General features: G+C 43.4%; 1 protein-coding gene across 1 annotated transcript; it reads right to left on the bottom strand.

The window, feature by feature from the left end:
- Positions 1–1563: 1563 nt before the first annotated feature.
- RFX7 (regulatory factor X7) lies at positions 1564–50537 on the bottom strand. Its single transcript, XM_063169634.1, has 9 exons — positions 50468–50537; positions 29068–29101; positions 21965–22047; positions 21065–21187; positions 15068–15184; positions 13202–13286; positions 12308–12515; positions 9754–10049; positions 1564–8859 (listed from the first exon to the last, which is right to left on the bottom strand). The coding sequence occupies exons 4-9, from the start codon at positions 21172–21174 to the stop codon at positions 5548–5550; spliced, it is 4128 nt and encodes a 1375-aa protein (XP_063025704.1). The 5' UTR covers positions 21175–21187; positions 21965–22047; positions 29068–29101; positions 50468–50537; the 3' UTR covers positions 1564–5547.
- Positions 50538–62275: the final 11738 nt, after the last annotated feature.

Raw genomic sequence — 62275 nt, 5'->3', positions numbered from 1 at the left:
TACAGTCAGGTCCCTGCTCCTTCCTTAAGTTTGGAATAACTTCCCAGGGTTGCTCCAATTTGTAAGCCTCACTATATATTTTTCTTCAATCTTGTCTCCTTATCCAAGCTCAACTTGTACCATTTTTAAGAGAGGGAGGAGAGCAGCAAGATCCAAGCATTGGTTAACTCTAACTTCAGATGGAGCTTCTGTCTCTTGAGTCTGGAACAGTTTCCAAAGAGCCATTTATTCAGTGACCACGTAATAATGCAGGTCTGCTCTAGAGAAGAGGTATCAGTTGCCAGGGACACTGTATGGACTACATGAACCACTGCCTCATTTGGCACAGCAATCCCTAAGCCCAGAGGTGGAATTCTGTTTACTGGAATACCAGCTGCATTCACACATACAGACTGGTATTTCTGGAGATGTGAAAATATTTCAAAGCAATTGTTTTGGACTTCTTCTGGATGTCTTTATTAAGCACACAAGCATCTAATAATTTGAAATCTACAAAGCTCATGACTTCAGCTCCAAGATTTCTACCTTCTTAAATCTTTCCTGTTAGGACATTTCCATTCAGAGATTTGTTTGTTTAAAAAGGATCTTTCGATCCTTTTTACCAACCATTAAGACAAATTCTTTCAAATTTACAGCTGAGAGGTTCCAATTAAAACCCATTATTACTTCAGGTGAATCAGCAATTTCTAAAGTAAGCTTCTATTATCTTCTACATTATATTCCATTTCATACCTTGGGAGCTTTTAATTTGTATTTTTATGACTGTGGAGCATAAAGGGTGTCTGTCAATTGCTCATTGAGAACTCTTTGTAAAGCATGTTTAGAATGCAGTGAGATATATTAATAGTATTTCCTCCCACAATATGTTAAAATTTGTATCTTTCTGATTCTATTTCATTTATGTTGTCTTATGTCTCTGTGACAATTCTTTTTCTTTGTTGATGAGCCTAAGGGATTTGTGCAAACATCAAATCTTGTCACCTGCCAGCTCATCTCAGCACCTCAATAGTCTGGGATGTAGTCTAAGTCTGAACAAGTGCCTTCTCTTTGGCATGAAAACCTATTTATCCTCTCTCATTTTTCTGTAGCCAGTTCCTGCTCTGTGGCAATGCCTTTCCATCCTGTTCTCACAGACTGTGCTAGGCACACTCATGGGTTTACATGCCATTTTGCAATCCAAATCCAGGCCTCCACAGACCAAAGCACACATTTCCCCTTGGTGCCAGCAACTCAAGCCACACTAACACTACCTTGTAAGAGTGCCTTATGAATACTGAAAGCAGAACCAGGCAAGCACCCATACAGTGGATGGCAACAGCAGCAATGAATGTTGTATGTCACAACTGCAAGAGCTGGCACCAGGCATGAAACCAACACTTGGGCTGAGTCTGACCAAGGCACCCCAGCGAGGAAGATTCACCTTCACACTCAGCTTTACTGGGCTCAGCAATTGCAGCAAGGGTCAACTGGGCAGCTGTCATCTGTCATTGCACAAACTACAAAGTTCTGTATTTTAGGCCAGCCCTAAAGCACATTTTCCATATAAAGAAAACACTCCAGAAATAATTTTAATACAAAATGTTTTTATTGTTTTTGAAAACATTTAAAAAACAATTTTTGAGCACTTTCAATAAAAAAAATAACTGAAATGCTACTGCAATATTCAACTACTGTAGTTTCAGCAGTACAACAGACAACAAAACACTGGGGAAGAGGGGAGAAACTGGATTTCCTGCACTAAATGAAAATGTGGAACAGGGATTTTTCTTTCCTTATGGTGCAGTAAATAAAGCACAGTATAGTACAAGACTATTATATGATCCTCAGATGCACTGCACAAGAAACGTTTTCCTTCTTTTCAGTTCGGAAGTCAGTGCTTATTGCAATTATTTGCAAATTATTTACTTCATGAATTCTTATCATGATAAAATGATGCAAAAATGTTTTTCAACACCAGAACAATAAAAAATAATCCAAGAAAGGAACATATTCAACAATAACTAAGCTGAATTAGTTAACATAAAAAAGTAAATAACTTGTGAATAACTATGCTCACCTGGTTAACACCGAACCAGCTTCAATACAGCAAAAGAATAAAAAAAATAAAAGTGGTTACAGGAATATATCTAGTACTGTACAAGATTAAGTCATTAACACTCATGCACGTTTTGTGATCATGTATTAACATGGTGAAGCAAACTAAACTTAATTTTTCCTGCTGCAATATTCTCATGTAAGAGAATCAAAAATAGAAATATCTCATTGAGATCAATGCACATTGCTACATAAGACAATTTCACCTGTCACTTTTAATGACATTTTGCCTTTTAATAATGAAACACATTAAAAAGTTTTTTTTTTCATTTTGCCTTTTTTTTAAATCTGTGGGCCGTATTTGTTGCATTTATCCTAAGGAATGTGCCTGCCACAGGTTCAACAGAATTTTAGTGCAATATTATGAACCCAGAAAGTTTGCTGGACTAACCAAGCAATCAAATTTAAAGTGTTTGCTGCAATACTGTACACAGGGTACAAATTCACTAGTTTGTATACTTTAGCAAAAACTGCTATCAAAATAATTTATTTCTTATGTTAGTAGGAAGCCAATAATGTAAACAAGGGGTCAGAACTGTCTCAAATTCAAAGTTTTGGAGTATCTGACAAAGACAGGCTTCCATTTGTTAGGATCACAGAATTTTCCTTTGGGTATTGCATACTTTGGTGTGCAGTAGTGCTCTGTCTCAATGTATCATAAAGAACTAACTAGCACTAAGTACAGGGACCTAACATTAATTATAACACCAACACACAAACATCTCTAGAATGATACATACCAATGTACAAAGCTGTGCCTGTGCCTTGGATTTTACTTCAAATAATTCTTATCAAATTTAATACTTTTAATTTTAAACATATATTTGCTTTAAACCCACTGATTATAGAATATTTCTGCTAATTAAATCACATGTTAGGCCCAATGTAATGCTTGCATTTAAAAGAGAATTTTAAACGCACTTTTAAAAACCTTTGGTGATGGCTGCATAATTTAGAATGCATCAACTTTAAATCTACTTTTGCTTTTGTGAGACATCTTAAAAAATCTAGCAGTTAGGCTAAACCTTCCTTCCCCCAGGCTCCCCTCAGTGTCAGTGTCTGAGACCCGAGGTGAGGCCAGCCCACCGTGGGACACGGGCTGCTGCGGCTGCCACTGAGTCACAGCATCACACGAGAGCTGAGCTGGAAGGACCCTCCCCCTCCATCAAAGCAGGTTTCACCTATTCACAGTAGTGCTGGCACTTCACACGGGGTCAGGAACAGAAACAAAAAGGTACTGAGTGTCTCTCAGACCCATCCTCCTACCAGGGTGAGGGGATGTTCAACACATCCTCTCAGAAGGCCATGGGCAAGTACAGAATTCAAGCCCTGCCTTCAGCAACTTCAGTCTACAAGAAAAATGGTTCAAGTTTTACTGACACACACCTGGCAGGACAACAAGCAGAAAGTTACTATGCAGCTTTTAGTCTCCTCCCTATCACTTTGGAAGAGTCACTTGGTCTTAAAGCAAATCAACATCCTTGTGCTTCAAGGAGGGATCAGAACTCCCCAGGTTTGCTCCTGATGAAGTGGCAAAACTTCTGATGCAAGCACAGTGAAATCAGACCCCCACAAGGTGCTATTACTTGGCACACCTGTTTGTCCTTCCAGAAGCCATAAACTGGTGATGAACTGGGGCAAGGGCAAGAGAAGCCATGATATACCAGCACCTCCAGTGCCAATGCAGCAGCACAAGTTGAATCAGCACTGCCAAAAAAACTGACCAGTACTGGGATCTCAAGTCATTTACAAAAACTGAAGAAATAGAAGACCACCAAGTCACTTAAAGAAAAACACTAATCACATGAAAAATCTGAGCATCTTCCCCTTAGAGAAATCTAGGGAGGGTTTACTGAACCTCCCCCTTTGTAAATTTATGACCACTCATCAAAGAAATGCAAAAGAAGAAAATTTTTCCTGCTCTATTTTCTGCTTTGTGTCGGGTCACAGGAAAAGTAATCCATTTTATACTAGGCTTAAGGGATAGTATTGTAGCATACTCAGTGCACTACTTCTTTTGTAAAAATCTGCCGCTGCAAGTCCTCTTTCTAGTATCAAGGCATAGCTGGGTAAATACCTCTCCCTTTTGACCATTAGAGATCCAGGTATGCCATGCTGATAAAATAAAAGGTCTTTTTGGTTTGAGTGAACCAGTGAGACAGGAGTCTAATTCTCATTTTCCAGAGGGGCAGCATTTTTTTCCTTAAAAAAAAAAAAAAAAAAAACAGATTCATCAACCTTGTCAAATCACTTTTGAAAACTGAATTCAGGCTTCTAAAACAGTAAGTACTTTCAAAAGAAGTTTCACCAAAAGAATGATCAAATGTCTTACTGTTTATCTTTAAAGTGCCTGGCAGTATTATGGCTCTATATGAAATATTTTTAGATTAACCACATTTTCCAATATTTTAATAATCTTTTGTTTGAGAGAAAGAGGGGGAACAAGAAAGACAGAAAGGCTCAACCTACTGAAATAGAAAAAAAATACCATCTTCCTATGCCCTCTACTAGGTTAGGAAAGAGCAAACTTAAAAAAAAGGAGCTTTTAGAAACAGTATTTTAATGAGCTCCAGCAGCTCTCTATTAAAAAAAAAGGAAAAAAGAGGGAAAATATCATGTTCCTTCTCTAGCATTGATACACAGTCCCTATCACTTTAATATATGGGGGTTATCCGTAGATTAAACTCAGTGCTCAAAATCTTTTTGCATTAATTTTACCTAATATAAAAACATTGACATGAGAACTAAAATATCAAGTATGTAATGAATATTAATGGATAAAATAACTACATAGATTTATTTCTCTTAAATAAAAAAAATTTAGTGCATCTTTTTCCTTGATCATTCCTGTTAGCTTTTCCCATCTCTGTGTTTTACTGGAGATGCCAATGGCACCAGTGCTACAGAGATTTCCCCAGGTTCACCATCGAGCAGTGCTCCACAGCTACACAATGATCAGGCATCTGCATGTCACCTGGTCCACTTGTACCCACTCCCCACCACATTACCTACCTGCAGGCACCCTGCATTTCAAACCTGGATGACAAAGGTCAGTAAAGATCACCTACTAAGAAGTAACAACCAATACAAAGTACAGAAGCCTACAAACAAGCTTGAATTAAAACCCTCCCAAAGCATCAACCATAGCTGTCATCACTGGCTGCCATTAACCACTTCTTTATTTGCTAAAACAAGAAATGTTGAATGGGAAACACTCCAAAATTCAAATTTTAATACTGGCTCTTTGATAGCCCATCACCTTCAGAGATTTGTTTAAAATTTGTAAGACTGCCTTTTCCTTACTGAAGAATGAGCAACAGGTACAGCAAACTTTTTTTAAAAATGCCACAATACATAGCAAGTGTTTCTGCTGCGGGAGGCACTTCCATTAAGACAAATACAATACGTCTGTCTTTTAGATACAGTGTGCTACATACATATTATAAAACAAGATTAACCCAACATTTCAACAGCAGGATGATCCTTACTCTCCATCCACTCAAAACCTGATGCAGTCATTGAGTTAATGGATTCATTGCAGATTTGTTGAAACAAGGGGTCATTTTTTAATTCCTCCAGTGTAGCATCATCATCTTGTCCCTGCTGACGACCTGGATCAAACAGTAGATTTGTGTCTAAAGTGTTCAGATCGTTAATGCTGCCTGAGAGCTCGGAAGACAACCTGATGTCGCTGGGAAAGACAGATGCAACGTTATTGAGATCTGATGCCACCTGATTCACCAGCTGCTGGTTTGTTGGCAGACTGTCCTCCCCCAAAAGGTCTTTTACAGTGCTGCTAAAATCTAATTGCTGCTCTCCGATGTCTGATTGTGCTTGGTTATCTCCAGAAGGAAAACTGATCTGATCGGTGCTGCTATTTTTTGTGAGGTAATTTGGTGTTTGGAATTCATAAACTGAAGTGCTGGAATTGATCATACTTTGTGGGTTGGCACTAGGAAAAGCACTGGATGTCTCCAAAATCTGAGTGAGATTCATCCTGGCTGTGTAATTTGAGGGCATGTTGTTCATTCCCAAACCTCTCACTGCATCATCACTATCAGAATCAAGTTTGTTTAACAACACACTGGTTATTTTTTTAGTGTTTGTTTGTTTCTGAAGAGACGGGAAGGCCGTCTGCATCATCACAGTCAACGGGACTGACTGGCTTCTCTGTGCTATGTTATTGGCACTGGTGTCTGCATGGATATTAGCAAATACATTGTGAACTTCGGGAGTCACCGGACTTCCAAAAGGTGTCACATTAGAACGTGGTATATTTGACACAGGGTAAACAGTGCTTCCACTGAGATTACGCTGGCGATGGACAGCGGGGCTCACGCTCCGGCATCTCAGACTGTTGTTGAGAGATGAACCAGTTCCTTTGTTGTCCAAAGGAGCAGGAACAGCAAAGCCCTCCTGCTTGGTGGTGCTACTGACAGGGGCTGCCTGGTGCTGCACAGGTGAAACAGGAGTCACGCGACCGAAGTGAGTGTCGTGGTGGCGTGGCTGAGACTGGTACGACTGGCCGGGAACTGCAAAAGCGTGAGGTTTCCTGAAGCGATCTTCCACCAGCTCCTGGTAGCTTGTGAGGATGCCATGGTTGGCAACCGAGGAATTGCCAACCCCACTGTAGCCGTTGTTCATCCACTCCAGCTTGGTTTTGTCAGGATGGGTAGCCATAGGCCGCTGCATTGGCTTCACAGGGCTACTTGATATGATGCTGGCATCGTGGTAAGCCATGCTAGAGCTGATGGGAGTAAATGCAAACGGGTTTCGGCATTCCACAGGACTCGGAGGGACACTGCTGCTGCAGTTGGAATGGGGTGTGCCAATGGGCGTGTGCCGGCTGCTTCCGAGGGCACTGTCTACGGGCGTCGTCTGAGCCAGCCTTGAACAAGGGCTCTCTCGAGACATGTTCTGAGACCCAGCAATCATTTCGGAGGTGGGTGTTGGAGTCGGGGTGGGAGTGGGAGTTGGGGTGGGAGTGGGGGTGGGAGTGTGAATTGGAGTGCTGTTGTTATGGATCGAATGGTAAAAGTGCGTGCTGCTTGGATGAGATGATACGGGAGCTCCTTGAGCTGCAGCCTGACTCTGAAGCGCCATTCCTAGACAACCACTATAAGGATGGGAATTGTTCATGGACATTTGCTCCTCCATGAGCACCAGCTCCTCCACAATGCTGTCCTGGGTAAGGTCGTCATCAAATGAAAAGAAGTTTTCATTTGACTGAGGGACTGTATGCTCAAACTCTTTCAGCTCAGACTGCAGAGGTAACTGATTTGAAGACTGTGCTTGTATTTGATCCAAGGAGTCCTGGATCTGGCTCTGTAACTGCTGGCTGTACACATCCTGCTGCATACCTTCACAGTGCACCGGCTCCCACGCCGACTCCTGTAAGTCACTAGAGCCAGAGTGCCCAGCAATACTCATAACACTGATATCTTGCTGCTGATCACAATTTACAGATGCAAAATCAGAGGTTTTGGTGATATGGTGCCATGTATTTGGGTTAAAGCTGCCATCAGATTTTGAATCATTTTCTATGATAAACAAGTTTCCTTCCAATTTTACTTTTATATCTGGAGATGATGCTGATGCAAGCTGCTGTTCCAAAGCAGGATCACAGGTATTTAAATTGGTGCTCAAAGAAAGGTCTGTTGCTAAGTTTGCAGCAGCTGTAGGAGGTACAGGTACTGTCACAGGTACCTTGATGGGAACTTGAGCAAGCGTTGCTGTGTTGTCACTGTTAGCTATTGATCCAACCTTCAGAGCCTTCTTAACATTGTTCGCTTTTTGACCCTCCACGGCATTGCCTGTTGCAAACTGCTCCACTAGTGGTTTCTTTACAGGTGGTAACTGGGAATCCTGAAGTGTGGAAGGTTGTCTCTTTCTCGGACTTTTAGTGCATGTTTTGTCTTTAATCATAGACTCACCAGTAGGAGGTGAATTGATGCTGGTGCTGGACAAGTTTTGACTGGCAACTGTGAGCTTAAGAGTGCTTTGATTATTGCCTGCTGAAGAAACTGGTGTGATTTCATCAGACTGTGTCTTATATTTGGTCCCTGCTTCTTCAGCTTCCTGATCACAGCCCTTACCTGGTTTTAGCTCCACGACATCATCCGTTGAAACCTTCAAGGCTGCAACCTCAAAATTAATTAGCTGTGCAGGAGGCAGGTCAGGGTTTGCCTTTATGGATTTAGACACGTCAGAACTCTCTTGGCCCTGTGCAGAGTTCTCATCCAGCAATGCTTCTGGTTCTGTTTTGATCTTGACTGCAGGTGTAGCTGCAGCAGTGCTAGGCTTGGATCCTGGAGATTGAAGTGAAACAACAGATCCATTTTTAATCTGTGGACCAGTCCTCCCTTCTTCCACTGCTCCTGCACTAGTGCTAACCGAAGGCGTCTGTTTGACGGGCACACTGCTGCTGCTCGGGGCGAGAGATATTGCTGTCATTTTTACCACGTTTAAGGAATTCACGTGTGGAGCCGGCACAACAGTCTTGATTGGGCTACTGGTAAATAGCACCGTGGTGGGAGAGCGGATGGTGAGAGCACTGGTGTTTGCTGGCTTGGGCAAGATCTGCGGGTAGCGATGCCGGGCAGAGCGGTCACCAACGGGGCTAGCGGGAACGTTCTGGGGAGTCTTTGGTGGCTGCTTGACTGATTGCATGTGCTGAGTGACCACCTGAACGTTGAGCGGCAGGACCTTGCTGTCAGATGATCCCATAGGACTTGGAGAAGTCACCAACTGCCTGGTTCTTGGCACCTGTAAAGAGAGAAAAAGTGTGGTAACAAAGCCAGAGGTCCCCAAGCCCACACATGACCTCAGCCCCAAGCACTTCAAAAGTGAAAGACAATATAGCTCAAAACACCAAAGCTAGTGAATATCAGTTTGAAACAAAATAAGCTCTTCTACTTGTCCAAGACAATTTCTATTTCCCTGCCTAAGGATTGGTAGACAGACATATGCCTCCTACTTTTAAGGCATGAGGCACTGGTGTATACACTAGTCTGCTCTTCTGCTAATGAAAGGGTCATTCTCATACTATCCTTCACCACCTGGGACAAAAAGATTGACATACAAAGGCTAAAGAGGAGAGGATGTGTTCAAAATACTGCTCATTGTTAACGTTTCAAAACTGAGTTAAATACAAACTCACTACCAGGCAGAAAAACTGGCTTACCTATCAAAATGAACAGCACAGTGAACATCGTAACACCAAATACCATTCTTGTACTCCCTAGCCCAATTTTATAAGGCTGAAAGACAAAAATATTCTGTACTACAGACATTCATTTAAAATAAAATTGTACCTGTCACTAAATGCACTGGGCCAATGAAAAGCAATTTAGATTCCATATTAGAGCCTCAGTGACCCACACAACTGGTGTCAGCTCTCTCATCTGGTTAAACTTCATGTCAAGGCTCACTTTAATGACTTCAAAGATGAACTTGGCCTATGTTACAGGATCAGAATTCTGCTGCCTCTGTATCAACCCTGTAACTAACGTGCTATAACACAACACAGAGAGAAAAGCATCAAGGCACTCCAGCCTTTGAATGGAAACTGTTCTAATCCACTGACACCCCTGCTTGGTTACTGGCAGTGTACAACCTTTCATAGGGTGGATTCTCTAAAGAATTGCTGGAGAGCATTACCGGTATGGGGCTGGGGACAGCAGCCACAACAATGCCAATAGGTGGAGGGGACAGGATGGCAGGACTCCCGTTAGATATACTGGTGACACCGTTGGTGGCAGCGCCTTCTGTTTTCTTTACTGGAGACTCTCCTGGCAAAGGAGACTGCAGTTTCTGTTCCTGCTGCTTCTTCTGGATCTTACGCTGCAGCTGCTGCTTAGCATCAACAGGAGATGGCAGAGTTTTCACTTGGGGTTGAAAAGAATTACTTTCAGCAGTAGGTATAAAAGCTGAGGGCTGGGGGATCCCTTTTATTCCTGAAAACAAAAGAAGGAGAACAAATTACAACCAAACATACCCTGTCTGCTGTGGTGCCACTTCTACATCTAACAGAGAATATCTGGCAGGCATCTCCAAAACCATTCTGGGAACACCTCCTCCATGAGCTGCTCCCATCCACTTCATGTTTCAATTTATTCAGCTTCAGTTTATTCCCACATTTGTGACAAAATCTCTGTCTTTTGGAAAGCTGGGCATTAGCTGCTAAAACACTCCATACGGGCCTCTTGTTTCTAATAATGTGAAATGGCACCTTGTGTGTCAGCACAATCTCAGCCCGGTGCTCTTCACTGAACTGGCAGCAGAGGGCGGTGGGCACGCTTCAGATGAGCCTTTAAAATCAGCACCTGCCGTGGTTTTGTTACCTGCTCTAAGGCAGCTTTGAATGAAAAATGCTTCCAGAAAGCTGCAGGTCTGTGTCACAGGGGAGCAGTTTTGAGTATGTGACATTATCTAATGGCCAAGGCATTAAATACAATGCATCTAATATCAGAATGGATCCAAACCTCTGTGTGATCAGGGATAATGGGGGAAAACTGCAAAAGGACAAGTGTTCAGGGGAAAAAAAAAGAAAAAAGGAAGAAAAAATTCAAAAAACAATGGAAATTAGAATGGGAGAGCATTTTTTCCTGGAGAAATTACTTTACTGGTTACAAAGCAGGCAAGTGCTGCTTTCATGGAGAAAACAGACTTGGTGTCCTCTGTGCAGCTAGCACTAATTTCCCTTACAAAATCACATCATATTTATGATCTTCTGTTTATTAACAGTCAAGAGGATTAGCATGCTCTTTAGGGACCAAATAACCTTGCTGAATTACCCCTTCAGAAATGGTTTAACATCGTTCCATTTACACTTTGAGGTTACAGAGTTTTAAAATTACTCCTAATTATAAATTAATCAACACTATCTTACTACATTACTCGTTTTACTGATGCAAATTTTACAATACTAAACCCAAGTTTTTGGTTTTGTTGGCCAGCACATGGTTTGGAACTGTGATCTGAAGCCCACTGTCTCAGCAGCATTCTGCATGTACCACGAGTGGTTGAATGTCACAACCTGTCTGCACTTCCACAGTTTCTTCTTCACAGAGCAGTGAAATCCCCAAATATATGGCAACTACTGGCACACAATTATTCTATATGGGCAAGTAATATTGATAAGGAAAAAACCCTCAAACTTTTCTTTGAGAGTAGAAGTTGGTTTTTTTCTCAGTTAATGCACAGAAACACTGTAGGTCCCTGCAAAAGGAATGGAATTATTTTTGTCATCCTAGGAAGAACCTCTTCTAAAATGACCGTCCAAGCCATAGAGGCATGCACTGGAGGTAACTGCCCTTTTCCTTGAAGGAAGCCACTTTCCTTGAAGAAAGTGAGGAGGGGAAGCTCCATGAGTGGAAGAGCTGTCCATACACTGAGTGTCCCTTCCAGCAGCATGGCAGGCAGGACCAATGCAGCCAAGGTGTTAGGTCACAATGGAGCACACAAGCAGCAAATGCCACCTGTGAGCTCCAAGCTGGAACAAAGGAAAGAGAGCTAGAAGGAAAAAGAACATGATCCAGAAGGGGATCACCTGAACACTTTCCATTTAAAACTGTCTCAAGAGGTTGGCCTTGATCTGAAGACTATTTAGCTTGATAGGCCTAGTCAGAACTTCTCAGAGGCAAGTCTGGGGCCATGTTGTGCACCTGCATTTCCCTTCTCATCCTTCATTTTTGTAATTTACTTTATTCACAGTCACCAAAACACACCAAATGATTAAGTGACTGATTTTGAGCATGCAGAAGGAAACAAACCACACCAAAAAAACTGCTCTTGACAGAAAACTGTTTCCAAACTAGGGCAAGTTAGCAGACAGAAACACAGCTACACCAGCAGTCTATCTACAAACCAGCACTGTAGCAGCACAAAACTCCTGTTCCAGCCAAGTATGTGAGTTCAGCACAATTACTCACACACCCTGAAGTGCTTTAGAAGACCAGGATCCTCACCAGAGGAATGGGAGGATCACCACCTAAACCTGAGACCAGTGCTGATTTTCAGATCTTTACTCAGACTACTAGCAAGATCAGTAATTTTCAGCAATGTGACTAAAATCACAATAAATGAATGCTGAATGCTCAGAGTCAGTGGTAAAGTTTGCCCTGAAGAGTAGAGAAGTGCTTTCTCAAACCAAGCTGTTACTACTCTCTGCAGGAAGATTCCCCCATTTCACCATTCAGCATTATCTCATTACCTGCTGGTGCCCCTGCCATTACAGTTAAAGCTGCCATGGACTTGGTACCAATATAGTGACTTTTGACAAGGAAACGAGCCAGTTCCAGCACTGTGTCAAAGGGCTGGCTCAGCACTTTCTGGGCCCATTCACAAACGAGGCGGCAGGCTGCAGACACGACCTCCTCGTCGGCACTCTGCAGCTGCCCCGACGGCTCTGCTCCATCCAACTAAACCAAACAAACACAGGAGCAAAGGTTACTTACATTAACAAGGGTCATTAAGGCATGAAAACAAAAATAGAAAGCAGATTATTGTCCGAATCACACCAGAAGTTGGAGTAGTGTGTTCATAGTTTTACATGAAATTATGAGAATGAGATCACAACATCAGTATCTTTCAAAATTAAATGTCTTAACAATAATCTGTGGGTTGTTCCCAAAGGCATTATATAGAATTGACATTTCTGGAAGAAAATCACAGACAGAATCCTAATATTTGGAGCACCAACAATTCATTTCCCCTGTATTCAGGGTCTTGTCAATTCAGTAGTCACTATTACCCAGGAACTGCTTCTTTCATTGGGAGTATCTCTTCCCTAGCACTGACTTAAAAAAATACAGTAAAAGCAAAACAGAATCAGAGTTTAAAATATGTATATGGTGGATAGGAACACTGTAGATGTCTACCTCACCTCCTAAATTAGTTTAAGAGTATTGCAATTCATCATGAACTTTACAGAATAAAAATTAAACAACGATTCAAAAATAATAAGAATCATAAAGAATATAAAAATCATAAAGAAAATCTTAAAAGCTGCATAGACCTTCACTGTTTTGAAAAGTTCTGACAGAAAAACAGCAAAATAAATGCTAACTTGCAGAAATATATATGAATAAGCAAATATATAGCATACCCCATCTCCAGTTTTATGAAAGTCAAGGTTGGGCAGTGTTGGCATATGCACAAAAGCCTTCTTCCTCAGTCCACTGTAGCAATATGTGAGCAACAATTAAGGTCTACATTGTCTGCTTGTTAGCTGGGGATGGGGTAGAAGAGCAGTAATTCCTCTGATAACCCTCAGAAGCTTCAACAGCAAACTCAACACAGAACTAAGAATTCCTGTCATTAGCATGATCTCCCCACCAGTCAGAATCAAAAGTCCATCCATGGCTGCATTCTTGGCCAGGTCATTGGGTTTCTCAATCCATGCAGAGATGCTGGGTATGATTAATTTCACTTGATGACTTAGAACAAGCAAAGAACCATTCCAGGCAGCTTCAGTAAGCTACTCAATATTCAAATAGTTAACATAAATTTTGACTAAACTCTCTTTCTAAAACAAGATGGAAGATTTAATTAAAAAAAGAAAAAAAGTTAATCACTATTAAAAAAATGCATTCTTGAAATTAGATTCTACTTTGTTTCCTTCTCCTGAAGGACTTCCTCAAACTGAAGTTTCCCAGGACAAGATAAAGTGCCCAATGAGTGCATTTCTTCCTAAGATTTCACACTATTTTTGAGGCACTCTCTCCTCATCCATGATAATTTTTCTTTGAAAATATAAAGACCCAGACTTCTTCTTACACCGATCTCATGAAATCGGTACACAAAAATATGCTCCATTTATTATCTGTACTCACTTGTTTATAGGTCTAAAAATCAAATCAGCCTTTTTTTTCCTCTCCACAGCATCAGTCTGGGAGTTCACACACAGTATCTTTTCTCCATGACACACAAATCCTTTCCAGGATCACTAGTTTTTCACATTCCGTAAACATGTCTGGATTCTTTCCTAGGCCATGTAGCTTGCAATTGCTTGCATTAACCTGAATGGAGCATAATTACAGTAAAAGAAACCTAAGGAGCCTGGGAACTATGGTAGGTGTGAGACAAGGTCACATTTTAATCATTCTGAATTAGAAACATTGGAAATAGAACTTAAAGAGATCCCCTGGGTCAAGCTACAATTACATGAGCTCTTCCTTAACACTTCTGTAGCTCTATCCGAACATGAGCACTAAGTTTCAGATTTCACTGCTAGATAATCCAACATTGTACTTTATGAAACAGTTTAACTGATACAAAACTTCTCCATTCACTACAGCATGGAAGGTTTTTCCCCTCAATGGAAGACAAGCTATTCTGGGCTGCCTGCTAGCATTTAATTCTCTAAGTGCATGCTTCAAGTGAGACCTGGCAAAGGCCAGTATCACAGCACATCCCTATCATTACTGTTACTTCTTTTGCGTGGGTTTTAATTAGGGCCTCAATGCCTTTTAACCTTTTCATGCTCTCCCTCCCCCACTTACTGCAGGGGCTTTGCCCACCCAGCACGTCAGGATGCAGCGAGAGCCAGCCCTGGGGAATGCAGCAGGTAGGACATTGTTTCATCACGGCCTCTAAGGGCTCTCATGGGAAGATACAATTCTCAGCACAAAAAAAGAAAAAATTCTGACTGATGAAAAAACTGGTTAGAAAATCACTAACTGTTTGGTTCCTTTGTTCCAGTATCTCTCTTTGCACTAAATCATAAAATTTTTTTGATGCCTTGCTGCTGTGACAACTGAGTGTCAGAACCTAAATTTAAATACTTGTTTCCAAAGTTATATCTTGCAACCTAACACTACTGCAACTAATAATTTTTAAAGAACGCTGGAAAAGTGTCGGCATTTTTTATTCAACATTACTTCTACATTTAGCTGGTAGTTAAGCCACAACGACAGATGTTCTCCAGGCAAGAGCAGAACAAGTTACTGAGAAGCATTCTAGCAAAGGATATTTTGATTTGCCTCTTGTGCCTAGACGACGGGCCTTCATATTTGGAAAGACATTTTTCATGATCTTTCCAAAGTCAGCAGCACTTAATGGGTGGTAGCCAAGATTGTCACAATAGCTCCTGCAACAAAGAGAAAGAAAGCGTGAATGGAATCGTAGTTAATGCAAGAGGCCAGCCTACATGCTAGACTCCAAAGGTTTTCAAAAGAAAACACTTATCCTCGTCCATATTTAGAACCACATTTAACATTAATGAAGCTATCCACAACGAATTGAATGCATTAAAAATGTATAAACAGAGCTATTAATATCATAGTTTTTGCCTTGTTCTCTACTGAGTTCAAAGACAAGTCATGTGGAGACATAACAAGCAGTGGCACTATCTAGAGCACAGCTGAGATTTACTCCACGTCTCAGTCTGAAGCGTATGTTTCAATTCACATATTTCAGGACATAATAAAGCAGAGTCCCTGTTCTAGCCAGAAGCACAGCTTGAGTGTGGTAAGGCCTGCAGGAATATTTGAAAAGCAGTAGGTAAGAGATATGTCAGTGTCCAGAAAAGATTTTGCATATACAACTTCTATTTAATAGACCTCAACAGAAGTGAACTTAAAAAGATGCCTTCCCAGGGACCCAACTTTATAGGTGTAACATAAGCACATATTGAGGACTCAGTCCTCCTACCACTGTGGCTCTATTGAACTATGAGAGCTGCTTGATTATAGACAACCCTATTTAACAGTCCTAAATTAACAGAGATTCCAACTGCTGCAAATGAGGATCATCATGCAGCTCAGTATACAACCTGATGATATAGGGGAATAAAGAAACAAAATGTAATTATTTTGCCATCTTTACTTGTTCTTCTAAAATGGGCACTGTTACTGGTCTTCAGTTCTCAAAAACAGCAAAAGGATTTCTGTTTCGGCATATGTGACATTTAAAAAATACGTTCTTGAGAACAAGAATCGTTGATTTTGCTGCAAAAGATGAATGTTCTGGAAAATCAGAAACATAAAGCAAAGGAGGAAACCAGGACCTGCTCTGGAAGTGAGTAAGGCTGCACGAAGACAGTAACTCCCTGCACTGTTGCACAAATGTGCTGTGGCCTAAAATGCACCAGTATAAAACCTTACCAGTGAGATTGCCAACAGCCACAGCATCAACAGGAGATAGCAATGCCCTCCTTTCCCCTGACAAGTCCTATCAGCAATACACAAAACCAACCTGCCTCCGAAAAGATGTATATGATCAGAGTGGTTACCAGCAAAAGTGCAGAGAACAATGACTTCCCATCCCACAGCTGCCTCTAATCAGGTACACACACACAAACCAACCCCAGAGAGTCACGCAGATGCAAAGCAAAAGCAGCAGTCTGAAACAGATGCTTCACCCCCAGCATCACCCCCAGCCCATCCAGGTGGGCCAGTCAAAATGTCTTCTCTTCAAGCTGTAGCTCTGTAGAAAGCTTTATGTATTTCTTGAGATACTTCCTCTACCTTTACTTTCTCAGTAAAAATATTGGTTACTACAGAGCAAGTATCTGCTGCTTTTACCCTGGCTGCATGTTGGTATCCTCCACTTGGAGAGCATCACCACAGATTTAAAGATTTTCATGAAGACAAACAGCAACATTTACACTCTTAGGTGCTAACACTCCCCTGCAGAGCCGCCCCACCACACTCAAACCAGGAGACAATGCCTACAACTGGTACACAGGCATCAGTCTAGTTTCTGTGTGGAACATCAAGAAACTTTATATCCAATTTATATACCAACACATTTCATTTCAACATATGTCACTCACACAGGCTGGTTTCTAGATATGTCCTTTTGAAGTTATTACAAAGGAATTCTTTGCTGCCTCACTGTACCCTCATAGGAATCAGACATTGCTCCATGTTTAATAAATAGATCTCTGTGTGCTTTTTGTCCCTGGCATCTTGCCAGGCCTCCATGGATTCAAACTTCAGTCTGAAAATTCCTGAATGGAGGATCTTTTTGTTTACTGATGCTGATTACAAGACTTTAAATCTCAAATACCATTCAAAGGAGGACTCTCCAAATTTCTCTGCCATAGACAGCAGTATCTTTGATTGAAACTCAACAATGTCAGCAAAATAAAGTAAAAAAATCCAAAAAGACAAGCTAGCAAGGATTAGGTAGCAAGCTAGCAGGTCCCTAGGATCGGGGACCTACTATTAACTTCAAACTACTATTAACTTAAAATTATTTCCCCCTTAAGAGAAACTAAATAAATTAAAAGGGAATAAAATTAGCCATTCCTCGTGTCTAGCACATCGGCTGTAAGACAATCACTTCCTAGCAGCAAGAACTATCAGTATTATCATGGAATTTCAGCCCTCAGACAGACCATCCTCCATGGCCCTTCCCCCTCCTGGCTTGGCGGAGAACCCTCCATGTCCATCTGTGGTCTCTCATTGACTTGACAGGACATAGCAGGAGTCTCTCCCCCGAAGCTCTTCTCTCTGCTCCCTGCACTCTTGGCACATGGCTGGGCCCAGGAGCTGTTTTGCTCTTTGAAGGGTGGGTGGGAGACAGAGGGGGGAGGGAAGGTCTGGACAGAGACAGGAATGACAACGGACACGCGGTTGCTTTGTTCCTTTGTACAGAACTCCCCTACATGATAAGCAGAAAAGGCTTTTTTTGGGGTAAAATCTTCAAATCTTGAATGTACTCCAGACATAAAATACACTGAATTAAAACACACAAAAAAAATTAACCAAAAAGCTGATGAAGAAAGGCTATGCAGCCCAGCTTACACAGCTTCCAGGGCAGAAAAAACCAGCATGAATAGCAAACGATAAAGAACCCATTAAATGAAACAAAACAGAGTTCTTGGTTTATCCAACCCCCAAAAAAACTGGTCTCCAAAAATGGGTTAGAGTCAAGAACCTCAGAAAGATGTAGGCTCTCATTAGGCTGACAAATAATGCTGGCACATAAATGAGTCCTTATAATCAGGTAGGTTGGAAACCAGATGTCTGAAAACCACTAGAGAAATGGAATTGCAGGTCAGACTCCCAGGAGCAGCAGCAGCAGAGGTAAGAAACAACTGTTTTAAGTGGAGTTTTATTTCAAAGGAATTCTATGGGTAGTTGCTTATGACAAGGGACTAGACTTTGCAACACAATAGGTCCCATCCTATTCCTATCAGAGAATTTTATATAAAAACCCTGGCTCAGCACTACCCAACAAGATTAGTATGTACCTTGTGTCCTTGATGTGTTCAACAGACACGGTATACCTACACCTACTGCCCTCTTCTGTGTTAGCTTCTGAATATTCTTCTAACTTGTTGGTTAATATTCTTAACACTTAGTGCATATAATCTGTGCATCAGGTGGCACCCAGTGGCCTAGCAGCCAGTAAAGCAAGGATTAATGATTTACAGACTAAAGGAAAGAGATACAGGATGACTCAAAGACCTCCTAATCCATATTAAGTGTATCAAGTGAATCTTCAGGACACCAAACTTTAATATGAGTGACTTTCATCCCTTGCGTCACGGCAGTGGAAGTAAGATAAGAGGACTCAAGTGTTTACTGAAGGCTCAACGAATCATTTTGTGGGCAAGTAAGGATTTTTCCTGCATAAGTACTGCAGAACTGCATTTAGATTTGAAATCTTAATTCTCCAAACTCAGCTAAATCTACACATGGCTGTGTGCAGGAGGATGTTTTCTAATAGGGACAAGATACCCAAGTAAAATTGACTTACATGAAAACACTGAAAGGATCTAATGGGAAGCAGCATCCATTGACTGCAGGCTGGATAGCATACTGGGCACCTCCCCTTCAGCTCCCACACTTTCCAGCCTGTATTCCCACACAACTCCCAGAGGAAGATGGCACAAGAACTTTGAGCACCCAACAGAAACCCAGCCTCTTCCAGCTCAATGTATTCTGTCAGTACAAGCAGCATCACAGCACCAACAAGAGGTGAACCAGTTCCCATCTCCTTTCTAAAATTCAGCTGCAAGCTCTCAGAGCCTTCCCAAGTGCTACTGCCTTATATTGTGATGCATTTTAAATTTATTTTATCCCTTTCAAAAGAAAGAAGAATCCACTCACTTTTATCCAGATAGAAACGTGAATTCACACTTAAATTGAAGAGCAACAAAACAGAAAGAATCATTGTATTGAATAAGCTCAGTGAGAAGGGGCTACTGAAATGTGGAACTGAAAACACTATCTGCACTTGCCAATGGTGAACTCTTGTGCAGTGCAAGCTTCTGTCTTTCCCTCTTCATAGAAAAAATATGGAAGGTGATGCAGAAGGCTGGTAGTTTTGCAAGATTTATTTTAACCAAAATTTATGGCAGGAATGAAGATGCTGGTATGATGCAGCAGTCTTCTGAAGCCTGGCACTTTTGATTTACACATGCAGAGTGCATAAGCCTGCTTATGTGAGCTCATGCAAGATCCATCTCTGCGCACAGAAGAAAGATATGGGAACTGGTTAATATAACAGAACTGAATTTTGTGAGGTCTTAGCACCCTTAGGTAAAGAAAAAGAACATATCAAAACTAACTCACATATTTATATGCCTGTTCCCCACATCCCACTCCAAGACTACTTCTCCTTTTGTGGGTAAGAATAGCTCATGAAAATATTCAAAGCAACCGAATGTTTTAAAAACAGAACAGAAGCTTTCAAAGGAGAACAGATTCCAAACATTTGATATTTTCCTGAATATTTGCTTACCACCCTTATTTTGTTAGGGACAAAAAAAATACAATACACAAATACTTGATGCAGCTACATACAAAGCCATCCAAATTTCACACTCCACAATCTGTAGATGATGATATTTCCGGGCATCTGCAGCTTGGCACAGCATGGAAGCCAAGCAGATTTGTTGCTGAAGCAGGCCATAAATTATTAAATAAGAAATATATTTAAGAACAAGGCTGCCATCATCTCGGCAGCGCACAGCAGCTGCCGCTGTTGCCGTGCGTGCGCGGGCGCTGCCGCGCGGGGATTGGCCGCTGCGCCGCGCCTGAGCCATTGGCTGCGCGGCACCGCCCGCCCTGCGAGCTCACAAATAGGTGTGCGCTTGTTTATCAGCCCCGCTGCCATCCTGCTGCAGCTCAATCACGGTAAAACACTTCAGCACACACACTTCATTAAAAGGAGGTATTTGCAGAAGGCAGCCCTGCAATAACAATTACTATGGGGTGAATCCTGTAGGCACTTAGGAGGTGAAGGGATTCGGCTCCCTGCAAATTACAGTAATCGTTCAGATTATGGAAATATTCATACTAGATCATAAATCTGTTATTCATCTTCAGGCAACTGGGCTGAGGATGATTATTTCTTTCCCCCTCCCCCATGGGGTATGTTCTGTAAATGAATTCAAATCCAACTTTCATCAGACAGCTCCCTCTCCCTTGCTTCTAATCGCTTTCTCGTTACACGGTAGCTTTGAGACTTGACAACACAGACTCACAGTGGCCTTGGTTACTGGTTTCATACATATTCAGATATATTGTGCCTCTGTAGAAATCAGGTTTGCTGCAGGAAGGTCCAATATTTATGCATCATTCTGGAAAGAAAGGTGTGGTGGGCAAGATCATATGTGCAAAACAGCTGCATCTATGGGGAACAATTCAACCCCTCACCCTTGTTAAGGCAGTCATATAGGTATGTAAACAAGCAGACCAACACACATTGTAAGATAGTAACTGATGCTTTTTACCTGTGCACTGCACAAAACAAGCCCAATATTCATTCATTCACCTGATACTGATATTCACTTGTTAAGAAATACTTGTACCTTTCCTTCAGCAACTGTACATGTAATGCACAATTTAAACATCACAGGCTTATCTCCAGGGGCAGTAGTAATGAATGCAGTTTGCCACAGAGCAGCTACTGCACTCTCAGGTACAGCAGCATGGTCCATCATGTGTCCCACACAGCAGTGGGGACATGCAGAGTCAGTGTCACAGAGCTAGAGCAGCACACAGGGACTCACTTGTACTCATCATACACCTCCTGCTTGGGCAGGGACGTCTCGGGGTGCTCCTCCAGGGTGTTGCGTATCCAGGAGAAGGCGTGCATCTGCTGGGCACGGCTGGACGACATGGACAGCTGATCACTGCAGAGACAACCAGCAGGGCTCATCAGCACGTGGCTCTAGGGAGCACTTCAGAACTGCCCGCCTATACAGGTGGAGAGACACCACACACAGAGGGCCTGCACCTCAGGGATTCACCTATTCCGTGAGCCTTGGGCAGCAGTTTCTCCCTCTTTCATCCACAATTTAACTCCACACTCCAGTTCTTGACCGATACACAGCTGTGAGTACACAGTGACTCTTAAATTGATTATTCCTTACTGGCCACCTCTAAGCTTTTGCCCACTGAGTTTGCCAGCCGTCCTTTGGGAGCGCCCAGTTTTCCCAGGAGATACTCAGTGTGCTTCCTATAGGCATCTGCCTGCTCTAACCATCCTGCTGGGAAAGGGTTTATTTTGTGACACTCTGATCTGCAGGCTGGTTTTCTAGAACTTCCTTTAGTCAAACGAGTGTTACCAGAAATACCATCAGTTTTTTCTTTCACCCACCATCACATTGGTGTTGCTATTTTATGACTTCATACATAAACAGTGTAGGAACAATTACACAGACTGTGAAACACTTTCTCTGATGACTCTTTCATTTCAGGATATTTATAATCACAAGCTTTTCATGCAATAAAATATTCTGAAGTTTTAAAAAAAACGAACATCTGATCTTCAGGGAAAAAAAGAGTATTTAATGTTTAATAAAGGTTCTTCTGCTACCAACATGATGTGAATGATTCCTCAGCAGTTAAGTGCCACAGGAAGTAAATCAAGTTTTCAGTACTGCTCACCTTTACACTCATACACATACCTTTTGTCTCCATTGTTGGGACCCGAAGGCAGCTGAAGGTAGAGGTAGAGTTTCTCTAGGTCTGTAAACTTCTCAACTTCTTGCTAAATAAGGTGTTTTGGTTTGAAAAAAAAAAAAAAGTGGAGAGAGGTAGAAGAGGAAAAAGCAAGTAAGAATAGTTGAGCTTGACAGCCAAAAACTGTTATCTAACAGTATATTCCTAAATAATATAATTTCAAACAAGAATATATTTATGTAAAAGAACATGACTGTGAGCACTATGTGGCTAGAAATGTGATTTCCTATTTTATTTGCACATCCTCACCCACCAGAAAGCACTTGTTACAATTACAAAATTCACACACAATAAAAGCAGAATCTGGAAAAATGTTAACAATAGATTGCTTCTGTAACCACACATGTAACATGAAAACTTGGTCTTGTCAGAGCAAACAAGAAGCACCTCTGAGAAAGCAGAATCACAACCAGCTATGCTGTAACAGCACAGAATGCCTGATGTGACCCTGCAATCCACTCTCTTCAGTAAGAATATCTATCCATTCATAGACTTTCATGAAGCCATTAAAAAATCTATGTACTTTTTTGTTTCCTTTGGAAATCACTTACTGAAACTGTTACTGCACACAAGCCCTTCAGTGAACATCCATCTCAGTTATGCCAGACTCCTCCTCTAGAAATACCAGCTGAGGATCAGACATGAAGGGGAGTTTTACCTGGTGACTGCAGCCAGTGATTGCTACAGAGAGATCAGCTTTTGGTCATCTGAAACCAGTGCATGGACTAGGCAATAGAAGGAAAATCAGCTGTGATAAGCTGCTCAGGGCCTGCTCAGCAGCAATGCAAGGAAGCCATGCAGCAGGAAGCACAGGAGGTTTCCTTTGGGAAGATGCTACAGAAGCACTGCCTGAGCTGGTGCAGCACCAGTAGAGTTGGAGACTCACATGATCTTTTTTGAAGTCAGAGCACAGCTTCTGGATTACTGCTAATTCTCTTTGCCTTTACTGGTGTCTTACTGCCAATGTAACATCTTCCAGAAGGAAGAGAAAAGAGGAGAGACCAGCATGCAGTGAGACCTGGCTCACTTCAGCAGTGAGCAGAATGGGGAGTGGGGAAACCAAAATCCTAAACTTCACTTCAAACTGGGGCTCCCTGCCAGACCCAGCCATGTCCTTGCTGGCACAAAACTGAGAGCAGCACATGAAAGAGGAGGTTCCACTTCCTCCTCCCTGACCCCAGCCCCTGCACAAGGACTGGTGGGACAGGGTGTGCAGGGGGAGCACAGGATCTCAATAATCCCAGCCAGCAAACCCCACCCCAGGAGGGCTGCACACAGCGGGGCCACCAGCAATGCCACAGACCTGCCCAGAGCCAAGAGAAACCCTTCAGGCAGCACACAGGTAACAGACACTGCCTGTGCTGCTTTTATAGGCTGCAGCAAACCACAACATTTGGTTGGGTTTTTTTCCTCTGACAAACTCCTGAAATTTGCTGACACCAATTTCTGTGTGGCTCTACAGCAGCTTACATAGCAGGAGTTGGTGCTCAGACCACCAAGTATCCAGAGAGGTATTTCTTAGTAATAGATGCATTTTGTCAAATTCTCTGTTCTGCCTTTCCTGTATGAATCACAGCATTTAAATTGGTGGGTCTTCCTTTAGCAAGCTCATTATTGCAAAGTCAATGTTCCCCAAAGAAAGAATTTACAGAAAATTAATCATTTTTGAGAAGACAGAAATTTAACAAGAAAAATTGTACTTCATTATTAGACATCCTCTTGTCCAAGAACTTTAGCTCTTTTTGTTTTAAATGGCAAAAGCCCAAGCAGCACACCAAAGGGCACTGTCTGGGTGGGATTACCTTGCATGGTAAGCACTCATCCATGAGACAAAAGCATCCCAGGCAAAATAAATCCCCCCCTCCTCTCCCCATGAGTCTGACACTGAAGTGAAAGACAAGTGCTCCCTTCCAAATCTATGCCCAAGTGCAACACAGGAGGCAAGGTTTTAGAAGAAATATTAAACCTTTCATCAAAATCCACTGCAGCAGTCTCAGTGCCCACTGCAGCTGAATCCAGTCATGGTAGGAGGAAGGGGCTGTGTGGAAGGGCCCTGTCTGAGCCACTCTGCTACACAGGTCCCACCTGCCAACCCCCCTAATTAAAGGAAAACAAAACAAAAAACCCAACAACGAAGGAAAAAATGGACTATGTTAGCAGAACCTTTTCCAAAGGATGGGAGTGAGCTGGTCACTCTCCCAGGAACAAAACTGCATCCCTACATCTGAGGTGCCTGAGGATTACAGCTGCCTCCCATCCTTGGCAGAGACAGCTGCAGTGATGCTATCTCACTGTCTGCACTCAAACCCCACTCCTCTCCAGGCCTGGCCCTGGGCAGCACTTTCTGCACAACTCCTTCAGCTTCCAGCAACAGGAGCAGGGAAGGCCTGGAAGGCAGGACCTCCTCAGAATGGGAGAGTTAAAAGGAGTCACAAGCAGTTCACAGAGGTAATCCCACCTGGCTGATAATTAAATAAACCTAAGCTTATTAGATGAGACTGAATCTATTTAGAGAAAATCATCTTAAAACTGAAGAAGTGGCAGCAAGGAGATGGAGGGTGACAGTCAGTGCAAGTAGATTTGGGAAAAACTGCATTTTGTTCAGTTAAAATTTGTTAAACAGTGTTTTGTTTAGGCTGTTTTCTCTACACATTTCTGAAACCCTCAAAACTTGGTTACAGTCTTGGTAAGTACAGTCTCTTCTTCAATCTCAGCCGACATCCATCAGTTCTCAATGCTAAAGGTCTGGTGAATCCAGAGTAACTGCAGTTGCTGTTACTGCAATTGTTCAAAGCATCAAGAATTTACAATTTTTTAATGCAGTCAGAATCACAGAATTTGGGAAGCTGGAGGAGCACTTCAGCCCAAGAAGAAAAAGGTTCATTTATTTTGTGTTATTCTTTGTGCTAGGCTGGATGCATATGGAAATAAATAAAAAGAAACAAGAACACAAAATATTCTACAAATTCCCACCCCAATTCCCAAATAGATAGATCAACAGTGTGGAAAAAACAGGTCATTAGAGTGGAAGAGAAAAGAAATGGTGCCATTTGAGTGGCATCAAAAGGAAGAATGTGATGCTGGCACCACCTTGGACAAACTCCCCTTTGTGCAGCCTGTTAAAGCTCATGCTACTGTTGTTCTAAAAACCACAGAGCCTGAGCAATGTCTGGGGAATCCTTTTCTGCTACTTAAAAGGATCTAAGTAAAAATCCTGCTTGAAGTATCCTGACCTTGATTGACTGGTTCTATCACATCAGATGAAGATGGTCTAATTCTCCAAAGGCTATTTATAAATCATATTTCTTGAAGTTGCATTAGAAAAATGCACAAGCATGCTAAAGTGCTTGCAGGACTGAGGTGAGCACAAAGCATTGCCTCTGGTACTCTGCTCTTCACACATTACCTTTATTCCCTGCAACAGAAGCCTTATAAAACAAAGGAAGATTCAAAGAAGATGGGGAGCAGGCAGTGTTCATACTATTTTTTACAACTTGGCTTCAATTTAGCAAAAAATCTATCAAGCACTCAAAATACCTCCATGATCTTATATTCTGAGACAGAAAAGCTAAGGACAAAGAATTAAAAACCTCAAGTCACAGCTAAGCAAAGATTTTCAGTAACACATAAAGGAGCAGACATCTCTGCTATTTCTGCTCTGACAGTTACCAAATACAGATAGGTAACTACAGAAATGCACAAAATGAGTAGCAAACAAATTAAACCACACAGATCTGCTCCAAATGAATCTGTCCTTTTGCTGCCTAACATAGACCTAGAACAAGATTTTCACTGAAACAGATGCAACTTTCTTTATCATTTTAACAGGCATTTTGATTGAGCAAAATAAACACCTGTGAAATAAACCAGGATGACCAAAATTATGTAGGGTAGGGTATTTTAAAATGAAAATAGCAGGTTTTGATATCTGTTTCCATTCTGGGAGACACTAACTTGCCACTGCAAGTTTCTGCAGCATAAAGAAACAAAGATTTATTCAGCATAAAATGAGGTTAAGGACTTAATCTGTGCTATAGGAAACAGAGTTTATTCATGTTTCTGCTTGAAACAGAGAACCTAGAGATTTGAACATGAATCCCCAAAATCAAAGAATATCTCTCAGGGTTCCTGACCTTGGTGGGTTGGCTCTCTCCTTCTGGTTTTGTCTGACTGCTGATCTACTGTCAGGTCACAAACATTTGTCAAGCTTCATTTCAAAGTTGTCAAAGGGGATTACCATAGGAAAACTCCAAGCAAAAAAAAAAAAAATATGCTTTTTCTGGATTGTTTACCTAGTCAGGCCAAACTTTAAATAGGACAGAAGAAGAATACAGTAAGAACAATCAGAAGAGCTGCTACTTCTGTAATGTACACAGTGTCATTCCAATTTGATCTATTCCAAATTTCCATAAGGAAAGCAGAATTATAGGTTATTTCTGTCCTCAAGTTTGGATAAGGGGAGCTGAAGCCAGGGGAACTCTGCAAGCTTTATGCAAGATACTGTTTTAGAGAGTATGGACTGCTCTTAATATTTCTTTCCACATTTTGAGTATTTATAGAGAACTGTAATCAAAGTGAAAAAGGCTGTGCCAATGGCAATGTAACCTGCACCTACTGGCAGAAAGGCCCTAAAATTTGTCATACTTCAGCAGAACAAATATCTATTATTTAACAACCAGGCTAAAAATAGCAAAGTAGTCAAGCAATCATCTCCCCATTCTAAGAATAGACAAACAAAAAGCAAAGGTGAATTACTCTAGGTCAGTTGGTTTGTTGGAAATATCACCAAGACAGAAAATAACTAATACTAAGAACACCTTTTTAATTCTAGAAAGCAGCTAATAAATACATTTGATATGCTTTATCTGAGCAGAAGCAGGAACATATTTCACAGGCTAAACACTCCAAACAAGCCCTAAAAACACATGGCAGCTTTGTTCTGACAGTGGCCAAGCACAGCTGCCAAGGCTTCCTGGAGCTTCTGCCTGTCTCCTGATGGGCCCAAGAGACAAGTGGCACCTTTGGTGCCACAGGACCGACGGACACTGCCTCAGCACACCCCACAGCAGCTCTGCTTCCCATCAATCAGCACTGACCTCTTTTCAGAGCACTGAGGAAAGAAATGGCCTTCTTGCTGAGTGATTATATGGAGCAAACAGTTTTAAAAATCGGGTTCAAAAGTTCACTTTGTATGTGGCTACAAATATAACAAGTGAAATCATAAGAGAATCTACTGCTAGACATGTTTACTACAGTTAAAAAGCTGTTATAATGAATTTTTAATGACTGTTTACACCACAATTCTTGCTAATTATCTTTTTTGGATTGCACAGCACACAATGATTTTCTTATGATCTCCCAGAAAGTGACAGTGTGTGGGGATGTGAGGGGTGCAGTGTAACAAGCTGCAGGCAGGTGACTCTGGACTCTTGTTTGAGCAGCTGCAGTCTCGGTGCTTTGCACAGCCCTCTGCTGTGAGTGACCCCACCCCAGGCTATTCCATCCCCTCTGCTCCTTCCTAGAGCTCTCCCTGCTGAGCTGTGGGAACCTGGCAGCCCAGAACATTTGTGTGCTGCTCTGCACATGGGGCTGTGACTGGTGCTACCAAAGGGGGGATTCAGAGCTCCACAGCCAAGTCCAACATGCATTTAGATTCTCTTTTGCAGCTCACAGCTTTCCAAAGCACTTGAAACCACTGAAACAATTTTGCCAGAACTCAGCTAAATTTTGATTTTCTCAAGCTATTCTGATCTTGGATTTTTCTTTTTAAAACCTGAACAGCATTAGATCTACCTTTGCTAACCTAGAGTGGCTTTTCCACTGTTGACACAACTCCTCTGAACTCATCAGCAGGACAGACAAGGAGGCATCTGGAACAGAAAATTAGACCATCAGGACACTGCTGCTCCATCCCAGGGCAAACCATGGAGACTGCTTTGTGTCCAAGACTTCTCTGCCAATCCAATGCATGAGACCTACCCAATACCCTCAATACAAACTGATAATCCCTACTTCAGTACACAAGGTCCATAAATCTGCAGAATTTAATGCAAAAATAGTCCTAGAACAATTCAATTTTCTTAAAACAGACTGCCAAAAGTAGATGACTGGTAAGCCTCCTACTTATTTACTCCCTCTCCAATGCTACTTAGAAACACCTACCCCCAATTTTTTTCCTACAGAAATACCTGGTGTTAAAAGAGTTTTACAAATGCAGTTTTGCAATCTGTCCTTTTACCTCTGAAGACTCACATACAAAATTAAGATCTTAAGGCATCTGTTTGGTGTTCACAAATGTCTATAAGGAACAAAGGGGACAAAAATTACATTCTGCATCCCTATTCCCACTGGGTACATCCAAGAACTTTTAAACAGAGGTTAAATGGGGTCCAAAGTTTGTTTGGAACACAGTAAAGCTTTAAATCTTACACAACAATAAATTGAAACATTTTATGGCAAGAATATTCAGCACCACCTAAATTAGCCTTTGATAATGTGACCTGGATGAGTACTCTCTGTTAGCTCAGCCATACTATTGGATAGGATCCAGATGGCTGCCTATGACACTTTTTTGTCTTATCCCCTGGTACTTCTGGATGAAGTGCTGAAGGTAGCAAGTCAGGATAAGCAATCCCTTCCAGTCCTAAGATTTATGAATTCAAGACTGATTTAAAAAAGCTTGAAACCTGCTCACTACTAAAAACAAATAAAACCTCTTTCTGAACTAGTGCTTCCCAAAAATAATCTCTTATCACTGCCTAGATCCTGTTATTTTAATGCACAGATGAAGATTTTGCAATTCAAGGGCCCTTCCCGCTCCAAAAAACGATCTCTCAGCCCTAAGCAGGACAGCAGAGCTAACAGGACCTGCAGTGTTGCACAGTTCTGGGAAGGTACCTGAGATGGTAAATAATTTTGATCACATTTAGTGGTAGTACCTTCAAATACTGCTAAGGAAAGGCTTCATAATAGCTGTCAGTCTCCAGAGCCATCTATTTTGGTCCTGCAGCTCATTAAATATTGAAAAGCATGCTGGAGTTGTACTTACCAAAATGCAGTCCACTTTAGATTGTACAGTTTTGCTAGATGTGAGGGAAGACAGAGAAAAGAGAAATACTGAATTAGTCTAAAATCAATGACAAAAACATTACACATTAGAATTTCTACCACTGCACTACAGGCTTTATATCTTACTTGAAATATCCTGCTAGTCTATGGAATTTTTCTGTAGAAAGTCATCCAAATTTAACTGCTTGCTAGAATTCTTGCTGCTTGTTCTTCTACATAAGAACTCCATTTTTTTAAATGAAATGCCATTGCAACTATTATCCCAAGCTGCAGTGGATGTCACTACTTTCATTGTAGCTCTTACACAATCCAAATGCATTTGACTTGTTTATCTGTAAACACAATTAACATCCCCTTCTCCCCATGCTTCAGTAAATCCCACCACTTCAAGGCATGCATTTCTAGCTTTCCAAAGAGCTGCTACAAGGCACACAGCTGTTATTCCACTGGCAGCTCTGGAGTTTTCCAAGTTAGTCTCTCTACCTCCCAGCTGGCTTATTAAGACTGCAGTGGGTGGGGATTGAATAGAAATATGCCAGGAATGACCTCAGTGCATGTGCCAAGGCGGGCAAACAGTATGGAACTTATTATACTGCCTCTAAACACACCCATGGGCAGCTCTTGTGTTTCTAAGAGTGCTGCACTCCACATGCTTCCTCTGACAGCATTAGTTAAAGGTATTTTATCACTGCTCTGGAGAGGAGCAGGTTTCCCATACAGAAAACCCTAGCCTGAGCATGTACTGAACAAGCATCAATTACTTTTTGAGTTCAGAGAGCAATTATTTTCCTAGTAAAATAAAACATAATTCAATCTCCTTAAACAACACAGCATCTCATGGAAGCTATTTTACTTTTGTACAGATGCTAAAAAAGCTAGACTAAGTCAGGCAGCTGATGGACCTCCTAAAACTCTAAGTAAGAAACAAGCAAAAGAAATGGCTCTGGTGTCTGGTGGTGATAGGAACCAGCATCTGCTGTTCCATCAGATGCCCAGAGGGAGGAGCTTGGTTGCCCTGCTTGTTACACCACTTCCACTTTGAAACAAGACGGTCTAAAAATCTGTTTAGTAGAGGCTGCTGACACTGATGCCTCTTCCTATACAGGAACCACTCAGGTCACAGTGACAGAATACAGTAAAAGCTTTCAGCAGGTAAGAACATTTGTCAAGTTCACGGAAACAGATCCATCAGCAGACATCCACTTCATCTGACTTTGTGTAGGAGAAGCCACCAGGTGGGCAGACAGGCACACCAAGGAGATGGAGCAGAGCTGCTGGGGATTCTAAAGAACAGGGACTGCTTAGGATGGTAATATGGAAGCTTTGCCTTGCCTCGGGAAAGATGCTCACATACACTGCAGCAACTGAAGAAGGGAACCTAAATGTCATCTCACTCATCAAAAATCACCATCTTACCAGAAAGTCAAAGGACACCAAGCATGGACACCTGCTGCATGTTGCCAGTGCATCTGACCCAAAGCTGAGCAAACTGATGGGGACACAGCTGCTCCAGCAGCACTTCTCCACACTGGGCTCCACCACTGCTCCAACCCTGAGCAAGGTCTCACAGTCCCTGTGCTGCTACAGACCAACCAGCCTCTCCTACAGAGCAGCAGGCAACAGGAATCAGGCACCTGTACCCATTCCTGTACCCAAACCTCCTGTATGGCTCCACATGGCAGCTTATGCAGAAAGGGTGCAGAGAGGGCAAGGGATGCAGGGTACAGACACAGGAAACAGCCCAAACACAGCCTCCACAGACAACACCATGCACTGGGCTTTTCAGGACAGCACACTGCAGCCAGCACAGCTTCCCTCCTGCCAACCTGAGCATCAGCATGCCCGTCTGCATTAACATCTTCTTCTTGCAAAGAGAAAGAGGCAAGTTGCCAGGAGGCAGCTGGGCAGGAGATACCTAGAGCTGTCCTTTTATCTCCAAGTATCAGTCTGAGTCAGGAAATGTAAACTCTCAAATTTAGTTCAGGCTCTTCCAGTTGTGACCTCTGCTCCTACAGCACCGACCAACAGCGCTGAGAAGCTGTAGCAGAGGAGCAGTAACAGGGCCAGGAAATAGAGTTCACTGTGTTTCCTTTTTGTAAACTGGTGGCACAAAAAGGACACTCAAGTTCATGTCCTCCAATCTGCAAGCAGATGTTGTGACATTTTAAAAGGCAAAGGTCCCACTGCTTCAGCAGGGGTAAGTGTGATCCCTATTTGATAAACGATTTTTCCATTTCCTGCTCAACACTCTTGAGTGTACTGGGAGGACATTTTTAAAATTTGTTAGTGGTAAACTGAGGTTTTTTCTTCCTAACCAGATCACAGGTAAATGCTGCTTCATTTTATGAAGCTTGAGCCTAACAACAAAAATGCTTATTTCCCTTCTAGCAGAGGCAATCCCAGTCCAGCAGTGGCAACCCTGAGGAATGAGCCCTTTGGCTGAGTACTGGGAGTGACCTTCCCATGGACCGGAGCACTGCACAGACACACTCCATTTGGTGACACTGCAGGATACATCCCCAGCACATCAGGAGATAGAAGGACAAGTGACAAAGGTGGCAAAGGGACAGACATCCCAGCTACACCTGCCACCTTCATTTATTTTGCCCCACTTCTTGTCTAGCAGGATATACATGTTTTGAAAGCTGAAGTTTCATTTACAAGTAAGTCAGTCTGCTTCTGTCCCTGTCAAATGCATCCCTTACCTAATTACTACTGCAATTACAGTGCCTGCAACCAAAAACCTAAACAACCAGCCTGAATCTGGCCCTACATAGAGCCATTTCTAACATCTGGAGGCCATTACCCACATATTTTTGCTACCCACGAGCAGCTGCAGGAGAGCAGCAGGAATGATGTTCTTTCTAATGAAAATAACCATTTGAATCTGTTTGGAACCTAAGCCCATTGGAAACTCAAAAGGTGCACCTAAAGCCCAGAGCCAGCACTGCCCCTCCTGGAGGCTCACTGTGATTCACCCCACCCAGCAGCACAGCTGATGTTACTCTCTTTCACAGCTCTTCATGATGGCAGTCTCCCTCAAGTTAAACTAATTCACTTACTTGATCCAAAAATTAATTCAGGCTACTTCATGCAGTTTTATCCAGGACAAGATTTGTGATTCTGGGGGTAGCTGTCTCTTGTGAGCAACAACAAATGTGGCTCCTTTTACAGCTGCCTTGGATTTGCCAGCTTGTGCCCAATGACCCAACACAAGAACCATGGAATATAAAACTTTATATCAAAACCTTGTGTGCTCCTCTCCAATCAAAAATACAGACACTATCCCAACCACCAAGGAGGCATTTATTCAGTGGGTGCCATCCTACTGATTGTTTCAAAGTTAAGGCACTCAAGAGGGACCCTGTTGTACTGTCTACAGCAATGCTCCTCAAAAATGTCAGCTCTGCTCTGAACACCACCAGCGCAGATCAACCTGGCCATTTCTGGTCACCTACCCACCAGCCACTCAAAACATGCACCCAGCTTCTACTAATTAATAAAACAGCAGAGAAAAGGAGGTTTCTTAGGCTGTGCTTGGAGAAGCAGCACAGGGCAGCTCCCTGCAAAAGCTGCTGTGGATTCTCTCATGTAGAACCCCAGACCCTACAACTTCCCAGAACCATGTGTTGGCTGTTTTGGGTCTGCAGCAAAAAGCCTTACAGGAAGGGCCAAGACCTCTGAAGGATTCTTGAAGGTAAATTTCAAAGGCTGTAGTGATTGAAGCTTCTAAAGGCTGAAGATAAACTCCTGAAATTATCTTTGGGAGAATGAGATTGGGAGAAATCAGATGAAAGTATTTCCTCAAACTGCTCTTCTGTCTTCTGCCAAAGTATGCATTTCTGTTTTCCCTGACCTATTTATGTGTTTTTGCTCAGAACAGCCCTGACTTGGCATGGGCAGAATGAGGAGTGTGTTCTCTTCCCAGGTGAGCAGCTGAGTTAACTTTGCTCTGAGGGAGAGAGAGGGGAAAAAAGCACAAGAATAAGGCAAGGAGATGCAATTCTTTTTTCTAAGTGGCATAAAACCAGATGCTGCTAACCTTCCTCTAATTAAGCAACACTTTACTTTCAGGAAGAGGCAGCTGAATTGTACTGAGCAATATGGGCCTATTGTATTAGCAGAAGTGGCAGAATTCAGTTGCTCTGAGCACGAGTACCTCCTTAATGTTGCAAATAAGAGAAGCCATATACCCACTAGGGATAAGAGAATCCTTATGTCTGTGAGACCAGAAAAAGGGAGGTGGCTGGGAGAAATAAAAGAAAGCCCTTGAATTTATCAGCCACTGCCTGGTTAACCCTGAGCCTTCCCAAAGCCTGCACAGCACTGAACTAACCCTCAGCAGCTTTGCAGCTGAGAGCATCCAGCCCCCATGGAAGGCAGCAGCAGGACCAACACTGTGGGAGCACAGAGAACACCCCCTGCAGCACAGCTCCTCTCCTGGGACACATGTCCAGAGCCTGGCACTGCCACAGGGGCTCCTGGGCTGGGTGCCTGGCAGAGGGGGGACAGCAGCACCTCCAGGACATCGCTGTTCTGTCCGTCAGGGGAAACCTCCCAGCCCCAAAATCACACAGGACATGGCTCTCACCATTCAGGCACTGGCAGAGGACTCATCCCTCAAATGGAGGAGGATGTCAACCACAGAGCCAGTTCAACCAAACTCAGCAGACAAGTGGAGCTACAATTTGTTGTGCAGAATTTTATAATGGTTTGAGTAGGTGGTGACACGTGGGAAGCCCAGAGTGATTTTTTCATCAAAAGTTTGGTGCATTCTGTGTAATTGCCACAGATACTCTGTATCCCATTCAGCCCAAGACTGCAAATATTTGCATGAACTGAAACCTCCCAAAACCAGCCTCTGTATAGCTGCGTTCCCTGTGCTTGGCACTTACTGGACAGCCTAGAGAAAACATTAATTTCTGCCAAACCATAATGCAATTGATGAAAAGAAACTACTTTCCACCACTGCTCATAACTGAACCTTACATCAGGAAGGCAGGGCTGTACTCCTGACCAGACAGCAAGGGCTCCCCTCTGCAGGGTCCCAGTTTCCAGTACTAGAGTATTAAGTTACATTATTACCCAACATGCAGGACTTACAGCAAAAAGTTGCAACTAAAATGGAAAACCCCACTATGCAGTTACTTACCAGGGGCACAGTTACCTAGTTATTCACCTCAGACTGCAAACCACCCTCTCAGCCATCTGAGAGAGAAAATGTTTACAAAGTTATAAAGTAAACGTCCTTTGGAAAAACAGAAAAACCAAAAACGCACCAGGGACTGTTCAGGCCACAGGACAGCTCTGAGTGGCTCACAGGCAGTGCACAGAACCCTGACAGTGCGTGGTGACACTGCTGCCCTGGCATTTTACTCATACCTGAAAACAAACCTTCCACAAGAGAAGAATACCCAAGACAACACTTAGAGCTGTCTGCCGAAGGAGAGTCTTGGCCACACCTCCTTTCAGAAATTACTGTGATCTGAAAAGCCTCCATTTCCCACTGCATCAGCTGTTCCCCCATACCATCCCTGCAGGTTGTTTGTCAAACTGCTTAGCAAAGGGCACGGGGGTTCTCTGCAAGGAACAGGAGCACATGAGCAGCACTGCCAGGCTTGTGCCTCCCAGGCACAGGAGGCATTTGGGTGTTGTGCACCCACAACTCCTCCTCCTGTGCTGTGTCCTGCTGCCCCTTTCCCGCTTGCAAAAACACACTTCAGCTCCCAAGGAAAACAAGACAGAGTCCACTACAAAGTACCAACAGCGACAGTTTTGGCAAAGTCATCTTTCTGAAACCTTGCTAAAATAGGGAGGGTCATTATTAAACTGACCACATACCCTTTTGGAAAGATTCAGTCAGAATTCCACTACTCTGATGACATCAGGTGACATTTAAAAAAAAAAAATTCCCTATTTACTCTGTGTGCTGTGAGGAACCACTCAATAAAAGGATTACCAAGCCCATTACAGTAAGTGGTACTATCAGAAAGGTACTATTATCACATCCTTACCACGACAAGCACTGTGTCCCAGCAGTGCCTGCAGCAATCAGCCCTTAATTCTTAATCTTACTGAATTAATGCTTCTCTTTCTTAGACTAACAGCTCTAAATATATCTTTATATAACCTTCCACTCAGAAGCACAAAGAAATGTTAAACTGGAGCCAAGGATCATCTAAGGAGAAAATTATGAAACAGCCGCCTATGTGTGCTGCTACTCAATTAACATCTTAACATATGCCATGTTACATTGTCTGGCTTGGCTCACTGTGATAAAGAAGTAAAATGGCTGTAAAAGCATTTCAATTAAATATTTAGAAAGCAGAGCTGCACGAGGTTGAAACTTGTTTGAATTAGCAAAATGACGACTATCCATACTGCTCAGCTAATGCCGTACGAGCTGCAGCACAGGGCACCGGGAAAGGGAAGCCCCCCCAGCACGGCCCGGCACCCCAGGGCCAGGAACCCCTCCCGGCCTCACCTCCACCCCCGGGCGTGCAGCAGCCAAAATCAGGCGGCTTCTGATGCCACCTAGGGGCTCTGTCCCTGCCTGCACTGCTCCCTCCCCCGGGAGATGCCAGGGTCTGCCCCAGACGCCAGGCACTTGCTCGAGCCTCCCACAAACACAGGCAAACAGCGGCAAAACACTTAATACAAGACAAATTAGGTCTTTCAGGATTCAAATGCAGATATATTTTTATTCCATATTAAAGCCACAAGGACCACAACTGCATCCTAAAAACACATGAAGTATCGCTATTTCCCTGAAGCATAAAAATAGAGGAAATGCAGAAAAGTGTCCAACTCTCAGGCCTCCAAAAGTAAACAAAGCCAGAATTCACCAGCTGGTAAATACTGTCTCTTTCGGTCTGAAAGCAGATTCCTCCTCAATCCCAGGCAAAGCACCCTTCTCAGCAAAATCAGGAGGCAAACGCTCAGCAAGCCAATAAAACAGTGCAACAAGAAGGGTGAGCTGCAACTACTTCATCCTCCCTGTAACCTAACCCACCTCCACCAGGGAGAATAAGCTAAACCAGTTTTCCATCAGGCATAAGGAGCAATGCTATATCACAGTGCTGAAAAACATAATGGTTCAGCACAAAAGTTAATGCAGGCGCTAAAGTGTGTCAAACAGGTGACTTCAACACTTGTTACTAAAATAAATGCAGTTAAAATAGTTCATAGAGAATAAAAATTTAATCCCTTCACCATTTCTGACACTATGATCATTTTAGGAGTATAAATAAAGCCAACTATACAAACAGCTGAACAAAGAAGGAAGATGAGGCTGCTAATGAAATGCCCAAGTCTCAAATGTAGCCCATTGTAATGAACTGCCAAGAAATAATTAGCCAGCAGACATCAGAATACCTATGTCTGAAACACAGGTCTATAAACATCTCTTTCAGCTCTCTGAAGAAATCTGGTTGTATTCAATGCTAAAGGCTTGTTCCACTATTCTTAAAATAACTGGGAAGAACTTGCAACAACCACACTGCCAGGTGCTCTATTCCAACAAGACAGTCTTTTAAGTTCCTGGGGTTGGAGGTTTTTTTACATTTATTTAAATTCAGTATATTGCCATAAGTTAGTGTAATGAACTCTGAGAAGAGACAAAGAAAATGCTTTTACACAGTTCTCACCCTGGTTCTTTCAGCACTGCTCTGAATTAAAATCAGTGCATATTGTTACATTCAGGCAGGAGATTCTGTTCCAAAGATGCAGTGCCCTCTGTACAGGATGTAGGAAGATAATATGACTTCAGAGGAGATGCTTCCTGTATTTATTACTAACAATCTACAATCTCAAAAAAGCAGAATAAAAAAAGATTATTTCAGTAGAAATTTCACCTCATGAGTGTCCCACTGAAAGCATAAAGATGGAAACAGTCACTGGACCTGCAGGTTGTGGCTACAGAGCAAATCATCCATTGCAACTCACATATTCCACAATGAAAACTGCTGGGTTTTGAAACTAATTATGAAAAAACAAATCAACCGTTGGTTGCTTCACAATCCAACCTATAGATAGCTAAGAGATCTGCTGTGCTGTTTTCAGCTGGGGTCATCAGAAGCCCCATCACAACACTATTACTTAAGGCACTGGAAAGCCAACTATGAGACACTGGGATTTTCCTCCAGCCTTTGTCCCACATGGCTCCAAGAGAGGATGCCTAGTGAAACTAAGGGGGTGACACTCCTCAGCAGAACTTAAAAACCAAACAGGAAATTCAGTGCATCTATAAAACATGTGCACAAAATTGTTTCTCTTCCATGCCTGCAGAGCCAACTAGCTGAGGAGGAGGAGGAAGGCAGCACCCTGCTGTGCATCACAGCCTGCCTGCCACAGGTCACAGACCTGGTCCTCTGCTGCCTTTCCATTGGGAAATGGTGGCTACAGACAGCTGATGGCAAAGTAAAATAATATCCATGTGGAAGAGTTCTACACTGCTTCCATGTAACACACACCCAAAATGTACAAATCTGTACAGTGCTGTGTTTACTGCACAAGGCTCAGAGCTGAGCTGAACCCAGCAGAACAGCTCCAGTGTCAGCAGCTCTGCAGCAAGGCTTTCCCACCACACGTGTTTCCCAGTGCTGGCACAGGTGCCTCAATGGCAGATTTAAGCCTGCTCATAAAAACTGGGTTTCTTCTTCTTTATTTCACATTATTTCCTTCAACGCTTTCAAGACCCACGGCTATCCTAGTTACATTCTCTTAACAGAAGAGATTTGCTGCTACTGGTTGTCCCTCTTTATTTCCCTACTCATTTGATACCCAGGGGCTGTCATCTGGTTTGCAGTGCCACAACCCAGTCCCATCCAAGCTCTTCTAGGGCTTTATCCTGAGGGAGCAGATGAAAGCCCCTGCCCTGCAGAGCCCTGCAGAGCCACGAAAGCCACCCCCAGTGCACACAGCAGCCATCCCCTCCCCAAGCCCTGCAGGGCCAACAGCTGCAGGTGTCCCACTGCCAGCCTGGAAGTGCCTTCCCAAGGTGCTGCCATCTCGCTGCCCCCTGGGCCTGGCACACACTGGGAAGCAGAGGAGCAATCCAAGGGCTGCCCAAGGCCTTGCACAGACACTGCACTGAGGAGGCCCAGCTTATCCTGCAGGGTTCCCTGGCACACTCTTTGTCCCTCCTGCATGCCACAGACATCCTTCTCTCCCCTCCACATTGAACAGCTCCCCCCAAAGGTATCAGCCTGTCTTTTTGCAAACAAATTCAGCTTTTATCCAGCCCTCTCCTCCCAAGGCTACTGGCAACATCCTATTACCCTGCTTCTGCCCTGATTTCTGCACACATGCATTCCTCCTTCTCCTTGCTCCCTTTCCTCTCATGGCTGCCCACCACACAGCTCCTCTGCACCCTTTTTTCCACTTGAGGAACCTGTACCCAATTGCTGACTCCCATGGAATGCAATTCTTGCAACCTCTTAGGTTTCCCTGTGCTGAGTAATGCCCTGAGTATCTACATGCACTCTCCAAGCATCTGCCTACTAAAAGGGTCACTCACTCCTTTCCTGCTAGATGGGCATGGCTCCACTGCCATAGGAAAGGCAACTTCTCTCCAACCTGTGCCATGTTGCTCACTGGCACATCCCAGAACCCTCTCCTGTCCTTGACTTTACCATCAGGTGAAAATTTAGAGCTGAACACATGCAGGATGAACATGGCACTGCTGCCTGATGGTGACCATACAGCCTCCCACCTCAGAGGACTCCTCCTTGTTCAGCTTCCCCAGGTTCTTTCAGGCATCCATCCTTCAGCCTTGCACCTGCACTGAGGCACTTCTCACTCACCTCTGCTCATCAGCTTCCACCCACTCTAGACACAGAAGCTCTCTGCAAATAAAGAGCTGCAAGTAGCCAGAAGACTCTTACCTATCTCAAAGGTCAGTTCACTGAATGCTAAAGCAGAATAACTCATCAGCTTTCCATACTCTGCTTCTGGGGGTAGAAAAAATAATCTATGTGGCATTTTTTAAAATGGTTTTAAACCCTAAACCAAGATCTTTAGTAGGAAGAGTTACAAACACATGCTACTCCAATTCTTAAGGATTTTATGAAAAGGAGTTTAAACACAACTGCACCCACTCCTAGGTGGAAATTAACTCTGTCCAACAGGTGCCTTACATGGCCCTGCAGGGCAGGACTGGCTGCTCCCACCTGGATCATGTCTGCAGCTCTGGGGCTGCCCCCATCAGGCCGGCCCAGCTCCAGAGCAGAGCACAGAGCTCCAGGGCAGCTCTCAGAACCTGCAGTGTGGGGCAGGCCAACACCAAGCGCTCCACCCCACACACTGCCTCCTTCCCTGCCATCTGACCAGCACTGAATAACCCACAACTTTAGGATTCAGTTCTCTGCCCTCAGAACAGGGAACAATGTGTGCAGCCAGTTTGTTGCCTCACCATCCTACTTCTACAGGCAATGAGGGGGACAGGACCCAAAAACCTAACTTAGCCATCTCCTTCTCAAGTAAAACACCTGCTTTGCAGACACAGCATCATCCATAAGCATTTTGATACTTATTTCAGAAGTTTTCATATGGTCATGGTTTTCTTTTGCAAATGCAGCAGAGGGCACGTGACCTGTGCTAGTAGAAAGAAATGAAGCCACAGCCACATAGGCCACTGAGTTTAGCACCCTATTCAGACAATTTACAGAACACTTGCATGGATTCATTATTCATAGCATGTATATTCTAAACATCCCAGGGAGCTGCACAGTTACACCACAAATTACTTAGTAAAGAGTCAAAACCAGAAAAGGCTGTGCTTGATTAAAACTAGATCAGATTTCAGAAAAGCTGCACTAAAATTCTGACTTTCCAAAAAATCATGACAGCACAGAATTATATTTCAGACAGTTCTACACAAGTACTCACCAGGGTAACAGTGTTGTCATTCACCTGCAGGCTACCACACATTTGCAGCATCTAACAATTATGCTTCTGCAAAAGTCTCATGCTAATGGTACCCACAATAACTTGTCTGAGGGGTCCTTCCAGAAGCAGACATTGTTTGAGAGCACTGCAGAATTGATCAGTCTGGATTTTCATTCCTGTGATTCACACCTTGTGTAAACATTGCAGCGGGAGAGCAGATGTTCACATTACGAGAATGAAAATGTCCTTTCCTGATTAGTAACACAGTTTGATTTCAATTTTCACAGTGAACTGTATGCTGCTTTGCCACTCCTTTGCTCGGGAGCTGAACTGATCAAGCCAAAACTGTAACTCACCTTCCTGATTTTGACAAATTCCAGGAGAATACAACACACTCGAGCTATCTCCAGATCCTACACTGGGCCTCAAAGCCTACACTTAGCACAGAGCTGCTGCTACTTAAGGTACTCAGCAATAACTAAAAACTTTACTAAAGTGACAAGAATCACTGTGAAGTGACAAATAACAATTATTAGTCCTGCAATGCAAACACTCACCCACTGCAATTATTTTCACCCTGAAGAGCTGGAGCTGCTCACCAGCAGCATCCCGGGGCATACACGGGTGACTGAGTGTTCACAGAGGGGCTTCCACACACAGAACCATGGCACACAGGAGCTGAACTGGGTTTTTCATTCAAGTTACAAGTGTCACCAACTTGACTGTACAAACCACAGTGATATATGAACCCGCATTCCTCCCCCCTCCAAGAGAAGGAAGCTGCTAGCAAGATGCAGTCCATGCAGATTTGTTCCATGAAAGCCAAGTGGGGACTGCCTAAACTCGCTGGTACTAAACAAAACAAAGTATTTGGTTTCATGTTTATTCTTAGCCTCACAGCTCAAGACTATTACGATTTTTTTAGCAGCTATTAACCAAAAACTGACTACTCAGAATATATTCAGGCACAGATCTACAGGGTAATCAGACACCTGGCTTCTTCTCAGAAGTAACCAATAAGGGAGAGGTGTCTGGATAACTTCATGGATCACAGACTTAATTATACAGGTTACCAAATATTAAGGGTCAGCATTTTAGCTTTTTTTTGCACGATAAAATGATGCTGAAGATTAATTTTTAACTGAAGATTCACTATAAACTGCATTTAGACAAACCTTTGTCCAGTGTAATTAAACACACACAAACCACTGGTATTTCCAAACATTTTATTTGATTCAGCAAGCTATCGTGCAACAACTAACAAATTATGCTCAAAGTATCCTTATCCAGGGATATCTCATGCATTTTAAAACTGTATCTACCTTTCCTATTTCACTCACTTGTTGAAAGGAATAGGTAAATACTTTTCCCTCAGCTGCCATTTAATTTCTCAACTTTTTAGGAGTCAGTGACTTGAACTATACCACTGGAATCAAGCATAATGAAGGTAATGCTGTAGAGCAGGCTCCTGGAGACAAAAGCAGGCTTAGCTCTTCAGCAAAATGTGGTTCCAGGTGCAGCTTCCAATTACTGCCAGTGAGTAACTTGACTGTCTTTTAAATATCAACTAATTAATTTAGTTTATATGGCCACTAATAGCAACTGTAAGCCCTCATCATTTATCATGCCAAAAGGCTTAATACAGAAAGAAAATCAAATCATAAAGAAAATTGACCACATTTTTATACACCCTTAATGAAAGGAATTTTGTCACACTTTGTCAGAGCTTGGATAAAAAGTTATGTGGTACAGCCTGACTCCCACAAAAACAGTTCAAAATTATTTTTAGCCTTTTCTTCAGACAGTCCCATCAGAGCAGAAGGAGCTGCAGCTTTCACCAAGGGCCGGCTGGCCTCACAGGTGCCTCACCCACAGCTCCCAGGTTCCACAGAAGCAGCACAAGGAGCACAGAGCAATCAGGACCTTGCAGAAAGCACCTGAACCCAGCTGGGAGCGATGATGCCAAGCACGACGAGCACAGGGTGCTCCCCTGGGCAGGGCCCCTGTGTGCTCTTCCCAGGAAACTGCTGCCCACACAACAAGCTGCTGCTGCCAGGGATGTCCAGCCCTGCAGCAGACACCTTGAGTTTCAATTTCAGACTGCTTCCAGACACCACATTCACACAGCATCCAGAATCCCCCTGCAGAATTCTCCTCCTGATTTAACAAGCACCCAAGCCTCACAGTGCTTTCCTCCACTGAACTAGCAATAAAACTAACATGGTTCTGAAAGAAGGAGCTGTCACATTTTTTCAGAGCAGATTAAAAAACAAGACTAAAATTCCATCCACAAAAAAAAATTAAATAAATGTTAAAGGTTTACAATTTAGAGGCCTTCAAAGAGTTACCACTTGTGGCACTAAGTAACTGCCTTTCCAGTCTGTATTTGAATGTAACAGTGGTTCTGAAGAGGAAGGGAGAAGGCTCCCAGGAATATTTCCACTGAAGTCACAAAGACTACTCCAGGTATTTTCAAGGGATTTCTGAACAAGGGCAAGAAGGACCCAAGGCAAACACAGGAGAACAAACTGCCCATCCTATTGTCCAGCACATTTTTCTTACACACTAATTTTTGTTTGTCTAAAGGGTGCTTGTGTTGATACTTACAAGGCAACCTCGTTCATACTGAGGAAAAGTTCCAACAGTTTGTACTGCTGACCACTTTAAAAACAGTACAATCCACTGCTTTATATGCAAAGCCACAAACTGTAATTTCTACTGTCCAGTGCAATCTTTTTCACCCACAGGTGTCCCAACAACCTTATAATGGCACTTAGGAATTTCTGACTGAGAAATACAGCTGGCCTGCATGCCTGTGAGGCCATCCATCAGAAAGGACAGCCATCCATCATGGACCTTGACATTTAACCACAAACTTCCTCTCAAGAGAGATACAAATATGCATCATTTAATAAACAAGTTCTCCCCAGGAACAAGATTTTCTTCCCAAACTTGAAGTACCTGCCAATGGGTAAGAGATAGCACTCCCAGGCAGCTCCAGGGAAAAGCAGAGTGGGACTCATGGCAGTGGAGGAACACAGGTACACCCCTGGACACACGGACACACGTCCTGGCCTGGAGCAGCAGGTGCTGCCCTCACAGCTGCTCACACAGCCGTGAGGACAATGCCCCTCACTCAGGGTGCAGGTGCCACCAGCCAGAGCCACCCCCATCCCCATCCCCATCCCTGCAGCAACACCCGGCCTCCCCACCCTCTGACAGGTACAGTGCCACCACGGCAACCACAAACAATTTAAAAGAAGCCACAAGGAAAATATTTGGGAAGTTTTGAATATTTTTTTCACTGTCTTAATGACTAAATGTTCAACAACACAAAACACTGGGCAGCTTACTGAAAGCCTGTTGATGGCACAGCAGCTGATAACAAGCATCCTACTTGGTGAGAGATAATCCTTTTTCCATTAAATCAAGAAAGCATTAAAACTGAGATAGTGGCTAACTGCATTTAGAACAAAACAAAACAAACCCTCAAAATTCCCAAAGATCTAATGAAACACTATAAAACATCCCACCACTTCCAGAATTTTTAGATTTAGGGGATTCTTCTCACTGGCTTGAAAGCACCAATTTGTGCTGGCCTTTTGCTCAGGCTCTTTCTGGGTGACAGTGCACTCATTGCTTTTTCACCTATTCAATTTACCTTTTGAATCACCTGCTGACAGCTTTGTAACACACAGTCCAGCATTCTACCTGGACTGCTCCAGAGGGAGAGGAAGCTACCTCCCTGTCCTCGTGGCCACAGTTTAAAAATAAAGAGCTCCTTATTTATAGATAAGGTTTTGTAATATTAGATATTAGAAAGGCTTAAACCAAAAATCCAAATTTGGATCCTGATCTGAATTTTGCAGCTCTGGCCCTTCTCCAAATACTTCTGTTTGGCAAGCAGCTGAGTAGAGTAACAAGAGAAGGCAACATACATAACTTATGGGATCTGTATAAAAACATTAAGCTCAACCCCTGCTCTCAAAACTACACTAACACACAGAAAAGACTAACAAAACCACCCCAAGCTCCAATTAATTAAAAGACTTATCAGTGCTTCAGTATAAGTCTGATCACCCCAACCTGAGCAGAACTTGCCATCTCACTCAATTAAATGACTTTCTCTGATTATTTTATACACTATCCAGAAACTTTTAGGGGGAGGTTCCAAGTATTCTTTCCAGGTAGAGATTTGGATTCCTACTTGCCAGTGGCATACAGACACATGTAAATAACACAGAACTCTCCTAAATGGCAAACAACCCAGCTACAGAGGCCTGGGAGGACAACCCTGCAATTCTGTGCTTATTAAGGACTCATTAGAACTGCTGCACTGAACCACAATGTCACACCATCTGACTTGCTTCAGTGAAGAAACTCCTGCAGTGGAAAGTAAAATGTTTATGAAACAAGGAATTGCGTATGTTTGATGCTGTGAAGTCAACAATTGCATGCACTCCAATGAATTCCAAATGAACAACAGTAAAACTTATCCAAATCTTTTATTACTTGAATAGTGCTTTCCTCCCATATAGTGTTTTAGATTCTATTGTTTCAAGAAGCAAAGACAAACAAAACCCACAAACAAGAGCAAAAAATCCACTCTTCCTAAAAGCAGGTTTATAAAGACCTTTTTTCTGCAAAGCTATTCCCTCCAACTCAGAGCCAGGATATTCAATAAAACCTCAGCTCTGCTCTCCAAAGGTTACATAAAGGTCACCATTCATTTTACTCAGGTTTATTTTCTAACCTTGTAAAAACGCCTGCAGACCAAATTGGCCTCCACACCTGCTGACCTAGAATCTCCCCACAGTGGTGGCCGTGCCCCGTTTTGGGAAGCGGCTCCTCCTGCCACGCCGCTGGCAGCGCTGACTGCACAGGGATGCACTGCAGCAGGACAGCCAGAGCTCCTGAACCCTGCCCTGGGGGGCTTCCCCACATTCCCCACACACAGGAATGTGTAGTGACAGATAAAGGGTTCACCTGGCCCTTGTGCAGAGGAGTGGAAGCTCTCTGAACAACCCATGGAGGCCATCTCCAGGAGAAGCCAAGGGACAAACGGTGTAGGATTTATTTTGCCTAATTCATGAGTCCTGCACCACACCCTGGACTGAAATTTGTTTGCAGTCAGAGAATCCGGCACATGAAGGGATGGGATGGATTGTTTTATGGAAACATCTTTCCTAGGAGTTAGCCCTCACCTCAGAAATGCCCTTTTTTCCTCCACAATAACTACATGGGAACTTATACAGAACCAGGTGGAGTGAAATGAAACAAATTCCACTTTCTGTTCCTATCCATTTGGGGAAGCAGAGTGTGAAGGAGAATGACAAGCTGCTAAATGCTTTGCCCAAGGAGGGGTGACCTTCCCTGAAATCACCAGGAATTACTCTAAAATATGGTCCACAGTTCAATTTTTTCCTATGTATTTGACTGCTTATACACCATATCAGGAAACACATTCAGGACAGGCAAACCTTACCAACACCTGGAATCACTGGAACCAAGAAGGCACAGAAAACTGAGTCAGTGACATGAAATCTTTGCAGTTTTACACTCCCATCATCTCTCAGCTAAGGGGCTCAAGGTACTTTTTCAAAGCAGGTAAACAACACACTTCTGATGTTGCATAGATTAAATTAAATAAGTGCAGCCTGTACACCTGTCAATGGCAATTATTTGATTTTCCTCACAGAAGTCAGTAATCTGTAACTGAAGAATGATAACCTGTGTTTCCCACCTCCAACAAAGAATTAATTAGGATGAAGGAGGGAATGATGGCCACTGCATTTTGGGCTGGGGGCACAGAATAACCACAAGTGCTCTGTAATCAGAGGAAATTTGGAGTTCTCCCAGTTTTGACAGGCTACTTAACAAAATACTGAAAGTTATAGTAGGGTTTTTTTCTCTTACTTCCTGTCTCCCTCTCTCAAGCTACAAGAAAGAGAGAAAATGCAGATGGATTGGTTTACACATTAATCCAACCTGACTCAAGAAATACTTGTTTTAAAAAAATACATACAGACATTTCAACTGCAAAAGAAAACTACCAAAAAGGTATATCCATTTGCATTTGCTAAAAGCCTGAAACACATACCCCCCAAGTTTCCCTCTTCATTGCCAGGCTTTTTATTAAAAATATCAAATCAATCATTATTAATTTTTATTAAAAATATCAAGTCAATCAATTTTTCTGTTGACCTAACTATACAAATAAGTAGCAATTCCTATTATGAAAAACCTCAATGGCATTTCCCAAGTTGCAGAACATTTGCTCTGCCAACAGCTAAGTGACAAGCCACGCTTGCTGACAATGCCTAATGAGGAGTGATGCATGCAACTGCAGGAGGGAGCAGGAATGTTTTAAGTCATAAAAAAGAAAGAAGCCTTCCAAATATTAGAACCCATTGGTATTAATCTGGTTTTCTAACACAATAACAAGAGTCCAAAAGTAATAAGGGCACAATTCACCTCCTACTCCTTCTTCAGCATGAGACAACTGGGCATTAGGACACAATTTCAGCACTGCCCAGACTCACTCATGTGGTTTTCCAATACAACTTGTAGCTAGAAGAGCTATTGGAGGACAAAAATTATGGGTCAGAAACCCACAGCCACGTCCAGGCTGAAATGGCTGCAAATGCAGTACCTTGTGTCTGCCACTCCACACTGCCTGGTCCTCAGCTTGGTTTACACGTGAGACACCGGGGCAGAGAAGGAGAGAAATTAATCTCTCAAGCAGAATTGCTATATTCAAATCCTAACAGATGCCTTTAGGACAAAAAGAGCTGAGATGCAGGAAGGTGAAAGAAGCCGGGGCCAACCCATGCACAGATGCAAGCACCAGATTACTATTTACAAGGGTAAACAAGTGCTCATTGCAGAACCATCACCAGTTATTTGCAACAGTGAACAAGAAAACAAACCTGTCTGCTCCTTCAGTGTTCACAGCTACCGGATTTTGGATTGTTACAGTGAGCAAAGGGATTAAATTGCCTAAAACTGTTCGTCTTTTTCTTTTATGCCAGCAATGATAGACCCTCAGCTGACACCATCCTCCCTTGGCCATCTCTGCGTCTCAATCCTCATACCACGCTGCTTTTACATCCCTACTTCACTGTCTGTCTTCAGTAAGATATTCCCTGGCAAGTCAACGTGATACTGAGTAGACTCTGTCTTCACCACCATATGTTTGGGTACAGAAACATCATATACAAACAACACACATTTGGTAATACAGTACCGTCACCCAAAGAAATAAGTGAAATCCCATTAGTCTATATGCTCAGACAGCTGACTAGGGAGGTTTTCCCGCCTCGGGCTCCAACGTCTGGACAAAAAGCTATTAATAAATATGAAAGCTTTAACCAATCTAAAGAGAAATAAAAACAGGCAGATTAAGGCCCACTGTCCAGCGAAGACCAGGGCAATTTACAAACCCGCCCATGCTGACACTCATCAGCCAGGCTGGGCTCCCAAAGACGAGTTCTCTCTGTCTAGACTTCTAATCCGTCAATGGGAAAAGACATCCAGTGTTATTTCTGCCCGCTTCACCCACACCGTAAGAACACATCCAACCGCCTCAGCACCTCACACACAGCAGGGAACAAAACCAGACACCGCTCTGCTGCATGTGGGGCAGCCAGGACACAAATACACACAGACAGTGATGAGCTTCAATCACTGTAACCAAACAGCACTTAAATACCTGTCTACGATGTTGTAATGCAAATGAATACTTCCTGATTTGTTTTTAAGCACAGCTAAGTCACTCTTTTATCTTCCCCTCCTCAGCTCAAACTAGTGGTCACCTTATATGCCAAAAACACCCCAAGAAAAAAAGCCCAAACACCAACAGACTGGACACCTTAAAAAGCATATTTTTAAGTCTTCAGTATCTATACTGACCATGCCTGCAAATGTAACCAGCAGGGCTTAAACTATTGTTTCAATTTAAGGGACTCCACATGTACAGTACACAATTATTTAATATGTTTTTGTCAAACTACATTTTAATTTAATAAACAGAATAAAATAAGTGCGAGTTGAGATAATTAATAGCTCATTGTCCCACTCGTGGCCTGCATCAGTCTCTATATTTATATTAGTCTGTGAAGCGGAGGGACAAGCACAGACTTGTTTGTGATCCTCAAGTCCAGTATTTACGTAGCCGCTATATTTTGCTATACTATTTTCACTGACAATACAATCTGAAGACTGAAACCTTTTATAAACCCAACCAACCAAACAAAACCTGTAACAAACACAACCAACTAAAAGCCTCCATCCACTATGTACAAACACGTGTAGGAAAAAAGGAGGTGGGGGGAACACAACAGAGAAGAGCACTGAGCTAGATGTGCTAAACCTGCTGGGAAGCAAAGGGGGAACTGAATGCACCAACCTGCCAGCACACGCAACTGCACGGCAAGGGAGAGGGGAGGAAGAGGAGGGAAGGAGAAAAGAGTAGAAGCTCTGCTGTGCACATTACACCTCATTCTGTTAACAGCAGTGCACTGCCATTTCCACCCCGGCCTTCCACAACCTCTGCTGCTGTTTATCCATCACCAGCACCCACAGAACAGAGAGCAAGCCCCAGTTTGCTGCCAGTTCAGAAGGAGACTTTCCACTGTTTATTGGGGTGCACAACACCCCTGGCAGTGCTCCTCATCCCTACTGCACCCAAACAACCACCACAGGTCCAGGAAGATGCAAATCCACATTAAACTCCAACCTTAAAGGAAGACTGCTTGATCACAACAGAGAAATGTAAGATTTAAAAATATCAAAAGAAAAGGTTTTCTTATGAAAAATAACCTTATCTTCAAATACTGCATTTCAAGAGCACAACCTGCAGGGAACGGATGCTGCCTGAGAGCAGCAGGGAAGTTGAAGCCCGTGCAGAAGCAGGTAGCCAGGAGGAACACTGTGAAGGTGAGGAGCGCCTGGGAAGTACCAGGGGACAGGGCTGCAAGGTGCTGGGAAACCTCTGCCGGCCACAGGCACTTGGCACCAGGCAAGCCACTGACCCCGGACAAAACGCTTCATTCCTTTGTACCAAACATGGGCTGGGCTATTCACCAAGTTCACCTTAATCAAACAAGAAGCTTTCATTTCAGAAGCTAACATACGTGCTGTTTTTCCTTGAAAATGAAAAGCCACAATAAAAGCAGAGGTTTTACTTAGTAGCCATTTTGTCTTCAACTTGGACATGATACCTCTTAATCTGAATGCAATGTAAACATGCTCTCCGAGGCTCATTTCCAAACAGCACGTTCATGCAAAGGGAAGCAAACATGAAAAGACCATCACTAAATACCATAATAAATTAGGAGGGTGTGAAGATTTTATGATCCAAAAAGACAGAAAATTCTGCAGATCATATTCCTTCTCTAGGTCACATTGCAGAAGACCAAAACAAAAGGTAGCATGTGTGGATGAAGGAGAAAGAACTATTATGTACTGTTTAAATACATAAAAACAAAATAACCACCATCCTAATAATAAAAGCTATTTCAGTATGCCATACAATAAAAAAATCTGAAGGCAAAATTATATTTAGATGCTCCTTATTTTCTAGAGACGTCCATTCAAACCACACAATCTAACTGTAATATGACGTAATATGCAAGCTTGATGAGTATGTGTTTATTGGGATGAGTTTATGTATAAAATACACATGGTGTGTGCGTGTATATAAAGGAAAACATTACATGAGTAACCTGTATTTACAACTCCCAACTTCCAGTACTCTTTACCAGTGTCCTCAGCCAAAAGCAGCTTTTAAAAACGTACATAAAATACAAATGCTGCAGGTGACAGCCTCTTGCAGATACTAAAAAAAAAAAAAAAAACAAACCAAAAAATAAGAACAACAAAGTGTTCTATTTGCACCAACCTAAACTAGGTTCACCTCGTTCCCCCAATAGACGTAAAATAAAATCCTCAAATAAAATGCTGGTTTACTTAGAAATTGAATTTTTAGGGGAAAAAATCAACAAAAAATAACCTGAATTCCTATGCAGAAACTTGGAAAATCATCGTAAGCTCCAGCCACAACTACATCTGAACTGCCTGAGTGGGACCTCAGAAGAGCAGAGGTTTACGGGAGGCTGGACAATCGCACCCTTCCTGCCCAGCTCCGCATCCCCCGCTGCACCAGCGCCGTGCTGGGCGCTCATGTGCGCGCTACGAGCACGGCCGGGGCGCCGCGGGCCGCGCAAGATGCGCGGGGCTGCAGCAGCGCCTGCGGCAGGTGACCCGAGCCCACCGCCCACCGCAGCCGGGCAGCGCCGCCGCCCGCCCGCACACGGGGCTGGTCCTGCCCGTGCGGCACCGGCACCGGCCGCGGGCACGGCCCGCCCGCGACCCCCGCCCGCCAACACGCGTGTGCTCCGCGCTGCCCGCACAAAGGGGCCGCGCCCCCCCCCCGCGCCCGCGCAGCCCCCCGGCCCTTCCCCCGCTCCCCCGGCCCGGGGCCCGGCCCTTACCAGATGGAGCTGCGGATCTTGTGCTGCAGCGCGCTGGCCTCGCCGCCCTGCAGCCCCGGCACCAGGGCCGGCAGGGCCCCGCCGGGCGCGGGGGTGCCGGCGAGCCGCCGCGGCGGCTGCCCCCCCTCCGGCTGCTGCTCCTCGGCCATGGGACGCGAGCGGCGCTGGCCGCACTAGGCCTCTGCCGCAGCGCTCGAGTGAGTCGCCTTCCCCCGCTGCCCGGGGGACATCACGGGCGGAACCCGTCCCGCCGCTACGCCGCAGGATGGCGAGCCCGGCCCGCGGCTCGGCGCATGGCGCCCGGCCCCCGCCGCCCCCGCGCAGGGTCGCTCCGCGCTCCCCCGCCCCGCAGCAGCACCTGGCCCGGCCCGGCCCGCCCCGCGCCGCTCCTCGCCCCGCGGCCGCCGTGCCCGCCCGGCCGCCGAGTGCGCAGGCTCGGCGTGCCCGACACACGGGCCGCCCCGCGCCGCCGCCGCCGGGGAGGGGGCCGGGGCCGGGGCCGCGGCCGCGACTGGGGCCGGGGGCGGCGAGCGCAGCCCGAGCCGGGGGGCGGCCCCTCCGTCAGCCGCGGGACCCCCGGCGCGGTGGGGCGGGGGCGGGGTGCGCCCGGAGCGGCCCGGCGGCGCCAGTAACACGTGTGTGAGTGCGTGCGTGTGTGTCCCCGTGTGTCACGGCGCACACACCGTGCGGCACACGCTGCTGCCCCGCTGGCCGGGCGCGCCGCAGACACGTGAAGGCGCTGCGGCGGCAGCAGCATTACATCAGCTGCGGCACCGCGGCCGGGTGCGCCCCGCAGCCCCCGCGCCCGGCCCGCCCTCCGCCGCGGCTCGTAACAAAATAACAAGTGCCGCCGTGCTCACATGGCGCTCAGGAAGCCAGACACCGGCACGGGCGGCACTAGGCCGGGCCACTGCTCGCCCTCAGGCTTCCTGTGCGTGTCCCCCAGACATAAACGGGGCCGGCTGCCATTAGTCCCAGCGGCCTTTACCCACAACCTTTCTGCGAAAACATTTTCCCAAAATTTCAATTGAGCAGCTACCACAACTGCTTTCTCTGAGCTACAGGCACAAGCCATATTTCTGCTCCTATGGGTCATGGCTTTTAATGAAAAAAGGCAGAGGAACTGCACAGCCTGGGATAGTGGACAGGTAAATACCTAAATTTAAGGACGATGATACAAGGTGACCATTATTAAAGTCATTATTAGGAGTTGGACTCGGTGACCCATGTGGGTCCCTTCCAACTGTGGATATTCCATGGTTATTGTTTCTTTTCCCTCGAGGGTTAAGGTAACAAAGCCTGCTCAAGCTGCCCCCCTGTTACCCCTCTTTTCCCAGCCACTCCAGCTCTGGTCTGTTCCCACTGGAATTCACAACTGGCACACTCAGCCCACTTGGCAGGGGCATGGACATGCTGGTACCCTCTCTGACACAAGGATGCAGTGACTCCCTAGCTTGTGCTGATCACAGAAAATGTGGGCTTAAAGGTGACTAATAATATAAATATACACATGGAGACACAGCATTGCTAAATTTAGGAGATGAGCATTTTGTCATCAACTGAAGCAAAGGCCTTTCAAAAATAAATATTTGCTTACGTCTCCACTGCTCCAAAATCAGAACATTAATGGCTATGACAATGATGGTGATCTTCCCCTTAAAAAACCTTTCATCAGAATCAAAAAACCTAAGCTTTCTTGTTTCTGCCTCTAATTAAAAACGTTTTTAATGATAATTGAACATTTCTGAAGGTCATTTAAAAATAAGGGGAAAAAAGAGTAAATTTTAAATCAGAAGTAAACAGAAAAGTAATCAATTTTAAATTCTAACTGCTATACTTTTTGCAAGACAACTACATCAGTATGCAGGTAAACTGGCACATGAAGACAAGGGTGATGTCCTTGGTGATATTTTTTAGTTTTGTGGCAATTTCCACTTAATAGCAACTGTATCAACGCAGACAGGGTTGCTTCTGTTGAGATCTTTTGTTGGACTCAGCCACATCTGCCTGATCAGAATTTAACCCACAGGGATCCAAGCCATAAAATCATTCTGGCCAACACCAATATACTGTCCCAGATTGAAACTGATGGCCCTACACCTCAGAATAAGGTTCAACAGATGTGCATCATGTTTGCAGGAGCACAGACCACTACAATAAATTCTAAAAAATACACATAATTTCAGTGTTGCCTTCAGTCTAAGCCAGCAGCTGAAAGACAACTTTATTATTTAGTTCCTCATTCATTTAGGTCCCAAGACATGTCCTTTTAATCATGTTTATTTACAGCTGTAGGGGCATCATGTGACCCAAAAAACCAAAAAAGAGTCACTTCTCTTATGCAAAATCTGCAATACCATGCCAGGCTGGCACCCAAAGGCAACCAGTGCCACCCTGAAATTACACCAGGTGTTTTAGGGCAGAATGATATTAAACTGGCACAGAGATTAAACAAGTGAGCCAGACTCCCAGGTTGCATCTTGGTAGTCAAAATGGTCCATGGGCTTCCAATGCTATGTTTATGCTCCCATATCTCACTATCAATCAATTGTTCTAGAGAAAATACTTCTTTTTTTTTTTTTTTTTTTTTTTTTGTGCCTTTGGTGTGAAGCCTTCCAAGTATAAGCCTGTTATTATTGCTGGGTTTGAGCATCAGGCCCAAAACAAGATTCCACAAAAGCCCAAACTGAGATCAGGGTCCTGTTTTGTGTAAAGAAGAGATTTCCTTCTCAAGCCTAGCAGCAAATTAAAAATTAACTTTTTTTCACAATGGGACTGTGCTGTGTATAAGTACAGAAGAGAAGCTCACTCCCTGCTCTCCACAAGCCTTTTCCTGTCGGGAGTAATTCCTCTGGGTGCTGTCGTGGCATTGGCACAGGTCTGTTACGTGCCTGTTTCCACACCAGGTGGAGAGTCCTGCCCTTTACACACTCACAGGTTCACAAATGGGGGCCATTTCAGCTGCCTCCCACACAACCAGCTGAATTTGCCTCGTGTTTCCTACGGGCTCATGCACCTGTGCAAAATGGGCAAAGATGGTGGCAGCTCATACACACTTTATGTGGCCATGTGTAACTGCAGCAAAGAACAAACAGATCCAGAATTACTGGGTCGCCAAAGACTCGTGTTGACAGAATTAACTTGAAGATGCTGAAGGAATTATTTAACTGCTAGGAGATGAACAGCTATGAGATGGTCTGACTGGACATCTGCAGGGATTATCCACCAGGACCACTACAACCATCTGCTGGAGTTCTTGTACCTAATGGTTCTGAGAACCGTAATTTGATGCAGACATTTAGCTCCTGGTCAGCACTGCATAAGAAACACACCAAAAGTAATACATATGAGTTAATTTTAAGTCCCCTTACTGTAAAGAAAGACGTGTGAAAGTTTAAGCATGTCAGAAACCAGACTAGTGTTGGCAGGACCTGTTCTTCCCCGTTTTCCAAACATGTGCCCTTGTGGAAGAGCACAGCAGCTGAACTGTGAGTGGATGAGGGCTTCCTCTCTCCTTCTGCAGGCAGAGTTCACTTGTCTAGAAAACTGATGTTACTGTACTGGTGCTAAAATTCATGTCTTTTCTAACTCAAGAGCACTGCCAGTCTCCTGTGCTGGACAGACATATTCATCTGAGAATGATCTTCAACAGAGAAGAGATCATCTCTGGAGAAAGAGCTGGCTGTCTGCTGGAGGATGATCTCCACTGTGCTGTCCTGACACAGGTGGGAGCCAACTCCATTTTGCCAGGTTAATTCCAAAAGCTCTGTTTATTTTCCCTCCATTTCTGGAGCTTCAGATTCCCTCTCTGTGGGGAAAAGTTGTGCTTAAGTACCATCCAACCTATTTTCCAGGATTTTCTCTGCTGTAGCTCAGTGTGGTTTTGTTTTGTTTTGGTTTTTTTCCATAATGGATTGTGTCTGACAGTCGGGGAATACAGTGTCTCTCACTTCTAGGGAGGAATGCCTCGCTGCCCTTTCTCCAGCTCGCAGCCAGCACTGAGGGAAGGCGCTCTTCCCGCTCTCCTGTCTGTAGAGAGGGATCTGCCACCTCTTGTCTAGCACAGGGCCAGAGACCTGCACGCTTAGAGGGACTAGCCAGATAAATTATGAAATCTCACTATCTTTATCCTCAAGACAAACATGACGCACATTCTCTGAGGATAATTGACTTTAAAGGTTTGCTAAAAAAAGACACTTCCCAAAAGCTTTAAACGCCAGTTCAGTGAACTCCATTTTGATGCCTTTTTGCAACTCTCCTTCCCCAGGGATGCCTGTGTATCCTGAGCTATGCCCAAGACATTTTGCTCTGGTTCTGTTTATTTTCTTATCTCCATTCATGTGTAGTATCTGTAAAATCAGAGTGTGATAACTAGTAATTCATCTAACAAATTTTAATGAAAATTTCAGCTTTTATGGTTTCAATTATTAAAGGAAAAACAACAAGAAAAAACAATAAAAAAAAGAAAAAGACAATTTAAAAAAAAAGCAAGAAAAAAAAAGCTAGTTAGCCCAGCTTCAGATTCACATCATCCCAGCTGACAGAAGAAAATGGTCTGTGTTCAAATCAGGCAGTGAAAAGGGGGCTACTTTAATTACAATGAAAGTCTGCTTGACCAGAAATTTTCTAAGCTTTGCTGGGTCTTGCAGCATCTGTTCAGAGTGGGAGTAAGCTTTGTGTGGTGCACAGTATGGCCACTTGGCAAATAACAGGAAATGTTAAAAACGTGTTGGGGAAGTCTGAAGTAGGTCCCATGATCATGAGTCCTTCTCTAGCAAAGGAAGAGCATTAACCACCCCTCTGCCTAGTGATGGAAATGGGCTTCAGACCTCTGCATGGCACCTTTGGGTGCTAATGAACAGGATGTGAGCCCTTCCTCTGTGTGAATGTGGACAATCATGAGGTACAAGACAGCAAGGCCCAGGCTCCCAGCCTGGCTATGGCTCACCAGGGCTGCTCAGAGGAGGATGTGGCATTCTGCATCTTGGGTAAGACAAAGATCACTTGCATACCATAAGTGATGATAACCAGATGAAATTCCCAAGGTCTATCCATGTTCTTTGATGATACAGATACTTTGAAACTTCATTTCTGTAGATTGTCTTCTCTGTACAGTACAATAAATCTTTGTCTCAGTGTAAGGTCAAATGGGCTCAGCTGCTGAGCTGTTAAAAATGGAGTGTGGTGTTCCTAGATACTGCATTCTTGCCTTCAAGTCGGAAGAAGTCAATAAGGTAGAAAAAGTCAGCAACTCCTATAGCCTACAAAAACTACATAGAAGAGGACAGTGGATCGTGAAAGTGGTGATTCAGACTGTCCTGTACAAGACTGATAAGTAGGAAGGAAGGGCTCTCACTGAAAGAAATACCAAAGTTTGGTACTTGGCTGAATGAGGTTTTAAACCATTTTTGGGATTGTTGATTGTTGATGCTCTGCAGGTAGAAGGTCACGGAAAAATTTTTTTTAGTCAGATCCCTATGAAGATGCCTGATCTTGTCAGTTGTCTCTTATACTGACACTCAGTTTTGGGGAGATTCTGAGTGAATAATGGCCAAGAAGGGAGAAACATATGCAAGTGACATGTAACAAAGCAATCAACACATGAGTCTTCCTGGGATTTCTTTCCTTTTGAGAAGGAAACTGGAAAGGCACAAGCATTCAAAATCCAACACTGCCTACCTGCAGATTGGCGGGAGTGCAAGGAAGGGATCAGCTGCAGTTCACAGGGGCCTTGCCACCTGCACAAAATCATCACCCAAATTAGCCTGACACTAATGCAGTGGTTCTAGGTATCTGATAGCAGGGAATGGGAGAGCACCAAATCCCCAAACACAGAGCCATATGGCACGGGAACTGGGAATTTTAGCTACATTGGTTCAAGATCCGAATCCCCAGATAAACTATGGATGTCCTTAATCTTACTAATGCCTGAAGGATTTCTGGAAGATTTCCAAGTCATACAGCCTCCTGAGAAATTTGTTTGCATTTTCTCCTGTACGCAAATTGCCAAGGCAGCAATCCAGCGATACTCAAGTGCTTGCTCTTATGGCATTGCCCTTTGATTCCCCATCTTGAGAGCAGGCAGCATCTTGAAAGATCAAACCCAGACTGAGGACATATTAAGGATATTTGTTCTGAGAGAAGTTGCCCCCCTAGAAATGGGGGAAAGGAAAATGCTCCCTGCACATGGTGACTGTAGAGCAGACAGGTAAACCCTGACCACAGTAAAGCCTCCATTTGGACCTTCTTCTTTCAAGTCTCTTCTTGACAAGGCAGAGGAGTGTCCTGTCAAAGATCAAAGCAATCACATCTCCTCAGTACTGGTTTATGCCCATCTGGTCTTAACACTTCAGTTCCTCTTGGTCAAAACTCCAGCTCTTCCCCTGCTCATGTTCTGTGTGACAGCTCCACCACTTCTGAGTACCATTTCAGGACCCTCTTTTCCACAAAGTCTTTTGCCCCAGGGGCTGCTTCATGGACTCTTCCCAAGCTCTGTGTCAGCAGAGCCTGCTCTCCAGCCTGGGTGGCTCTGAAGGCAGCAGTGCCTCGCCTGGGAGCGCTGCTATCAGTGCCTCGTCAGGACGCAGCAGGAAGCGTCTGGCCTCCGCTCCACGACCATCTGCTAAAACCAGGCCTCCTCTGGCGGCCGTCCAACACAAAATAAACAGAGTTTCACAGCCAGATTTCAAACAGCAAAATAACTGAGAAATATGGCTCACTGCTTCTGGTTTTTGAATTCAAAACACTGAAGTTCCTAGAAGCAAAAATCCTTCATGGATCTTAAGATTTCTTGGTTGCCAAATGGATCCATTGCAACTAACACTGGAGAAAGTGCAGTGATGTAGCAATTCTAGTTAGTTACACCTAATTAGTTCAATGTATGCATTTGGTAATTTTTAAGATGGTTTCTTTTTCAAGATCAGTGATGCAGAAAAATATATTTGTTAAACTGCAGATTTCAGCTTGCAATATTTGTTTGTATGGGTAACAGTAGAGAAGAATTCTGAATCTTGCTACTGTACAATATTTTTCATGGTATAGGAGACAGAGAAGGACTCAATGAAGTGTGAAAGATTTTTTAAAAGAACAGATTGCCATGTCATTTAAAATAGGTCAAGTTTTTGGCCTACTTTCCTTTAAAGTATCCCTTAAAGCAATGGGGTTGGAATATCCATAATAGTGCCATTGCTTTTTTGTTTTTAGCCATGTCTATGTGTGGCTCTAGTTGTAAGGCAGAAATGTTCCAGTGTAAAACTACAAGGGCAGACAAAGACCACGTGTCTCCAGGAGCATTTGTGAATAAGTTACACCGAACAATAAAATTTAGCAGTGGCTGCATTTCATCCTTATGTGTAATGTTATTCTGAAACATGTGACTGAGAAAAAGCAAACTATTAAATAAGGTCATGGCCAATGAAGACAAAACCTGCAGACACAAGCCTGTCAAACCTGATTTATTAATTCTCCAAATTTCAGGAGGGTTTGCACTGTTGTTTTCTTTCCATCTTTAAATTAATTAAATCAGTTGATTAACTTGATTTAAGTAGAAAGGAGAACTAGAATAATGACAGGTAGACTGAAGATACACAAGATAGCACTTGTAAGAACAAACCAAGGCCACCTATGTTGAATGGAGAAAAAATACAAGTCAGCTGTCAAAACAAAAAGAATCTGTATGTGTACATTTAAATTTTGAAAACGGATGTTCAAGATATTTAAAGAGGGAGGAAATTCTGCATGCAATATTAATTAATATGGAATAAATACCATCTGTCTTCTTTGTACAGAGCAGTCTGGTGCATATTTTTATGGCTGCATCTTTGCTCTAAGAACATAACAGGTACAATACACAGGCATTTATTGTGTTACATAGATGTAATTAGTCTGCATAATACACATACCAGGAATTGCAGTTGGCCTTAGTGCAGCTATATGGAGTGAGGCAGGACATGAGGAGGATTTCCTTCACCACAGAGGCCTGGAAAAAGGCCAGGTACAAATCAAGAATGGTCGTGTTGGGAGACTACAAGGACAGGACTTGCTACTCTAACTGCTCTGCCCTGAGGCTGAGGTGGGTGCTCAGCACATCCCTACTGAGATGCAGGTTCCTCTCCCCATGAAGCTGATCCAGAAGGGATAGTGCCCTTCATGTACAGCCTGTACCAGGATGTACCTTGTTGTGGTGAAACTGCATTGACCTATTGCACAGCCAATAATAAACATCAGTTGGCTTACAGTGTTGTACAGTAATAAACACACTGAAGAGCTTGTCAGTGCACACTTTGGGAAAGAAGTACTGTCTGGAACAACAGGGCCTGTGCACACACTTGGAATACAAATTTTTTGCAGGCTGTATACTTCATTATGAAAACTGTTTGTGATTCCAGTTAAGCTGTGAGTGAAGGCAATGCAAAGCCCTGTCTGGTATTCATCTCGTTATAGTGTGGAAAGATAAATCAGCTTTTAACAACAGAGACACTTTTAAGAACATCTTTCTTTTAATAGTTATCATTATTTTGCACTGAGATTTGTAGTTGTAACCACCATCAGGAGTGGAACCTTTGTTTTGTACCTGATCCTACTCTACATTCTGTGCTGAGCAACCAGTGTGAGCTGTTACACACATGCCTTTGTGTGCACAGTTTGTGACATAAAAAGGCTCAAGAAGGGGAAGGAGGAACTTTCTTTTAGCAGAATATCACAAAATGCAGGAAGAGTCATCTAGAGAGCTCCAAAGGATTCTGACTTGTGAAGAACTCTTTTTCACATATTACTCCCACTACTTCCTGCAAGACAAGAATATTACACACACAGGTCTGCTGTGAGTTTTCAAACTGGCAGTTCCTCCCAATGCTGTTCATATATCAAAATCACTTTCACTTCGTAAGAGACCATAAATTCTTCCAATAATAATTCTAAGAATATTATTTTTGTCTGCTACACTCTAAGCGATTGACAAAGATGCTGGGCAAAATTTGTGATGCATTTGATATGGAGCAGGAAAATGTTAAGGGCTCTGCAATGATCATACTTCCAAAAGCTGGCAAAGACTTATCTTGAAAAAAATCTCACGGAAAAGTTTTCCTCAGCATGAGTATGTGACTGCAGAATTACTCATGAGGAATGATGGACTAAATCTCATCGATTTATAATCTGAATCAAGGTGGTGAAAAATCATATTATCTGTTTGCATGAATTTATAAGCTTCACACTAAGTTTTATTCACCAGCATAGAGCTCAGTGGAGCACAGACATTATATTCTCTTATCAGGATGAAATATAAGAAATGAAAAATGGTTTATTTAGGTTACTGTATAAAGGTCCAGATTTTTAATGCCTTCATCTGCCTTTATAAGGCACTGTGGTGTCCTGATGTCAGCAGCACATTCAGATTCCAGGTGCAAAACTGAAGCTGTGAGTGGAATGCCTTCTGTGAAACATGAAAAACAGCTACACTGGGTGCTAAAGGCAACTGGCTCAGCTGTCTGAAGGACAGGACTTTATTCTGTTGGGCTAAAGCAACCTTCTGTGGGGTTGGAGCCAAGAACGTTGAAAAGAAATTGTTGTTCATCATCCATCTGGCTGAAATCTTATCCTATCTAAGCACTAGATGTAGCTCAGAGCCAAAATTAGGCTATTGAGAGAGGTACCAGTGAGATGGGGATGAAGCAGAGAGCTGGTGAGAGAACCTGGGCCCTGGGCAGACACCAGGCTGTCAATGGGGTGGGAGGAAAGGGCTGGGGAGCAGCTCCTGGGACAGTGAGCACAGCACTGAATGAGGCAGCAGTGCTGCTGATGCTCTCAGTACCTCTGGTCCTAACTGTGCTCAGCAAGAAACCCAGTATCAAATCAGTCCAGATAAGAGAAGAATGGCATCCTTTATCAAGATACTTTATCAATGTCTTAATTAGCCGAACAGTTCTGTATCACCACTCTCACAAATCAATACCACATAGAGCCAAGAAACAGCTGTTACCACACTATCAGGTTTCTAACATTGCTCTAACAATTCAAAAGAGAAAAGAAAAAAGGTATAAACTTTAATACAAGAGACCACTTCATATCCTCTGCTGTTTTTAAGTGAACCTAAGAGATGACTCATGTATTTAAATACCTTTTAAATAAATATTATGTGTGAAATTATGAAAATTTACTTAAAACTACCACTTTATGACTTATATGATCTGGGAATAGGAGGAAGGCATGGGGCTTATAATTAATAAAATGCTGGACTTCACTATTCGGGATGGTGCTCAAAATTTTTCAGCATTTTTCATCTGAACAATTTCTAGTGGAGTGGCTCAGTTTACAAACCAGTACACTTTGCAGCTGGATTTTTTCTACCACCATGCAAAAAGTAAAATAAATAAATTGGCAGATCACCTTCCTAACTTGATTTTCCTGACTCAAATAATTTTCTTTCCTTCATGAAGCAAGCAACAGATCTCTTTCAGCATTAAGAAGAAAGGAAGCAGGGGCAGCTTCTCTCTGCTCATTTGCTTTAACTTTGAGAATTAACTGATCACATTTTGTTCATAATCTTTTTCATGGTGGGGCATTTCTCTGTTTGCTTCTTTTCTTAGGTTCTCCCCTTTCAGTTTTTCTAAAGTCCTCTCCTCAAATTCTAGCAGAACTCAAACTCAAAAATTCTAACTGTAGTTTTAGAATATTGCTATTTACACAATGTTTTAAGGCCAATTAGCCCAGGAGTAAGGCTTGCCTCAGATACAGGCTGTGTTCTGTCCACACACAGGAGGTAGGAGAAATAATGTTTAGTCCTTTTATTAACTTAGCAGGCACCCAACTTAGAGCTGTGCCTGTTCAGGCATCTAAAAACAGTCAGCACTGACCGTGCCCTCTGCTTCCTGGCAGGGCTACTCCCATACCAGTAACTTGATATATTCACTCATGGTCACCATAACACCAGCCAAGCACATGGAAAGAAGAGCATCTTTAGAAAATACTTCAATGAGTTAAAAAAGCCAGCAGGTCTCAGCCACCAAAGCCATGTCTGGGATTCTTCCCTCTGCAGCACAGAGAGGGGGCTCAGTACCTTCTGGCTGTTTGCTGCTTGAAGAGGAAAAGGATGATTGTGCAGATGGCAAGTTTGTGCACAGAAAATCTGTTTTCAGAATTGCAGCAATTGACTCGTTTGAGTTCCTTTATTCCTCCAGCAGCAAGGTAAGAGAGGGGGTAGAAAGGTATCAGCTCTGCTGCTGGAACACAGTGTGATTACAGAAATGTAATCAGACAGAAATGTTACAGGCCCAGATTCTGCCCTCACAGTGCTGGTGCAGCTCAGAGCAGGTGAAGCAGTTGCCCAGCCATGTTAGAGGACAAACACTGTCCTGGCACAGTTACAGAGCTTCATTACCAGTAATTTAACTGTCAGAAAGGAAACAATATACTGCATAAATGCCTGGTAGGTGGTTAGAAAAGATTATGTTTTTAACCTTATCCACAGTGTATTTAATCTCAAATTACAGACACAGATATAGAACACACTGCTGTTACTTTTAAACATGCAGACCTGCCTCTCTGTAAGAGAGTGGGTTATTTTCTTACTTTTCTTTCATTTTGAGGGATTTCTTGAATAGAAATTTTAACAATCTGAGCACACAGTTGTCTGTTGCAAAAAATACTATTCTGCTTTTGAGCAATTTCCTGTCTTTCTGAAAGCATAGACAAATTAATGAAGGATAATCATAGCTTACTCATAAAAACAATCTGTCAATATTTACATGGTGCTCTTTCATTTCTTGCTCTTTCTTTGCTGGTCTGATACTTCATCTAAGCCCAGTACACATC

This window comes from Melospiza melodia, chromosome 15 (assembly GCF_035770615.1).
Source record: "Melospiza melodia melodia isolate bMelMel2 chromosome 15, bMelMel2.pri, whole genome shotgun sequence".
Lineage (NCBI taxonomy): Eukaryota > Metazoa > Chordata > Aves > Passeriformes > Passerellidae > Melospiza > Melospiza melodia.
Note: the sequence above shows the minus strand (reverse complement) of the source record. Positions and strands in the feature narration are given on the sequence as shown.

What these genes read in the sequence shown, in the direction of transcription:
- RFX7 (XM_063169634.1), bottom strand. Translation starts at nt 21,174, where the DNA reads ATGTCGTCCAGCCGTGCCCAGCAGATGCACGCCTTCTCCTGGATACGC. An exon ending in TTCATAAAACTGGAGATGGG is followed by an intron (nt 12,516 to 13,201) that starts GTATGCTATATA and finishes TGTTTGGTTTAG; the next exon opens with TTGGATGGAGCAGAGCCGTC. An exon ending in CTGTCCCCAGCCCCATACCG is followed by an intron (nt 8,860 to 9,753) that starts GTAATGCTCTCC and finishes CTCTCTTTACAG; the next exon opens with GTGCCAAGAACCAGGCAGTT.